At 37.9% G+C, this 70395-nt stretch overlaps 29 non-coding genes across 29 annotated transcripts; all 29 read left to right on the plus strand.

Annotated features, from left to right (window-relative positions):
- The first annotated feature begins 10809 nt into the window (after positions 1-10809).
- On the plus strand, positions 10810-10881 carry trnag-ucc (transfer RNA glycine (anticodon UCC)). Its single transcript has one exon. It is a non-coding gene; the product is annotated as a tRNA-Gly (tRNA).
- A 790-nt stretch (positions 10882-11671) lies between these two features.
- Positions 11672-11743, plus strand: trnag-ucc (transfer RNA glycine (anticodon UCC)). Its single transcript has one exon. It is a non-coding gene; the product is annotated as a tRNA-Gly (tRNA).
- A 3297-nt stretch (positions 11744-15040) lies between these two features.
- trnag-ucc (transfer RNA glycine (anticodon UCC)) lies at positions 15041-15112 on the plus strand. The gene has a single exon. It is a non-coding gene; the product is annotated as a tRNA-Gly (tRNA).
- A 987-nt stretch (positions 15113-16099) lies between these two features.
- Positions 16100-16171, plus strand: trnag-ucc (transfer RNA glycine (anticodon UCC)). Its single transcript has one exon. It is a non-coding gene; the product is annotated as a tRNA-Gly (tRNA).
- A 2647-nt stretch (positions 16172-18818) lies between these two features.
- Positions 18819-18890, plus strand: trnag-ucc (transfer RNA glycine (anticodon UCC)). The gene has a single exon. It is a non-coding gene; the product is annotated as a tRNA-Gly (tRNA).
- A 1792-nt stretch (positions 18891-20682) lies between these two features.
- trnag-ucc (transfer RNA glycine (anticodon UCC)) lies at positions 20683-20754 on the plus strand. The gene has a single exon. It is a non-coding gene; the product is annotated as a tRNA-Gly (tRNA).
- A 1123-nt stretch (positions 20755-21877) lies between these two features.
- On the plus strand, positions 21878-21949 carry trnag-ucc (transfer RNA glycine (anticodon UCC)). The gene has a single exon. It is a non-coding gene; the product is annotated as a tRNA-Gly (tRNA).
- A 597-nt stretch (positions 21950-22546) lies between these two features.
- On the plus strand, positions 22547-22618 carry trnag-ucc (transfer RNA glycine (anticodon UCC)). Its single transcript has one exon. It is a non-coding gene; the product is annotated as a tRNA-Gly (tRNA).
- Positions 22619-25071: 2453 nt separating this feature from the next.
- trnag-ucc (transfer RNA glycine (anticodon UCC)) lies at positions 25072-25143 on the plus strand. Its single transcript has one exon. It is a non-coding gene; the product is annotated as a tRNA-Gly (tRNA).
- Positions 25144-25740: 597 nt separating this feature from the next.
- trnag-ucc (transfer RNA glycine (anticodon UCC)) lies at positions 25741-25812 on the plus strand. The gene has a single exon. It is a non-coding gene; the product is annotated as a tRNA-Gly (tRNA).
- A 597-nt stretch (positions 25813-26409) lies between these two features.
- trnag-ucc (transfer RNA glycine (anticodon UCC)) lies at positions 26410-26481 on the plus strand. Its single transcript has one exon. It is a non-coding gene; the product is annotated as a tRNA-Gly (tRNA).
- Positions 26482-27078: 597 nt separating this feature from the next.
- On the plus strand, positions 27079-27150 carry trnag-ucc (transfer RNA glycine (anticodon UCC)). The gene has a single exon. It is a non-coding gene; the product is annotated as a tRNA-Gly (tRNA).
- Positions 27151-27820: 670 nt separating this feature from the next.
- trnag-ucc (transfer RNA glycine (anticodon UCC)) lies at positions 27821-27892 on the plus strand. Its single transcript has one exon. It is a non-coding gene; the product is annotated as a tRNA-Gly (tRNA).
- Positions 27893-28489: 597 nt separating this feature from the next.
- trnag-ucc (transfer RNA glycine (anticodon UCC)) lies at positions 28490-28561 on the plus strand. The gene has a single exon. It is a non-coding gene; the product is annotated as a tRNA-Gly (tRNA).
- Positions 28562-29158: 597 nt separating this feature from the next.
- Positions 29159-29230, plus strand: trnag-ucc (transfer RNA glycine (anticodon UCC)). Its single transcript has one exon. It is a non-coding gene; the product is annotated as a tRNA-Gly (tRNA).
- Positions 29231-29827: 597 nt separating this feature from the next.
- Positions 29828-29899, plus strand: trnag-ucc (transfer RNA glycine (anticodon UCC)). The gene has a single exon. It is a non-coding gene; the product is annotated as a tRNA-Gly (tRNA).
- A 597-nt stretch (positions 29900-30496) lies between these two features.
- Positions 30497-30568, plus strand: trnag-ucc (transfer RNA glycine (anticodon UCC)). Its single transcript has one exon. It is a non-coding gene; the product is annotated as a tRNA-Gly (tRNA).
- A 597-nt stretch (positions 30569-31165) lies between these two features.
- Positions 31166-31237, plus strand: trnag-ucc (transfer RNA glycine (anticodon UCC)). The gene has a single exon. It is a non-coding gene; the product is annotated as a tRNA-Gly (tRNA).
- Positions 31238-32360: 1123 nt separating this feature from the next.
- On the plus strand, positions 32361-32432 carry trnag-ucc (transfer RNA glycine (anticodon UCC)). Its single transcript has one exon. It is a non-coding gene; the product is annotated as a tRNA-Gly (tRNA).
- Positions 32433-33029: 597 nt separating this feature from the next.
- trnag-ucc (transfer RNA glycine (anticodon UCC)) lies at positions 33030-33101 on the plus strand. Its single transcript has one exon. It is a non-coding gene; the product is annotated as a tRNA-Gly (tRNA).
- Positions 33102-33698: 597 nt separating this feature from the next.
- Positions 33699-33770, plus strand: trnag-ucc (transfer RNA glycine (anticodon UCC)). Its single transcript has one exon. It is a non-coding gene; the product is annotated as a tRNA-Gly (tRNA).
- A 597-nt stretch (positions 33771-34367) lies between these two features.
- Positions 34368-34439, plus strand: trnag-ucc (transfer RNA glycine (anticodon UCC)). Its single transcript has one exon. It is a non-coding gene; the product is annotated as a tRNA-Gly (tRNA).
- A 3051-nt stretch (positions 34440-37490) lies between these two features.
- On the plus strand, positions 37491-37562 carry trnag-ucc (transfer RNA glycine (anticodon UCC)). The gene has a single exon. It is a non-coding gene; the product is annotated as a tRNA-Gly (tRNA).
- A 2628-nt stretch (positions 37563-40190) lies between these two features.
- Positions 40191-40262, plus strand: trnag-ucc (transfer RNA glycine (anticodon UCC)). Its single transcript has one exon. It is a non-coding gene; the product is annotated as a tRNA-Gly (tRNA).
- A 597-nt stretch (positions 40263-40859) lies between these two features.
- On the plus strand, positions 40860-40931 carry trnag-ucc (transfer RNA glycine (anticodon UCC)). Its single transcript has one exon. It is a non-coding gene; the product is annotated as a tRNA-Gly (tRNA).
- A 597-nt stretch (positions 40932-41528) lies between these two features.
- On the plus strand, positions 41529-41600 carry trnag-ucc (transfer RNA glycine (anticodon UCC)). Its single transcript has one exon. It is a non-coding gene; the product is annotated as a tRNA-Gly (tRNA).
- A 597-nt stretch (positions 41601-42197) lies between these two features.
- On the plus strand, positions 42198-42269 carry trnag-ucc (transfer RNA glycine (anticodon UCC)). The gene has a single exon. It is a non-coding gene; the product is annotated as a tRNA-Gly (tRNA).
- Positions 42270-42866: 597 nt separating this feature from the next.
- Positions 42867-42938, plus strand: trnag-ucc (transfer RNA glycine (anticodon UCC)). Its single transcript has one exon. It is a non-coding gene; the product is annotated as a tRNA-Gly (tRNA).
- Positions 42939-44658: 1720 nt separating this feature from the next.
- Positions 44659-44730, plus strand: trnag-ucc (transfer RNA glycine (anticodon UCC)). The gene has a single exon. It is a non-coding gene; the product is annotated as a tRNA-Gly (tRNA).
- The last annotated feature ends 25665 nt before the right edge of the window (positions 44731-70395 follow it).

Below are 70395 nucleotides of genomic sequence, written 5' to 3' on the forward strand. Positions count from 1 at the left end.
ACGTCATTGCGTCAATTCAGAATCAGAATCAGAATCAGAATCAGAATCGTTTTATTGCCATTGTTTGAGAACGGGTTCACAAACTAGGAATTTTTCTTGGTGCAAACGTGCGACATAAAACACATATAACACATATTTGGTATAAAAAGAGCTGTGACTGAGCTATCAGATAGACTTAGAAGGGATTCAAGGAATTCAAGGAGCTGCTGTTAGGAGTTATTGTTCATTTGCCTGATGGCCGAGGGGAAAAAACTGTTCAGGTGGCGGGAGGTGTGGGTCTGGATGGAGCGTAGTCTCCTGCCTGAGGGGAGAGGGGAGAATAGTGTGTGTCCAGGGTGAGAAGAGTCAGCTGTGATCCGACCCACATGCCTCCTGGTCCTGGAGGAGAACAAGTCCTGGAGGGATGGGAGCTTGCAGCCAATCACCTTCTCAGCAGCACGTACGATGCGCTGCAGTCTATTCTTATCCTGGACTGTGGCGCCGGGGAACCACACTGTGATGGAGGAGGTCAGGATGGACTCTATGATGGCTGAGTTTATTCCTACCATAAAACCCAGTAAATAACATCCAAAAAAGCGGCAACAATCCTCCATCTACATTTTATGATCTAAATAATACCAAGTAATAGTAATAGTAATTGTTATTATAAGCTCTAACATTAAGGACCTACATTTTGCGGCACATTGATCAGAGAAAGTCAACTTCCCTATGCTGCTGCATTCACATCATGAGCTGGTGAGCTGGTGAGCTGCTTCTCGCCTCGGAGCTTGTGAAAGTTTATTCTTGATTATATCACCTTGATAGTAAAATGATATGGACATAAACTGAGAAGTTGGTCAACTTTGACAGCCATTTTAGACCCGCAGAAAAACACGCAAAAGATGGATTTGCACCCACCCACCTTTTTTTTAACCCTTCACAAGGATGATGATTCATTCTTCATGTAAAAGAGAATATATCAACATCTTAACAGTCAGCATCCTAGTGATAGAAGACATTGTACAGTAAGTAATGTTTTAAATATGTTTGTTGGCTCTCATGAAGTCAGCAGTGAGTAGTAATCAGTGCTGTTGTCGAAGGAAAAAGCGAACGACATGATGCGTCTATGAAATTAATGAGCAAAATACGTAAATATTACATGTTATTATGAATGTGCTTGTTACTACATCACATAAATACTTACAGTGGGTACATAACATGAGATGGAGATATTTAGAGGGTTTTTTTTTAGAGTGCTTTACAAGAGAAAAACAGCCACTCCCATTAGGCCCCTTTCCAGAGCAGGAACTTTCCCACTTACTCGGGTAAATAAAGTTCCCACTGTGTTTCCAATAAAAACTACCCAGGTAGTTCTTCAGGAACTATTTTTGGTTCCTGCTAGCTATGTGGGACTTTTGGAAGGTTCCTTTTGAGGGGCGGGCTGTGTTGTCCAGCGCTCATTGGTTTTTCAAACACACGGGCGCCATTGCGGAGAATTTGCCATAACTTTTCGTATATTTATACATATCGTATTTGCTGATGCTCTTCTGTGGTTGTGGTTGTTATTGTTTTGTTTAAAAGTATAAATCCGGTGTGAGAACCTCTGGAATTGATCTCCTGCTGGTGCCCACATTCAGGACAAAATACGGTCAGGCTGTGTTTCAGTTTGCCATCCATCCATCCATTTTCTACCACTTGTCCCTTACGGGGTCGCGGGGGTTGCTGGAGCCTATCTCAGCTGCATTTGGGCAGAAGCCAGTGTACACCCTGGACAGGTCGCCACCTCACCACAGATAGACAGATAACATTCACACTCACACACTAGGAACCATTTAGTGTTGCCAATCAACCTATCCCCAGGTGCATGATTTTGGAGGTGGGAGGAAGCCGGAGTACCCGGAGGGAACCCACGCAATCACGGGGAGAACATGCAAACTCCACATAGAAAGACCCCGAGCCCGGGATCGAACCCAGGACCTTTTTATTGTGAGGCACAGGCACTAACCCCTGTTCCACCTTGCTGCCCTGTTTCAGTTTTATGCAGTTAAATTCCTGTCAATGAGAAAGGACGCAAAGAAAAAAAGCTCCGCTTCTGCTACCGGAGTTTTTGTTAAGTCTGAAGATTTTGACCACTGATTTGACCACTGATTTGCGATCACAGCCACAGGAGAGTCACCTGGCATCTTAGATCTGATTTTGGTCAGTTGAGAGGCACTGATACGCTGAAATAAGGCGAGTGGAAGAGCCGTTAGCCTCAAGCCAAAGGCGCCTCCTGCAGTTCAAAGCGGTTGCCTAGCAACCAAAAGTTACGGCGAGTTTACAGCTGTTTTAAAGTGATCCCGACGTCGCAGAGTGATATAAGTTGACAGGCTGACACCTCAAATTGATCTCTGAACGGCGCAAGGTACGAAATTGTTGAAAAAACAAGATAAAAGTGCCTCAAGTCGCTAAAGAAGTAACTGCCCTTAAGACATAAGAGGCACTGACGTCAGTGACTGCCGCGATGCCAAAAGTTAAAGGATTGACTGGAAAGACTGATTTGAAGCTGGGCACAGGACATGATGGGATTCAAGAAGGGATACTACAAAATATACTCCAGGAATTTAAAGAAGAAATGATAGAAAAATTGGAAGAATTGATGGATGGATGGAAAGAGGATATGAAAGAAATGAAAGAAGAAATTAAAGAAATGAAAAAAGAGAACAACTCCAGAAATAGAGAAGCCACTGAAATGAGCAAACAAATGAAGATCCTTCAAGAAGACAACAACATGCTGAGGAACATCATAGATGAAATGGATCAGGATAAACGAATGAATGATATCATTGTGACAGGGCACCGAATTAAACCTAGATCCTATGCGAAAGCTGTGAATAATGAAGGTGAACCAGATTAAATGGATATGGTCTCAGCAGAACAGCAAGTGGTCAACTTTCTGCAATCAAAAGAAATTGAAATTGACATTAATACCATCGAAACATGCATCCCACTGAACGGAAGAAACAACAACGCCACTCCAGTCGTGTTCGTGAAACTCGTAAACAGAAAATCTAAAATGGCATTGCTGAGACAGGGAAAGAAGCTGAAGGGAACAAATGTGTACATGAATGAGCATCTCACAAAACGTAATGCTGGAATCGCCAAGAAAGCACGCGACTTGAGAAGGCAGGGAAAAATCCAGGGAACTTGGAGCGCCAACTGTAAAATCTACATCAAGCTGAATGGAAGTCCAGAAGCAAGAGTAATTGTTGTCCATGACATCAAGGACCTGGACAATTTTTAAAGTTTACACAGCTACCACAACAACGATGATAATGGACTCTGACAGAAAACAAGCACCTAAATTCAGCATCGGCACTACTATGTTCCAAGGGACGACTAAACAGGAGGACCTAGATTCAGGATTGCATCCACCTACACTTATAGAGATTATTGAAACAACATCAAAGTTTGTTGAACAAGAAAATATGGAACTAAAAAATTTCTGCAACAAAGATCACAAAAACCAGGATTTGGAAAATGATATAGATCCAGATACAAATTTTTTCTCCCACATCAGTAATAGTTGTTTTTATTATACAGATGATCAATATAATAGCAACATTGAATGTGATAACAAATTGTCAATTATTTATTTTAATAGTAGAAGCTTGTATGCAAATTACAACAACATTAAGAACTTTTTGGAACACATCAACGAACCCTTCAAAGTGATAGCTGTCACAGAAACATGGATTGATGATAAAAAAGGAATATATTTTGATCTGGAGGGATATGAACTAAACTACATCAACAGAACCAACAAAAATGGAGGAGGAGTAGCTGTGTACATGATGAAGAACCTGAACTACAAAGTGGTAAAAAACATGTCATTTGCCATAGATAATATCTTAGAATGTATAACCATTGAAATATGTCAGGAAAAAAGCAAAAACATATTCATCAGTTGTATATATAGATCACCTGAGTCAAGTATAGAAACATTTGAAGAATGGATCAAGGCAATTTACATGGACAATGGTCAAAGAATAATGTTCTTATGTGGTGACTTTAATATTGACTTATTGAACCCCAACAAGCAAAAGTCTATTGATGACTTCATTGATACAATGTACAGCATCAGTCTATATCCTAAAATCACAAAGCCAAGCAGAATCACAGGACACTGTGCCACGCTTATTGATAATATTTTTACCAATGATTTTGATAATAACACTACAAGTGGTCTACTTATAAGCGACGTTAGTGATCATCTGCCAGTTTTTACAATATACGATGGAAACTACAAGAAGAACATGGAAGACAAAAGGACATTTCGAAGACTATGCACAGAGAAGAGGATGACTGCCTTCAAAATTGAGCTACAAAAGCAAGATTGGGACAATGTGTATAATGAAAAAGAGGTTGATGAAGCATATGAACATTTCTTAAACAAGTTCATAATACTTTATGACAAACATTGTCCATGGATACAACTCAGTAACAAGCAGAGAAAGAATAACCAACCATGGATGACAAAAGGATTAAAAAATGCTTGTAAGAAGAAGAATACACTATATAGAAAATGTATAGCACAAAGAACTATAGAGGCAGAAATTAAGTACAAAAAGTATAAAAACAGGTTAACAGACATACTACGATCATGTAGAAAAGAATATTACAGTGAATTATTGGACAGGAACAAAAATAATATGAGAGCAACATGGGGCATCCTCAATAGCATTATTAAAAATGGAACTAAGAGGGACTACCCTCAATACTTTTTAGATGAGAATAAAAAAAATGACAACATAAAGGAAGTAGTTGAAAGCTTCAATAATTATTTTGTAAATATTGGACCAAAATTGGAAGAAAGGATTCCAGACCCAGTTCCAATTGAGGACTATAATGATACCATAGAGCGAAATCCCAACTCCATGTTCCTCAGTAATGTGACACAGGAGGAAATAGTTACAATCGTGAAAAAATGTAAATCTAAGACTTCAACTGATTGTAACGGAATTGATATGGAAACGATAAAAAAGGTTATTGAAGAGATCCCAGGACCATTAATGTATATTAGTAACATATCATTTCAAACAGGTACATTTCCAAACAAAATGAAAATAGCTAAAGTTGCACCAATTTATAAGACTGGAGACAAACATCAATTTACAAATTATAGACCTGTTTCTCTACTTCCACAATTTTCTAAAATCATTGAAAAACTGTTCAATAACAGATTAGAAAGTTTCATGAATAAAAATAGAATACTCGAAGAGAACCAATATGGATACAGAGCTAATGTTTCAACTTCAATGGCTTTAATTGAAATTACAGAAGAAATTACCAATGCAATAGATAGTCAAAAATGTGCGGCAGCGGTTTTTATGGATCTAACTAAAGCATTTGACACAATTAATCACAATATTTTAATCAAAAAACTAGAACGATATGGCATCAGAGGGTTAGTCTTAAACTGGATAAGAAGTTATCTAACGAACAGGAAACAATACGTGAAGCTAGGCAAACACACGTCTACAACGCTAAATATATCCTGTGGTGTACCTCAGGGATCAATACTAGGACCTAAATTATTCAATCTCTATATAAATGACATTTGTAAAGTTACAAAAGATTTAAAGTTAGTATTATTTGCGGATGATACAACAGCGTTTTGTTCAGGAGAGAACACACAGGAGATAATACAAATAATAACAGAAGAAATTAACAAATTAAAAAGATGGTTTGACAAAAACAGACTATCGTTGAATCTTAGTAAAACTAAAATAATGCTATTTGGTAACAGTAGAAGAGAAAGTCAAACACAAATACAAATAGACGGAATAGAAATTGAAAGAGTAAACGAAACCAAATTTCTAGGTATAATGATTGATGATAAATTGAACTGGAAATCTCACGTAAAAAATATACAACATAAAGTTGCAAGAAACATGTCAATAATGAATAAAGCAAAACATGTTCTAGACCAAAAATCCCTTCATATTCTCTACTGCTCACTAGTGTTACCATATCTGAGCTACTGTGTAGAAATATGGGGAAATAATTACAAAAGTACACTTCATTCATTAACGGTGTTACAAAAAAGATCAGTTAGAATAATACATAATGTTGGATATAGAGAACATACAAACCCTTTATTTATTGAATCAAAAATACTGAAATTCCACGACATAGTGAATTTGCAAACAGCTAAAATTATGCACAAAGCAAACTATAACCTGCTACCCAAGAATATACAACAATTCTTCTCAAAAAAAGAGGAGAAATATAATCTTAGAGAAAAATGTAATTTAAAACATTTGTTTGCACGTACAACACTTAAGACCTTCAGTATATCAGTATGTGGAATTAAATTATGGAATGGATTAAGCAAAGCAATCAAACAATGTACTAATATGATCCACTTCAAGAAACTCTTCAAACTTAAAGTGTTTACAAAGTACAAAGAAGAAGAACCATGACAAACATTCTCAATTTATTTCATCCATCCATTCATTCATTCTTAAAGTAATCTTACTTATCTCATCATATGAAATATGACTTACTTCAAAAATTATTATTATTAAATTCTTACTATTATTTATTTATTTATTTTTATTGTGATTACTTATGGAGTTTATTGTGAAAAAATTGTGAACAGGAAGTGAACAAAAAGTTTTGCAACTGTTATGTAAAGAAAAGGGGTAGGATTAAATAAGCTCTGCTTCTTCCTACTCCTTTTCGAACATGTTGAAAAGAAACTGGAAATTGTGATGTATCATGTTGTATGCTTGCATGTTCGAAATAAACTCAAACTCAAACTCAAACTCAATTATTATTACTACTACTATTAGTGCTACTACTAGGGATAGTAATACTATTATAATACATCTTGCGTAAGATAACATTAATTATTATTATTATTGACAATATTATTGTCTTTGGAGTTTTGTAAATGCTATTCATAATTCATGCAACAACATTATGGGTATACTTAAATAAAACCCCACAATCACTCCAGTTTTGGCAACTTTCAAAGTTGAAAATGTAAAATGTCATTGAAAGGAAAAAGAAAATGCTGAAGCCAAAGTTAAATATCTGCAATGAGGTGACGACTTGTCCAGGGTGTACCCCGCCTTCCGCCCGAATGCTGCTGAGATAGGCTCCAGCACCCCCCGCGACCCCAAAAAGGGACAAGCGGTAGAAAATGGATGGATGGATGGAAGTTAAATATTTCTCCTACAGATTATTTTTCCAAAACAAATTGTTTGATATTGTTTGTGAATTATTGAAGGCATATATTTGAATTATGAATACTCTCCCAATAAGGAAACAAGCAAAACATGCAACATGCCTGGGGCTAAAACAATCCTGATTGCATCTTATTTACATGTGCTTTCTCTTTCTTCATGGTTACCCCGACCTCCCTCCACCCCACAGAGCCAACATCCCCCCACGCCCTCCACCTCAGATCCTCTATTACACCCTGGCCAGCCAACATGATCTGAATGAAGGCTGATTCAGGGTGGCAGGCGCTGTCTTACAAACAGTATTTTACAATTAAGCCTGGGAAAGCGGCATCCCCCTCGACGCATCACCAGAGAAGAGGCGAGTACCACCATCCTTGACCTCTTCTTCGAGTCCCCAGCCCTCGCATGCACACAGACACACACACGAAACAAAAGACGTTATTTTATTTTTTTGGACAACGTTGTTCAGACGGTAGAGCGGCCGTCTACCAACTTGAGGGTTCCTTATTCACGGCCCTAGTGTCACTGGACAGGACACTTTACCAACCTTGCTCCTAGTGCCCCTCACACTGGTGTATGAATTAGAATGATTGTTTAGTGGTGATCGGAGACACTACGGGTGAAAATTGCCACCTACTGGTAGTCTACCCCAAGGAAAATGTGGCCTGCAAATGTAGCTTACCACCACCAAGTGTGAATCTGAAGTGAATGAATGTTTGGGTCTCAGTTCTCTCTGTAAAGCGCTTTGCGTTTTTAGAAAAAAGTGTTATGTAACACTAATTCATTATACCGTATTTTCCGGACCATAGGGCGCACTGGATTATAAGGCGCATTAAAGGAGTCATATTTATTTGATCTTTTTCTAAATTGAAAACACTTCCTTGTGGTTTACAAAACATGTAACGGTGGTTATTTGGTCAAAATGTTGCATGGATTATGTTTTACAGATCATCTTCAAGCCGCTTTCTGACAGTCGCATCCGTTTTGGGGGCGGTCTTATTTACGTGGCTCACCTTCGGCAGCGTCTTCTTCCCGTCATCTTTGTTGTAGCGGTGTAGCGTGCAAGGACTGGGGTGGAAAAAGTTTCAAAAGATGAAGTTAACTGTTTTAATGACATTCAGACTTTACTTAAATCAATAACGGAGCAGCATCTCCTCATCCGGAAACCACAACAAAGCCGGAAATGTGTCCTGTGAAAAACTGTCCGACCGGAACCGGTATGTTTTAGCGCTGTCATTGCGAGTTTACTGATAGATATAAGTAAGAACTTTACACTGCTTCATATTAGAAATGGCAACAGCGGAGGATGAATGTCCGTCCCATAACAAGAAGATAGAGAAAAAGAAGAAGATTATCGACTATGGTGACGCCACGGACTACAAATTCGGGCCCGTGCAATTTGGATTTATGCAGGTTCCAAATACAGATCAGCAGGTACCAGAAGGTAAGAAAAGTTGCTTTTGCATAATATTGCGAAACAAAACGCCGGATAATATGCCTTACCTTAAACACACAACATAATAATACTCATATGTTAAAGCACAGTACAATCAATCAAACTTCATAGCTTACCAAAGTCGTACTAAAACATTTTGATATATTTTTGAGTGCTGTATGTAACGTTCTATATGTTCAATGGAACATATAAAATGTTGGTGTTGTATACTTGAGTCATATTGCCATCATATTGCAGCCTACACGTATCTTTTATGTTTGACTGCCATCTACTGGTCACACTTATGATTACACCATGTACCAAAAAAAAATTGCTTTGAGGTCGGTAAGCAAATCCAGAATTATTCCGAACATTATGCGCACCGGTTTATAAGGCGCACTGTCGAGTTTGGAGGAAAAAAAGGATTTTAAGTGCGCTTTATAGTCCGGAAAATACGGTAGTTATCAAGAACATGCAGATGCTGTGCACATCAGTGCATGCTACCACATGTGCCGTCTCTCCCACAAATACCCTGCCCCTTACCAAAGCCCCTCCTTCCTATCCACCCGAGTCTCTGCTGGCTTCCTTTCTCAACACGTTGTGAAAATGCTAATGGTTCTCACTAGCGTTAGGGACATGCAGGAAGATGGTTTATAGAGGTGGCCAGACTGAGGCCAACTGATGGAGAAGAAAGATTATTTAAATGTTGAACTAATTTTCTTTAAAGTCTTTGTTGGGCCGTGATACAACACATGTTGTGGAATACAATGTTTACCTTCCAAGCCAGGTGAGACCTTAGGCAGTTACAATTTGAATAAAATTGCATAAAAACATAAATGAACACGTTTGCTTTTGCTCCCTATTTTATGAGCTGAATTTAAAAAAGTAGATATTGTCCATTGATCAGACAACAACCGAAGGATTAAAGCTAATTTTCCAAGCTTTATTTAAATTCTTATAATTTCAAGGCAGACTTTATCCAAGGGCAAGGCATTGATGGTATAGTGGCTAGCATGGCTGCCTTCCAAGCAGTTGATCTGGGTTAGAATGTTAGCCAATGCATGGCTTGCGTTATGGCAACGTCCAGTCATTTGAAAGTTGTTACTCAAATATTGGTCCACAAAAAACCCACATAAACCAGCCAATTTCCTATTGCTTATTTTAGATTTTAAAATTTCAAGGCAAAAACGGTCTGAGGACCAGGCATTGGTGGTGTAATAGATAGCTTAGCTGCCTTCCTAGCATTTAGGCTTGGTTCGAGTCCCGGCCAAAGCATGTCTTGCTGTGTTTTGGCAACGTCCAGTCAGATGAGAGTTGTTATTTAACTATTGATCAGAAAACAACCCAGAGAAAACATTCAACTTCCAAAATTTCAGATATCAGTTATTAGAATTTCAAGACAAAAAATATCCAAAAACCAAGCATTTGTGTATAGTGGCTAGCAGAGCTGCCTTCCAAGAAGTTTTGGTTTTGATTCCCAGCCAGTGCATGGCTTGAGTTATTTTGGCAACGTCCAGTCTGTTAAAAGTTGTTACTCAACCATTGATAAGCAAACTACACTGAGATTCCAGCTAATGTTTAATGGTTTGTTTAAGTTTTCTGAATATCCAGATCAAAGTAGATCATAAACCAAGCATTGGTGGTATAGTGGATAGCATAACTGACTTGATAGAAGTTGAGTGGGATTTTACACCTGGTCCATAATTGGTTGGAACTGTTTTGGAAACGTCCAGTCCATTGAAAAGTTATTACTCAACCAAAGATCAGGAAACAACCAATTGCATGGCTTGAGTTAATTTGGCAACATCCAGTCTGTTTAAAGTTGTTACTCAACCATTAATAAGCAAACGACCCTGAGATTCCAGCTAATTTTAGATGATAGCAGCCACTTTCCTATGGTTTATTTTAGATTTTAGAATTTCAAGGCAACAATTGCCCATGGACTAAATATTGGTGGAATGGTGGCTAGCATAGCTGCCTTCCAAGCAATTGACCTGGGTTCCGTTTCCGGCCAATGCATGGCTTGTGTTATCTTGGCAATATCCAGTCAGTTACAAGTTTTTACTTAGCTATTGATCAGCAAAAAACCCAGAGATAACAGCCAATTTCCTTTGGTTTATTTTACATTTTAAAATTTCATGGCAAAAATCATATAAGTACCAGGCATTGGTGGTATAGTGGTTAGCATAGCTGCCTTCCAAGCAGTTGACCTGGGTTCGATTCCCGGCCAATGCATGACTTGCTTTATATTGGCAAGTCCAGTCAGTTGAAAGTTTTTACTCAACTATTGATCAGCAAAAAACCCGGACTTAACAGCCAATTTCTAATTGTTTATTTTACATTTTAGAAATTTCAAAACAAAAAATTATCCAAAAACCAAGTATTTGTGTATAGCGGCTAGCATAGCTGCCTTCCAACAATTAAACATCAGTTTTCATTCCCAGCCAGTGCATGGCTTGAGTTGTTTTGGCAATGTCCAGTCTGTTTAAAGTTGTTACTCAACCATCGATAAGCAAACAACCCTGAGATTCCAGCTAATTTTAGATGATAGCAGCCAATTTCCTATGGTGCATTTTAGATTTTAGAATTTCAAGGCAGCAATTGTCCATGGACTAAATATTGGTGGAAAAGTGGCTAGCATAGCTGCCTTCCAAGCAATTGACCTGGGTTCCGTTTCCGGCCAATGCATGGCTTGTGTTATCTTGGCAATATCCAGTCAGTTGAAAGTATTTACTTAACTATTGTTCAGCAAAAAACCCAGACTTAACAGCCAATTTCTAATTGTATATTATACATTTTAGAAATTTCAAGGCAAAATATTATCCAAGAACCAATCATTTGTGTATAGCGGCTAGCATAACTCCCTTCCAACAATTAGACTCAGTTTTCATTCCCAGCCAGTGCATGGCTTGAGTTGTTTTGGCAATTTCCAGTCTGTTTAAAGTTGTTACTTAACCATTGATGAGTCAAAGTCCCTATGATTCGAGCTACTTTTACATAGAATCTAAAATTACCTAATTACCAGGCGTTGGTGGTATAGTGGTTAGCATAGCTGCCTTCCAAGCAGTTGACCTGGGTTCGATTCCCGGCCAATGCATGACTTGCATTATATTGGCAAGTCCAGTCAGTTGAAAGTTTTTACTCATTTATTGATCAGCAAAAAACTTGGACTTAAGAGCCAATTTGTAATTGTTTATTTTACATTTTACAAATTTCAAAACAAAAAATTATCCAAAAACCAAGTATCTGTGTATAGCGGCTAGCATAGCTGCCTTACAACAATTAAACCCAGTTTTGATTCCCAGCCAGTGCATGGCTTGGGTTGTTTTGGCAAAATCCAGTCCGTTTAAAGTTGTTACTCAACCATTGATAAGCAAATGTCCCTGAGATTCCAGCTAATTTTAGATGATAGCAGCCAATTTCATATGGTGTCTTTTAGATTTTTAGAATTTCAAGGCAGCAATTGTCCATGGACCAAATATTGTTGGAAATGTGGCCAGCATAGCTGCCTTCCAAGCAATTGACCCGGGTTCCGTTAACGGCCAATGCATGGCTTGTGTTATCTTGGCAATGTCCAGTCAGTTGAAAGTTTTTACTCATTTATTGATCAGCAAAAAACCCGGACTTAAAAGCCAATTTGTAATTGTTTATTTTACATTTTACAAATTTCAAAACAAAAAATTATCCAAAAACCAAGTATCTGTGTATAGCGGCTAGCATAGCTGCCTTCCAACAATTAAACCCAGTTTTGATTCCCAGCCAGTGCATGGCTTGAGTTGTTTTGGCAAAATACAGTCCGTTTAAAGTTGTTACTCAACCATTGATAAGCAAACAACCCTGAGATTCCAGCTAATTTTAGATGATTGCAGCCAATTTCCTATGGTGTATTTTAGATTTTTAGAATTTCAAGGCAGCAATTGTCCATGGACCAAATATTGTTGGAAATGTGGCCAGCATAGCTGCCTTCCAAGCAATTGACCTGGGTTCCGTTAACGGCCAATGCATTGCTTGTGTTATCTTGGCAAGTCCAGTCAGTTGAAAGTTTTTACTCATTTATTGATCAGCAAAAAACCCGGACTTAAAAGCCAATTTCTAATTGTTTATTTTACATTTTACAAATTTCAAAACAAAAAATTATCCAAAAACCAAGTATCTGTGTATAGCGGCTAGCATAGCTGCCTTACAACAATTAAACCCAGTTTTGATTCCCAGCCAGTGCATGGCTTGAGTTGTTTTGGCAAAATCCAGTCCGTTTAAAGTTGTTACTCAACCATTGATAAGCAAACAACCCTGAGATTCCAGCTAATTTTAGATGATTGCAGCCAATTTCCTATGGTGTATTTTAGATTTTAGAATTTTAAGGCAGCAATTGTCCATGGACTAAATATTGGTGGAAAAGTGGCTAGCATAGCTGCCTTCCAAGCAATTGACCTGGGTTCCGTTTCCGGCCAATGCATGGCTTGTGTTATCTTGGCAATATCCAGTCAGTTGAAAGTATTTACTTAACTATTGATCAGCAAAAAACCCAGACTTAACAGCCAATTTCTAATTGTATATTTTGCATTTTAGAAATTTCAAGGAAAAAAATTATCCAAGAACCAAGCATTGGTGTATAGCGGCTAGCATAGCTGCTTTCCAACAATTAGACCCAGTTTTGATTCCCAGCCAGTGCATGGCTTGGGTTGTTTTGGCAAAATCCAGTCTGTTTAAAGTTGTTACTCAACCATTGATAAGCAAACAACCCTGAGATTCCAGCTAATTTTAGATGATTGCAGCCAATTTCATATGGTGTATTTTAGATTTTTAGAATTTCAAGGCAGCAATTGTCCATGGACCAAATATTGTTGGAAATGTGGCCAGCATAGCTGCCTTCCAAGCAATGGACCTCGGTTCCGTTAACGGCCAATGCATTGCTTGTGTTATCTTGGCAATATCCAGTCAGTTGAAAGTTTTTACTTAACTATTGATCAGCAAAAAACCCAGAGATAACAGCCAATTTCCCATGGTTAATTTTACATTTTAGAATTTCAAATCTAAAATTACATATTTACTAGGCACTGGTGGTATAGTGGTTAGCATAGCTGCCTTCCAAGCAATTGGCCTGGGTTCGATTCCCGGCCAATGCATGACTTGCATTGTATTGGCAACGTCCAGTCAGTTGAAAGTTTTTACTCAACTATTGATCAGCAAAAAACCCGGACTTAACAGCCAATTTCTAATTGTTTATTTTACATTTTAGAAATTTCAAAACAAAAAATTATCCAAAAACCAAGTATTTGTGTATAGCGGCTAGCATAGCTGCCTTCCAACAATTAAACCCAGTTTTGATTCCCAGCCAGTGCATGGCTTGAGTTGTTTTGGCAACGTCCAGTCTGTTTAAAGTTGTTACTCAACCATTGATAAGCAAATGTCCCTGAGATTCCAGCTAATTTTAGATGATAGCAGCCAATTTCATAAGGTGTATTTTAGATTTTTAGAATTTCAAGGCAGCAATTGTCCATGGACTAAATATTGGTGGAAAAGTGGCTAGCATAGCTGCCTTCCAAGCAATTGACCTGGGTTCCGTTTCCAGCCAATGAATGGCTTGTGTTATCTTGGCAACGTCCAGTCAATTGAAAGTTTTTACTTAACTATTGATCAGCAAAAAACCCAGAGATAGCAGCCAATTTCCTATGCTTTATTTTAGATTTGAGAAATTCAAAGCAAAAACTATCATATTACAAGGCATTGGTGGTATAGTTGTTAGCATAGCTGCCTTCCAAGCAGTAAACCCGTGTTGGATTCCCGGTCAATGCATGACTTGCATTATATTGGCAACGTCCAGTCAATTGAAAGTTTTTACTCAACTATTGATCAGCAAAAACACCTGACTTAACAGCCAATTTCTAATTGTTTATTTTACATTTTTGAAATTTCAAGGCAAAAAATTACCCAGGAACCAAGCATTTGTGTATAGTGGCTAGCATAGCTGACCTCCAAGAATTAGACCTAGTTTTGATTCCCAGCCACTGCATGGCTTGAGTTGTTTTGGCAACGTCCAGTCCGTTTAAATTTGTTACTCAACCATCGATAAGCAAACGACCCTGAGATTCCAGCTAATTTTAGATGATGGCAGCCAATTTCCTATGGTGTATTTTAGATTTTAGAATTTTTAAGGCAGCAATTGTCCATGGACTAAATATTGGTGGAAAAGTGGCTAGCATAGATGCCTTCCAAGCAATTGACCTGGGTTCCGTTAACGGCCAATGCATGGCTTGTGTTATCTTGGCAATGTCCAGTCAGTTGAAAGTTTTTACTTAACTATTTATCAGCAAAAAACCCAAACTTAACAGCCAATTTCCTATGGTTAATTTTACATTTTAGAATTTCAAGACCAAAATAATCTTATTACCAGGCATTGGTGGTATAGTGGTTAGCATAGCTGCCTTCCAAGCAGTTGACCCGGGTTAGATTCCCGGCCAATGCATGACTTGAATTATATTGGCAAGTCCAGTCAGTTGAAAGTTTTTACTTAACTATTGATCAGCAAAAAACCCGGACTTAACAGCCAATTTCTAATTGTTTATTTTACATTTTAGAAATTTCAAAGCAAAAAATTATCCAAGAACCAAGCATTTTTGTATAGCGGCTAGTTTTGATTCCCAGCCAATGCGTGGCTTGAGTTGTTTTGGCAGCGTCCAGTCTGTTTAAAGTTGTTTCTCAACCATTGATAAGCAAACGTCCCTGAGATTCCAGGTAATTTTAGATGATAGCAGCCAATTTCCTATGGTTTATTTTAGATTTTAGAATTTCAAGGCAGCAATTGTCCATGGGCTAAATATTGGTGGAATAGTGGCTAGCATAGGTGCCTTCCAAGCAATTGACCTGGGTTCCGTTTCCGGCTAATGCATGGCTTGTGTTATCTTGGCAATGTCCAGTCAGTTGAAAGTTTTTACTTAACTATTGATCAGCAAAAAACCCAAGGATAACAGCCAATTTCCTATGGTTAATTTTACATTTTAGAATTTTCAAGACAAAAATCTTGTAAGCACCAGGCATTGGTGGTGTAGTGGTCAGCATAGCTACCTTCCGAGTAGATTCCTGGCCAATTCATGGCTTGCAATATATTGGCAATGTCCAGGCAGTTGAAAGTTCTCATTAAACTAATGATCAGCAAAATAAACCTGAGATATCAGCCAATTTCCTATGGTTTATTTTAGAACTTAGAATTTCAAGGCAAAAATTGCCCAAGGACAAAATTTTGCTGGTATAGTCGCTAGCAAAGCTGCCCTTCAAGCAGTTGAGCTGGGTTCCACTTCCGGACAATCCATGGCTTGTGTTATCTTGGCAATGTCCAGTCAGTTGAAAGTTTTTACTTAACTATTGATCAGCAAAAAACCCAGAGATAACAGCCAATTTTCTACGGTGTATTTTACATTTTAAAATTTCAAGGCAAAAATGATGTAAGTACCAGGCATTGGTGGTATAGTGGTTAGCATAGCTGCCTTCCAAGCAGTTGACCTGGGTTCGATTCCCGGCCAATGCATGACTTGCATTATATTGGCAAGTCCAGTCAGTTGAAAGTTTTTACTTAACTATTGATCAGCAAAAAACCCGGACTCAACAGCCTATTTCTAATTGTTTATTTTAAATTTTAGAAATTTCAAAGAAAAAAATTATCCAAGAACCAAGCATTGGTGTATAGCGGCTAGCATAGCTGCTTTCCAACAATTAGAGCCAGTTTTGATTCCCAGCCAGTGCATGGCTTGGGTTGTTTTGGCAACGTCCAGTCTGTTTAAAGTTGTTACTCAACCATTGATAAGCAAACAACCCTGAGATTCCAGCTAATTTTAGATGATTGCAGCCAATTTCATATGGTGTATTTTAGATTTTTAGAATTTCAAGGCAGCAATTGTCCATGGACCAAATATTGTTGGAAATGTGGCCAGCATAGCTGCCTTCCAAGCAATTGACCTGGGTTCGATTCCCGGCCAATGCATGACTTGCATTGTATTGGCAACGTCCATTCAGTTGAAAGTTTTTACTCAACTATTGATCAGCAAAAACCCGGACTTAACAGCCAATTTCTAATTGTTTATTTTACATTTTAGAAATTTCAAAACAAAAAATTATCCAAAAACCAAGTATTTGTGTATAGCGGCTAGCATAGCTGCCTTCCAACCATTAAACCCAGTTTTGATTCCCAGCCAGTGCATGGCTTGAGTTGTTTTGGCAACGTCCAGTCTGTTTAAAGTTGTTACTCAACCATTGATAAGCAAACAACCCTGAGATTCCAGCTAATTTTAGATGATAGCAGCCAATTTCTTATGGTGTATTTTAGATTTTAGAATTTCAAGGCAGTAATTGTCCATGGACTAAATATTAATGGAAAAGTGGCTAGCATAGCTGCCTTCCAAGCAATTGACCTGGGTTCCGTTAACGGCCAATGCATTGCTTGTGTTATCTTGGCAATATCCAGTCAGTTGAAAGTTTTTACTTAACTATTGATCAGCAAAAAACCCAGAGATAACAGCCAATTTCCTATGGTTAATTTTACATTTTAGAATTTCAAATCTAAAATGACCTAATTACCAGGCATTGGTGGTATAGTGGTTAGCATGTGGACTTTCACAATGTTATGTCAGACCCACTCGACATCCGTTGCTTTCGGTCTCCCCTAGAGGGGGGGGGTTACCCACATATGCGGTCCTCTCCAAGGTTTCTCATAGTCATTCGCCGACGTCCCACTGGGGTGAGTTTTTCCTTGCCCGTATGTGGGCTCTGTACCGAGGATGTCGTTGTGGCTTGTACAGCCCTTTGAGACACTTGTGATTTAGGGCTATATAAATAAACATTGATTGATTGATTGATTGATAGCATAGCTGCCTTCCAAGCAGTTAACCTGGGTTCGATTCCCGGCCGATGCATGACTTGCATTATATTGGCAAGTCCAGTCAGTTGAAAGTTTTTACTCATTTATTGATCAGCAAAAAACCCGGACTTAAAAGCCAATTTCTAATTGTTTATTTTACATTTTACAAATTTCAAAACAAAAAATTATCCAAAAACCAAGTATCTGTGTATAGCGGCTAGCATAGCTGCCTTCCAACAATTAAACCCAGTTTTGATTCCCAGCCAGTGCATGGCTTGAGTTGTTTTGGCAACGTCCAGTCCGTTTGAATTTGTTACTCAACCATCGATAAGCAAACGACCCTGAGATTCCAGCTAATTTTAGATGATGGCAGCCAATTTCCTATGGTGTATTTTAGATTTTAGAATTTTTAAGGCAGCAATTGTCCATGGACTAAATATTGGTGGAAAAGTGGCTAGCATAGATGCCTTCCAAGCAATTGACCTGGGTTCCGTTAACGGCCAATGCATGGCTTGTGTTATCTTGGCAATGTCCAGTCAGTTGAAAGTTTTTACTTAACTATTTATCAGCAAAAAACCCAAACTTAACAGCCAATTTCCTATGGTTAATTTTACATTTTAGAATTTCAAGACCAAAATAATCTTATTACCAGGCATTGGTGGTATAGTGGTTAGCATAGCTGCCTTCCAAGCAGTTGACCTGGGTTCGGTTCCCGGCCAATGCATGACTTGAATTATATTGGCAAGTCCAGTCAGTTGAAAGTTTTTACTTAACTATTGATCAGCAAAAAACCCGGACTCAACAGCCTATTTCTAATTGTTTATTTTAAATTTTAGAAATTTCAAAGAAAAAAATTATCCAAGAACCAAGCATTGGTGTATAGCGGCTAGCATAGCTGCTTTCCAACAATTAGACCCAGTTTTGATTCCCAGCCAGTGCATGGCTTGGGTTGTTTTGGCAAAATCCAGTCCGTTTAAAGTTGTTACTCAACCATTGATAAGCAAATGTCCCTGAGATTCCAGCTAATTTTAGATGATAGCAGCCAATTTCATAAGGTGTATTTTAGATGTTTAGAATTTCAAGGCAGCAATTGTCCATGGACCAAATATTGTTGGAAATGTGGCCAGCATAGCTGCCTTTCAAGCAATTGACCTGGGTTCCGTTAACGGCCAATGCATTGCTTGTGTTATCTTGGCAATATCCAGTCAGTTCAAAGTTTTTACTTAACTATTGATCAGCAAAAAACCCAGAGATAACAGCCAATTTCCTATGGTTAATTTTACATTTTAGAATTTCAAATCTAAAATTACCTAATTACCAGGCATTGGTGGTATAGTGGTTAGCATAGCTGCCTTCCAAGCAGTTGACCTGGGTTCGATTCCCGGCCAATGCATGACTTGCATTATATTGGCAAGTCCAGTCAGTTGAAAGTTTTTACTCATTTATTCCGTTAACGGCCAATGCATGGCTTGTGTTATCTTGGCAATGTCCAGTCAGTTGAAAGTTTTTACTCATTTATTGATCAGCAAAAAACCCGGACTTAAAAGCCAATTTCTAATTGTTTATTTTACATTTTACAAATTTCAAAACCAAAAATTATCCAAAAACCAAGTATCTGTGTATAGCGGCTAGCATAGCTGCCTTCCAACAATTAAACCCAGTTTTGATTCCCAGCCAGTGCATGGCTTGAGTTGTTTTCGCAAAATCCAGTCCGTTTAAAGTTGTTACTCAACCATTGATAAGCAAACAACCCTGAGATTCCAGCTAATTTTAGATGATTGCAGCCAATTTCCTATGGTGTATTTTAGATTTTAGAATTTTAAGGCAGCAATTGTCCATGGACTAAATATTGGAGGAAAAGTGGCTAGCATAGCTGCCTTCCAAGCAATTGACATGGGTTCCGTTTCCGGCCAATGCATGGCTTGTGTTATCTTGGCAATATCCAGTCAGTTGAAAGTTTTTACTTAACTATTGATCAGCAAAAAACCCGGACTCAACAGCCTATTTCTAATTGTTTATTTTAAATTTTAGAAATTTCAAAGAAAAAAATTATCCAAGAACCAAGCATTGGTGTATAGCGGCTAGCATAGCTGCTTTCCAACAATTAGACCCAGTTTTGATTCCCAGCCAGTGCATGGCTTGGGTTGTTTTGGCAAAATCCAGTCCGTTTAAAGTTGTTACTCAACCATTGATAAGCAAATGTCCCTGAGATTCCAGCTAATTTTAGATGATAGCAGCCAATTTCATATGGTGTATTTTAGATTTTTAGAATTCCAAGGCAGCAATTGTCCATGGACCAAATATTGTTGGAAATGTGGCCAGCATAGCTGCCTTCCAAGCAATTGACCTGGGTTCCGTTAACGGCCAATGCATTGCTTGTGTTATCTTGGCAATATCCAGTCAGTTGAAAGTTTTTACTTAACTATTGATCAGCAAAAAACCCAGAGATAACAGCCAATTTCCTATGGTTAATTTTACATTTTAGAATTTCAAATCTAAAATTACCAAATTACCAGGCATTGGTGGTATAGTGGTTAGCATAGCTGCCTTCCAAGCAGTTGACCCGGCTTCGATTCCCGGCCAATGCATGACTTGCATTATATTGGCAAGTCCAGTCAGTTGAAAGTTTTTACTCATTTATTGATCAGCAAAATACCCGGACTTAAAAGCCAATTTCTAATTGTTTATTTTACATCTTACAAATTTCAAAACAAAAAATTATCCAAAAACCAAGTATCTGTGTATAGCGGCTAGCATAGCTGCCTTCCAACAATTAAACCCAGTTTTGATTCCCAGCCAGTGCATGGCTTGGGTTGTTTTGGCAAAATCCAGTTTGTTTAAAGTTGTTACTCAACCATTGATAAGCAAATGTCCCTGAGATTCCAGCTAATTTTAGATGATAGCAGCCAATTTCATATGGTGTATTTTAGATTTTTAGAATTTCAAGGCAGCAATTGTCCATGGACCAAATATTGTTGGAAATGTGGCCAGCATAGCTGCCTTTCAAGCAATTGACCTGGGTTCCGTTAACGGCCAATGCATTGCTTGTGTTATCTTGGCAATATCCAGTCAGTTCAAAGTTTTTACTTAACTATTGATCAGCAAAAAACCCAGAGATAACAGCCAATTTCCTATGGTTAATTTTACATTTTAGAATTTCAAATCTAAAATTACCTAATTACCAGGCATTGGTGGTATAGTGGTTAGCATAGCTGCCTTCCAAGCAGTTGACCTGGGTTCGATTCCCGGCCAATGCATGACTTGCATTATATTGGCAAGTCCAGTCAGTTGAAAGTTTTTACTCATTTATTCCGTTAACGGCCAATGCATGGCCTGTGTTATCTTGGCAATGTCCAGTCAGTTGAAAGTTTTTACTCATTTATTGATCAGCAAAAAACCCGGACTTAAAAGCCAATTTCTAATTGTTTATTTTACATTTTACAAATTTCAAAACCAAAAATTATCCAAAAACCAAGTATCTGTGTATAGCGGCTAGCATAGCTGCCTTCCAACAATTAAACCCAGTTTTGATTCCCAGCCAGTGCATGGCTTGAGTTGTTTTCGCAAAATCCAGTCCGTTTAAAGTTGTTACTCAACCATTGATAAGCAAACAACCCTGAGATTCCAGCTAATTTTAGATGATTGCAGCCAATTTCCTATGGTGTATTTTAGATTTTAGAATTTTAAGGCAGCAATTGTCCATGGACTAAATATTGGAGGAAAAGTGGCTAGCATAGCTGCCTTCCAAGCAATTGACATGGGTTCCGTTTCCGGCCAATGCATGGCTTGTGTTATCTTGGCAATATCCAGTCAGTTGAAAGTTTTTACTTAACTATTGATCAGCAAAAAACCCGGACTCAACAGCCTATTTCTAATTGTTTATTTTAAATTTTAGAAATTTCAAAGAAAAAAATTATCCAAGAACCAAGCATTGGTGTATAGCGGCTAGCATAGCTGCTTTCCAACAATTAGACCCAGTTTTGATTCCCAGCCAGTGCATGGCTTGGGTTGTTTTGGCAAAATCCAGTCCGTTTAAAGTTGTTACTCAACCATTGATAAGCAAATGTCCCTGAGATTCCAGCTAATTTTAGATGATAGCAGCCAATTTCATAAGGTGTATTTTAGATTTTTAGAATTTCAAGGCAGCAATTGTCCATGGACCAAATATTGTTGGAAATGTGGCCAGTATAGCTGCCTTCCAAGCAATTGACCTGGGTTCCGTTAACGGCCAATGCATTGCTTGTGTTATCTTGGCAATATCCAGTCAGTTGAAAGTTTTTACTTAACTATTGATCAGCAAAAAACCCAGAGATAACAGCCAATTTCCTATGGTTAATTTTACATTTTAGAATTTCAAATCTAAAATTACCAAATTACCAGGCATTGGTGGTATAGTGGTTAGCATAGCTGCCTTCCAAGCAGTTGACCCGGGTTCGATTCCCGGCCAATGCATGACTTGCATTATATTGGCAAGTCCAGTCAGTTGAAAGTTTTTACTCATTTATTGATCAGCAAAATACCCGGACTTAAAAGCCAATTTCTAATTGTTTATTTTACATTTTACAAATTTCAAAACAAAAAATTATCCAAAAACCAAGTATCTGTGTATAGCGGCTAGCATAGCTGCCTTCCAACAATTAAACCCAGTTTTGATTCCCAGCCAGTGCATGGCTTGGGTTGTTTTGGCAAAATCCAGTTTGTTTAAAGTTGTTACTCAACCATTGATAAGCAAATGTCACTGAGATTCCAGCTAATTTTAGATGATAGCAGCCAATTTCATATGGTGTATTTTAGATTTTTAGAATTTCAAGGCAGCAATTGTCCATGGACCAAATATTGTTGGAAATGTGGCCAGCATAGCTGCCTTCCAAGCAATTGACCTGGGTTCCGTTAACGGCCAATGCATTGCTTGTGTTATCTTGGCAATATCCAGTCAGTTCAAAGTTTTTACTTAACTATTGATCAGCAAAAAACCCAGAGATAACAGCCAATTTCCTATGGTTAATTTTACATTTTAGAATTTCAAATCTAAAATGACCTAATTACCAGGCATTGGTGGTATAGTGGTTAGCATAGCTGCCTTCCAAGCAGTTGACCTGGGTTCGATTCCCGGCCAATGCATGACTTGCATTATATTGGCAAGTCCAGTCAGTTGAAAGTTTTTACTCATTTATTCCGTTAACGGCCAATGCATGGCTTGTGTTATCTTGGCAATGTCCAGTCAGTTGAAAGTTTTTACTCATTTATTGATCAGCAAAAAACCCGGACTTAAAAGCCAATTTCTAATTGTTTATTTTACATTTTACAAATTTCAAAACCAAAAATTATCCAAAAACCAAGTATCTGTGTATAGCGGCTAGCATAGCTGCCTTCCAACAATTAAACCCAGTTTTGATTCCCAGCCAGTGCATGGCTTGAGTTGTTTTCGCAAAATCCAGTCCGTTTAAAGTTGTTACTCAACCATTGATAAGCAAACAACCCTGAGATTCCAGCTAATTTTAGATGATTGCAGCCAATTTCCTATGGTGTATTTTAGATTTTAGAATTTTAAGGCAGCAATTGTCCATGGACTAAATATTGGAGGAAAAGTGGCTAGCATAGCTGCCTTCCAAGCAATTGACATGGGTTCCGTTTCCGGCCAATGCATGGCTTGTGTTATCTTGGCAATATCCAGTCAGTTGAAAGTTTTTACTTAACTATTGATCAGCAAAAAACCCAGAGATAACAGCCAATTTCCTATGGTTTATTTTACATTTTAGAATTTCAAATCTAAAATGACCTAATTACCAGGCATTGGTGGTATAGTGGTTAGCATAGCTGCCTTCCAAGCAGTTGACCTGGGTCCGATTCCCGGCCAATGCATGACTTGCATTATATTGGCAAGTCCAGTCAGTTGAAAGTTTTTACTCATTTATTGATCAGCAAAAAACCCGGACTTAAAAGCCAATTTCTAATTGTTTATTTTACATTTTACAAATTTCAAAACAAAAAATTATCCAAAAACCAAGTATCTGTGTATAGCGGCTAGCATAGCTGCCTTCCAACAATTAAACCCAGTTTTGATTCCCAGCCAGTGCATGGCTTGAGTTGTTTTGGCAACGTCCAGTCCGTTTAAATTTGTTACTCAACCATCGATAAGCAAACGACCCTGAGATTCCAGCTAATTTTAGATGATGGCAGCCAATTTCCTATGGTGTATTTTAGATTTTAGAATTTTTAAGGCAGCAATTGTCCATGGACTAAATATTGGTGGAAAAGTGGCTAGCATAGATGCCTTCCAAGCAATTGACCTGGGTTCCGTTTCTGGCCAATGCATGGCTTGTGTTATCTTGGCAATATCCAGTCAGTTGAAAGTATTTACTTAACTATTGATCAGCAAAAAACCCAGAGATAACAGCCAATTTCTAATTGTATATTTTCGAAATTTCAAGGCAAAATATTCTCCAAGAACCAAGCATTTGTGTATAGCGGCTAGCATAGCTGCCTTCCAACAATTAGACCCAGTTTTCATTCCCAGCCAGTGCATGGCTTGAGTTGTTTTGGCAATTTCCAGTCTGTTTAAAGTTGTTACTCAACCATTGATAAGCAAAAGTCCATATGATTCCAGCTACTTCCAGATGATAGCAGCCAATTTCCTATGGTGTATTTTAGATTTAAAAATTTCAAGGCAGCAATTGTCCATGGACTAAATATTGGTGGAAAAGTGGCTAGCATAGCTGCCTTCAAGCAATTGACCTGGGTTCCGTTTCCAGCCAATGAATGGCTTGTGTTATCTTGGCAACGTCCAGTCAATTGAAAGTTTTTACTTAACTATTGATCAGCAAAAAACCCAGAGATAGCAGCCAATTTCCTATGCTTTATTTTAGATTTTAGAAATTCAAAGCAAAAACTATCATATTACAAGGCATTGGTGGTATAGTTGTTAGCATAGCTACCTTCCAAGCAGTAAACCCGTGTTGGATTCCCGGTCAATGCATGACTTGCATTATATTGGCAACGTCCAGTCAATTGAAAGTTTTTACTCAACTATTGATCAGCAAAAACACCTGACTTAACAGCCAATTTCTAATTGTTTATTTTACATTTTTGAAATTTCAAGGCAAAAAATTACCCAGGAACCAAGCATTTGTGTATAGTGGCTAGCATAGCTGACCTCCAAGAATTAGACCTAGTTTTGATTCCCAGCCACTGCATGGCTTGAGTTGTTTTGGCAACGTCCAGTCCGTTTAAATTTGTTACTCAACCATCGATAAGCAAACGACCCTGAGATTCCAGCTAATTTTAGATGATGGCAGCCAATTTCCTATGGTGTATTTTAGATTTTAGAATTTTTAAGGCAGCAATTGTCCATGGACTAAATATTGGTGGAAAAGTGGCTAGCATAGATGCCTTCCAAGCAATTGACCTGGGTTCCGTTAACGGCCAATGCATGGCTTGTGTTATCTTGGCAATGTCCAGTCAGTTGAAAGTTTTTACTTAACTATTTATCAGCAAAAAACCCAAACTTAACAGCCAATTTCCTATGGTTAATTTTACATTTTAGAATTTCAAGACCAAAATAATCTTATTACCAGGCATTGGTGGTATAGTGGTTAGCATAGCTGCCTTCCAAGCAGTTGACCCGGGTTCGATTCCCGGCCAATGCATGACTTGAATTATATTGGCAAGTCCAGTCAGTTGAAAGTTTTTACTTAACTATTGATCAGCAAAAAATCCGGACTCAACAGCCTATTTCTAATTATTTATTTTAAATTTTAGAAATTTCAAAGAAAAAAATTATCCAAGAACCAAGCATTGGTGTATAGCGGCTAGCATAGCTGCTTTCCAACAATTAGACCCAGTTTTGATTCCCAGCCAGTGCATGGCTTGGGTTGTTTTGGCAAAATCCAGTCCGTTTAAAGTTGTTACTCAACCATTGATAAGCAAATGTCCCTGAGATTCCAGCTAATTTTAGATGATAGCAGCCAATTTCATATGGTGTATTTTAGATTTTTAGAATTTCAAGGCAGCAATTGTCCATGGACCAAATATTGTTGGAAATGTGGCCAGCATAGCTGCCTTCCAAGCAATTGACCTGGGTTCCGTTAACGGCCAATGCATTGCTTGTGTTATCTTGGCAATATCCAGTCAGTTGAAAGTTTTTACTTAACTATTGATCAGCAAAAAACCCAGAGATAACAGCCAATTTCCTATGGTTAATTTTACATTTTAGAATTTCAAATCTAAAATGACCTAATTACCAGGCGTTGGTGGTATAGTGGTTAGCATAGCTGCCTTCCAAGCAGTTGACCTGGGTTCGATTCCCGGCCAATGCATGACTTGCATTATATTGGCAAGTCCAGTCAGTTGAAAGTTTTTACTCATTTATTGATCAGCAAAAAACCCGGACTTAAAAGCCAATTTCTAATTGTTTATTTTACATTTTACAAATTTCAAAACAAAAAATTATCCAAAAACCAAGTATCTGTGTATAGCGGCTAGCATAGCTGCCTTCCAACAATTAAACCCAGTTTTGATTCCCAGCCAGTGCATGGCTTGAGTTGTTTTGGCAACGTCCAGTCCGTTTAAATTTGTTACTCAACCATCGATAAGCAAACGACCCTGAGATTCCAGCTAATTTTAGATGATGGCAGCCAATTTCCTATGGTGTATTTTAGATTTTAGAAATTTTAAGGCAGCAATTGTCCATGGACTAAATATTGGTGGAAAAGTGGCTAGCATAGATGCCTTCCAAGCAATTGACCTCGGTTCCGTTAACGGCCAATGCATGGCTTGTGTTATCTTGGCAATGTCCAGTCAGTTGAAAGTTTTTACTTAACTATTTATCAGCAAAAAACCCAAACTTAACAGCCAATTTCCTATGGTTAATTTTACATTTTAGAATTTCAAGACCAAAATAATCTTATAACCAGGCATTGGTGGTATAGTGGTTAGCATAGCTGCCTTCCAAGCAGTTGACCTGGGTTCGATTCCCGGCCAATGCATGACTTGCATTATATTGGCAAGTCCAGTCAGTTGAAAGTTTTTACTCATTTATTGATCAGCAAAAAACCCGGACTTAAAAGCCAATTTCTAATTGTTTATTTTACATTTTACAAATTTCAAAACAAAAAATTATCCAAAAACCAAGTATCTGTGTATAGCGGCTAGCATAGCTGCCTTCCAACAATCAAACCCAGTTTTGATTCCCAGCCAGTGCATGGCTTGGGTTGTTTTGGCAAAATCCAGTCCGTTTAAAGTTGTTACTCAACCATTGATAAGCAAATGTCCCTGAGATTCCAGCTAATTTTAGATGATAGCAGCCAATTTCATATGGTGTATTTTAGATTTTTAGAATTCCAAGGCAGCAATTGTCCATGGACCAAATATTGTTGGAAATGTGGCCAGCATAGCTGCCTTCCAAGCAATTGACCTGGGTTCCGTTAACGGCCAATGCATTGCTTGTGTTATCTTGGCAATATCCAGTCAGTTCAAAGTTTTTACTTAACTATTGATCAGCAAAAAACCCAGAGATAACAGCCAATTTCCTATGGTTAATTTTACATTTTAGAATTTCAAATCTAAAATTACCTAATTACCAGGCATTGGTGGTATAGTGGTTAGCATAGCTGCCTTCCAAGCAGTTGACCTGGGTTCGATTCCCGGCCAATGCATGACTTGCATTATATTGGCAAGTCCAGTCAGTTGAAAGTTTTTACTCATTTATTCCGTTAACGGCCAATGCATGGCTTGTGTTATCTTGGCAATGTCCAGTCAGTTGAAAGTTTTTACTCATTTATTGATCAGCAAAAAACCCGGACTCAACAGCCTATTTCTAATTGTTTATTTTAAATTTTAGAAATTTCAAAGAAAAAAATTATCCAAGAACCAAGCATTGGTGTATAGCGGCTAGCATAGCTGCTTTCCAACAATTAGACCCAGTTTTGATTCCCAGCCAGTGCATGGCTTGGGTTGTTTTGGCAACGTCCAGTCCGTTTAAAGTTGTTACTCAACCATTGATAAGCAAATGTCCCTGAGATTCCAGCTAATTTTAGATGATAGCAGCCAATTTCATAAGGTGTATTTTAGATTTTTAGAATTTCAAGGCAGCAATTGTCCATGGACCAAATATTGTTGGAAATGTGGCCAGCATAGCTGCCTTCCAAGCAATTGACCTGGGTTCCGTTAACGGCCAATGCATTGCTTGTGTTATCTTGGCAATATCCAGTCAGTTGAAAGTTTTTACTTAACTATTGATCAGCAAAAAACCCAGAGATAACAGCCAATTTCCTATGGTTAATTTTACATTTTAGAATTTCAAATCTAAAATAACCAAATTACCAGGCATTGGTGGTATAGTGGTTAGCATAGCTGCCTTCCAAGCAGTTGACCCGGGTTCGATTCCCGGCCAATGCATGACTTGCATTATATTGGCAAGTCCAGTCAGTTGAAAGTTTTTACTCATTTATTGATCAGCAAAAAACCCGGACTTAAAAGCCAATTTCTAATTGTTTATTTTACATTTTTGAAATTTCAAGGCAAAAAATTACCCAGGAACCAAGCATTTGTGTATAGTGGCTAGCATAGCTGACCTCCAAGAATTAGACCTAGTTTTGATTCCCAGCCACTGCATGGCTTGAGTTGTTTTGGCAACGTCCAGTCCGTTTAAATTTGTTACTCAACCATCGATAAGCAAACGACCCTGAGATTCCAGCTAATTTTACATGATGGCAGCCAATTTCCTATGGTGTATTTTAGATTTTAGAATTTTTAAGGCAGCAATTGTCCATGGACTAAATATTGGTGGAAAAGTGGCTAGCATAGATGCCTTCCAAGCAATTGACCTGGGTTCCGTTAACGGCCAATGCATGGCTTGTGTTATCTTGGCAATGTCCAGTCAGTTGAAAGTTTTTACTTAACTATTTATCAGCAAAAAACCCAAACTTAACAGCCAATTTCCTATGGTTAATTTTACATTTTAGAATTTCAAGACCAAAATAATCTTATTACCAGGCATTGGTGGTATAGTGGTTAGCATAGCTGCCTTCCAAGCAGTTGACCCGGGTTCGATTCCCGGCCAATGCATGACTTGAATTATATTGGCAAGTCCAGTCAGTTGAAAGTTTTTACTTAACTATTGATCAGCAAAAAATCCGGACTCAACAGCCTATTTCTAATTATTTATTTTAAATTTTAGAAATTTCAAAGAAAAAAATTATCCAAGAACCAAGCATTGGTGTATAGCGGCTAGCATAGCTGCTTTCCAACAATTAGACCCAGTTTTGATTCCCAGCCAGTGCATGGCTTGGGTTGTTTTGGCAAAATCCAGTCCGTTTAAAGTTGTTACTCAACCATTGATAAGCAAATGTCCCTGAGATTCCAGCTAATTTTAGATGATAGCAGCCAATTTCATATGGTGTATTTTAGATTTTTAGAATTTCAAGGCAGCAATTGTCCATGGACCAAATATTGTTGGAAATGTGGCCAGCATAGCTGCCTTCCAAGCAATTGACCTGGGTTCCGTTAACGGCCAATGCATTGCTTGTGTTATCTTGGCAATATCCAGTCAGTTGAAAGTTTTTACTTAACTATTGATCAGCAAAAAACCCAGAGATAACAGCCAATTTCCTATGGTTAATTTTACATTTTAGAATTTCAAATCTAAAATGACCTAATTACCAGGCATTGGTGGTATAGTGGTTAGCATAGCTGCCTTCCAAGCAGTTGACCTGGGTTCGATTCCCGGCCAATGCATGACTTGCATTATATTGGCAAGTCCAGTCAGTTGAAAGTTTTTACTCATTTATTGATCAGCAAAAAACCCGGACTTAAAAGCCAATTTCTAATTGTTTATTTTACATTTTACAAATTTCAAAACAAAAAATTATCCAAAAACCAAGTATCTGTGTATAGCGGCTAGCATAGCTGCCTTCCAACAATTAAACCCAGTTTTGATTCCCAGCCAGTGCATGGCTTGAGTTGTTTTGGCAACGTCCAGTCCGTTTAAATTTGTTACTCAACCATCGATAAGCAAACGACCCTGAGATTCCAGCTAATTTTAGATGATGGCAGCCAATTTCCTATGGTGTATTTTAGATTTTAGAAATTTTAAGGCAGCAATTGTCCATGGACTAAATATTGGTGGAAAAGTGGCTAGCATAGATGCCTTCCAAGCAATTGACCTCGGTTCCGTTAACGGCCAATGCATGGCTTGTGTTATCTTGGCAATGTCCAGTCAGTTGAAAGTTTTTACTTAACTATTTATCAGCAAAAAACCCAAACTTAACAGCCAATTTCCTATGGTTAATTTTACATTTTAGAATTTCAAGACCAAAATAATCTTATTACCAGGCATTGGTGGTATAGTGGTTAGCATAGCTGCCTTCCAAGCAGTTGACCTGGGTTCGATTCCCGGCCAATGCATGACTTGCATTATATTGGCAAGTCCAGTCAGTTGAAAGTTTTTACTCATTTATTGATCAGCAAAAAACCCGGACTTAAAAGCCAATTTCTAATTGTTTATTTTACATTTTACAAATTTCAAAACAAAAAATTATCCAAAAACCAAGTATCTGTGTATAGCGGCTAGCATAGCTGCCTTCCAACAATCAAACCCAGTTTTGATTCCCAGCCAGTGCATGGCTTGAGTTGTTTTGGCAAAATCCAGTCCGTTTAAAGTTGTTACTCAACCATTGATAAGCAAATGTCCCTGAGATTCCAGCTAATTTTAGATGATAGCAGCCAATTTCATATGGTGTATTTTAGATTTTTAGAATTCCAAGGCAGCAATTGTCCATGGACCAAATATTGTTGGAAATGTTTCCAGCATAGCTGCCTTCCAAGCAATTGACCTGGGTTCCGTTAACGGCCAATGCATTGCTTGTGTTATCTTGGCAATATCCAGTCAGTTCAAAGTTTTTACTTAACTATTGATCAGCAAAAAACCCAGAGATAACAGCCAATTTCCTATGGTTAATTTTACATTTTAGAATTTCAAATCTAAAATTACCAAATTACCAGGCATTGGTGGTATAGTGGTTAGCATAGCTGCCTTCCAAGCAGTTGACCCGGGTTCGATTCCCGGCCAATGCATGACTTGCATTATATTGGCAAGTCCAGTCAGTTGAAAGTTTTTACTCATTTATTGATCAGCAAAATACCCGGACTTAAAAGCCAATTTCTAATTGTTTATTTTACATTTTACAAATTTCAAAACAAAAAATTATCCAAAAACCAAGTATCTGTGTATAGCGGCTAGCATAGCTGCCTTCCAACAATTAAACCCAGTTTTGATTCCCAGCCAGTGCATGGCTTGGGTTGTTTTGGCAAAATCCAGTTTGTTTAAAGTTGTTACTCAACCATTGATAAGCAAATGTCACTGAGATTCCAGCTAATTTTAGATGATAGCAGCCAATTTCATATGGTGTATTTTAGATTTTTAGAATTTCAAGGCAGCAATTGTCCATGGACCAAATATTGTTGGAAATGTGGCCAGCATAGCTGCCTTCCAAGTAATTGACCTGGGTTCCGTTAACGGCCAATGCATTGCTTGTGTTATCTTGGCAATATCCAGTCAGTTCAAAGTTTTTACTTAACTATTGATCAGCAAAAAACCCAGAGATAACAGCCAATTTCCTATGGTTAATTTTACATTTTAGAATTTCAAATCTAAAATTACCTAATTACCAGGCATTGGTGGTATAGTGGTTAGCATAGCTGCCTTCCAAGCAGTTGACCTGGGTTCGATTCCCGGCCAATGCATGACTTGCATTATATTGGCAAGTCCAGTCAGTTGAAAGTTTTTACTCATTTATTCCGTTAACGGCCAATGCATGGCTTGTGTTATCTTGGCAATGTCCAGTCAGTTGAAAGTTTTTACTCATTTATTGATCAGCAAAAAACCCGTACTTAAAAGCCAATTTCTAATTGTTTATTTTACATTTTACAAATTTCAAAACCAAAAATTATCCAAAAACCAAGTATCTGTGTATAGCGGCTAGCATAGCTGCCTTCCAACAATTAAACCCAGTTTTGATTCCCAGCCAGTGCATGGCTTGAGTTGTTTTCGCAAAATCCAGTCCGTTTAAAGTTGTTACTCAACCATTGATAAGCAAACAACCCTGAGATTCCAGCTAATTTTAGATGATTGCAGCCAATTTCCTATGGTGTATTTTAGATTTTAGAATTTTAAGGCAGCAATTGTCCATGGACTAAATATTGGAGGAAAAGTGGCTAGCATAGCTGCCTTCCAAGCAATTGACATGGGTTCCGTTTCCAGCCAATGAATGGCTTGTGTTATCTTGGCAATATCCAGTCAGTTGAAAGTTTTTACTTAACTATTGATCAGCAAAAAACCCGGACTCAACAGCCTATTTCTAATTGTTTATTTTAAATTTTAGAAATTTCAAAGAAAAAAATTATCCAAGAACCAAGCATTGGTGTATAGCGGCTAGCATAGCTGCTTTCCAACAATTAGACCCAGTTTTGATTCCCAGCCAGTGCATGGCTTGGGTTGTTTTGGCAAAATCCAGTCCGTTTAAAGTTGTTACTCAACCATTGATAAGCAAATGTCCCTGAGATTCCAGCTAATTTTAGATGATAGCAGCCAATTTCATATGGTGTATTTTAGATTTTTAGAATTTCAAGGCAGCAATTGTCCATGGACCAAATATTGTTGGAAATGTGGCCAGCATAGCTGCCTTCCAAGCAATTGACCTGGGTTCCGTTAACGGCCAATGCATTGCTTGTGTTATCTTGGCAATATCCAGTCAGTTGAAAGTTTTTACTTAACTATTGATCAGCAAAAAACCCAGAGATAACAGCCAATTTCCTATGGTTAATTTTACATTTTAGAATTTCAAATCTAAAATGACCTAATTACCAGGCATTGGTGGTATAGTGGTTAGCATAGCTGCCTTCCAAGCAGTTGACCTGGGTTCGATTCCCGGCCAATGCATGACTTGCATTATATTGGCAAGTCCAGTCAGTTGAAAGTTTTTACTCATTTATTGATCAGCAAAAAACCCGGACTTAAAAGCCAATTTCTAATTGTTTATTTTACATTTTACAAATTTCAAAACAAAAAATTATCCAAAAACCAAGTATCTGTGTATAGCGGCTAGCATAGCTGCCTTCCAACAATTAAACCCAGTTTTGATTCCCAGCCAGTGCATGGCTTGAGTTGTTTTGGCAACGTCCAGTCCGTTTAAATTTGTTACTCAACCATCGATAAGCAAACGACCCTGAGATTCCAGCTAATTTTAGATGATGGCAGCCAATTTCCTATGGTGTATTTTAGATTTTAGAAATTTTAAGGCAGCAATTGTCCATGGACTAAATATTGGTGGAAAAGTGGCTAGCATAGATGCCTTCCAAGCAATTGACCTCGGTTCCGTTAACGGCCAATGCATGGCTTGTGTTATCTTGGCAATGTCCAGTCAGTTGAAAGTTTTTACTTAACTATTTATCAGCAAAAAACCCAAACTTAACAGCCAATTTCCTATGGTTAATTTTACATTTTAGAATTTCAAGACCAAAATAATCTTATTACCAGGCATTGGTGGTATAGTGGTTAGCATAGCTGCCTTCCAAGCAGTTGACCTGGGTTCGATTCCCGGCCAATGCATGACTTGCATTATATTGGCAAGTCCAGTCAGTTGAAAGTTTTTACTCATTTATTGATCAGCAAAAAACCCGGACTTAAAAGCCAATTTCTAATTGTTTATTTTACATTTTACAAATTTCAAAACAAAAAATTATCCAAAAACCAAGTATCTGTGTATAGCGGCTAGCATAGCTGCCTTCCAACAATCAAACCCAGTTTTGATTCCCAGCCAGTGCATGGCTTGAGTTGTTTTGGCAAAATCCAGTCCGTTTAAAGTTGTTACTCAACCATTGATAAGCAAATGTCCCTGAGATTCCAGCTAATTTTAGATGATAGCAGCCAATTTCATATGGTGTATTTTAGATTTTTAGAATTCCAAGGCAGCAATTGTCCATGGACCAAATATTGTTGGAAATGTTTCCAGCATAGCTGCCTTCCAAGCAATTGACCTGGGTTCCGTTAACGGCCAATGCATTGCTTGTGTTATCTTGGCAATATCCAGTCAGTTCAAAGTTTTTACTTAACTATTGATCAGCAAAAAACCCAGAGATAACAGCCAATTTCCTATGGTTAATTTTACATTTTAGAATTTCAAATCTAAAATTACCAAATTACCAGGCATTGGTGGTATAGTGGTTAGCATAGCTGCCTTCCAAGCAGTTGACCCGGGTTCGATTCCCGGCCAATGCATGACTTGCATTATATTGGCAAGTCCAGTCAGTTGAAAGTTTTTACTCATTTATTGATCAGCAAAATACCCGGACTTAAAAGCCAATTTCTAATTGTTTATTTTACATTTTACAAATTTCAAAACAAAAAATTATCCAAAAACCAAGTATCTGTGTATAGCGGCTAGCATAGCTGCCTTCCAACAATTAAACCCAGTTTTGATTCCCAGCCAGTGCATGGCTTGGGTTGTTTTGGCAAAATCCAGTTTGTTTAAAGTTGTTACTCAACCATTGATAAGCAAATGTCACTGAGATTCCAGCTAATTTTAGATGATAGCAGCCAATTTCATATGGTGTATTTTAGATTTTTAGAATTTCAAGGCAGCAATTGTCCATGGACCAAATATTGTTGGAAATGTGGCCAGCATAGCTGCCTTCCAAGCAATGGACCTCGGTTCCGTTAACGGCCAATGCATTGCTTGTGTTATCTTGGCAATATCCAGTCAGTTGAAAGTTTTTACTTAACTATTGATCAGCAAAAAACCCAGAGATAACAGCCAATTTCCTATGGTTAATTTTACATTTTAGAATTTCAAATCTAAAATGACCTGATTACCAGGCATTGGTGGTATAGTGGTTAGCATAGCTGCCTTCCAAGCAGTTGACCTGGGTTCGATTCCCGGCCAATGCATGACTTGCATTATATTGGCAAGTCCAGTCAGTTGAAAGTTTTTACTCATTTATTGATCAGCAAAAAACCCGGACTTAAAAGCCAATTTCTAATTGTTTATTTTACATTTTACAAATTTCAAAACAAAAAATTATCCAAAAAACCAAGTATCTGTGTATAGCGGCTAGCATAGCTGCCTTCCAACAATTAAACCCAGTTTTGATTCCCAGCCAGTGCATGGCTTGAGTTGTTTTGGCAACGTCCAGTCCGTTTAAATTTGTTACTCAACCATCGATAAGCAAACGACCCTGAGATTCCAGCTAATTTTAGATGATGGCAGCCAATTTCCTATGGTGTATTTTAGATTTTAGAATTTTTAAGGCAGCAATTGTCCATGGACTAAATATTGGTGGAAAAGTGGCTAGCATAGATGCCTTCCAAGCAATTGACCTGGGTTCCGTTTCTGGCCAATGCATGGCTTGTGTTATCTTGGCAATATCCAGTCAGTTGAAAGTATTTACTTAACTATTGATCAGCAAAAAACCCAGAGATAACAGCCAATTTCTAATTGTATATTTTCGAAATTTCAAGGCAAAATATTCTCCAAGAACCAAGCATTTGTGTATAGCGGCTAGCATAGCTGCCTTCCAACAATTAGACCCAGTTTTCATTCCCAGCCAGTGCATGGCTTGAGTTGTTTTGGCAATTTCCAGTCTGTTTAAAGTTGTTACTCAACCATTGATAAGCAAAAGTCCATATGATTCCAGCTACTTCCAGATGATAGCAGCCAATTTCCTATGGTGTATTTTAGATTTAAAAATTTCAAGGCAGCAATTGTCCATGGACTAAATATTGGTGGAAAAGTGGCTAGCATAGCTGCCTTCAAGCAATTGACCTGGGTTCCGTTTCCAGCCAATGAATGGCTTGTGTTATCTTGGCAACGTCCAGTCAATTGAAAGTTTTTACTTAACTATTGATCAGCAAAAAACCCAGAGATAGCAGCCAATTTCCTATGCTTTATTTTAGATTTTAGAAATTCAAAGCAAAAACTATCATATTACAAGGCATTGGTGGTATAGTTGTTAGCATAGCTACCTTCCAAGCAGTAAACCCGTGTTGGATTCCCGGTCAATGCATGACTTGCATTATATTGGCAACGTCCAGTCAATTGAAAGTTTTTACTCAACTATTGATCAGCAAAAACACCTGACTTAACAGCCAATTTCTAATTGTTTATTTTACATTTTTGAAATTTCAAGGCAAAAAATTACCCAGGAACCAAGCATTTGTGTATAGTGGCTAGCATAGCTGACCTCCAAGAATTAGACCTAGTTTTGATTCCCAGCCACTGCATGGCTTGAGTTGTTTTGGCAACGTCCAGTCCGTTTAAATTTGTTACTCAACCATCGATAAGCAAACGACCCTGAGATTCCAGCTAATTTTAGATGATGGCAGCCAATTTCCTATGGTGTATTTTAGATTTTAGAATTTTTAAGGCAGCAATTGTCCATGGACTAAATATTGGTGGAAAAGTGGCTAGCATAGATGCCTTCCAAGCAATTGACCTGGGTTCCGTTAACGGCCAATGCATGGCTTGTGTTATCTTGGCAATGTCCAGTCAGTTGAAAGTTTTTACTTAACTATTTATCAGCAAAAAACCCAAACTTAACAGCCAATTTCCTATGGTTAATTTTACATTTTAGAATTTCAAGACCAAAATAATCTTATTACCAGGCATTGGTGGTATAGTGGTTAGCATAGCTACCTTCCAAGCAGTTGACCCGGGTTCGATTCCCGGCCAATGCATGACTTGAATTATATTGGCAAGTCCAGTCAGTTGAAAGTTTTTACTTAACTATTGATCAGCAAAAAATCCGGACTCAACAGCCTATTTCTAATTATTTATTTTAAATTTTAGAAATTTCAAAGAAAAAAATTATCCAAGAACCAAGCATTGGTGTATAGCGGCTAGCATAGCTGCTTTCCAACAATTAGACCCAGTTTTGATTCCCAGCCAGTGCATGGCTTGGGTTGTTTTGGCAACGTCCAGTCCGTTTAAAGTTGTTACTCAACCATTGATAAGCAAATGTCCCTGAGATTCCAGCTAATTTTAGATGATAGCAGCCAATTTCATATGGTGTATTTTAGATTTTAGAATTTTTAAGGCAGCAATTGTCCATGGACTAAATATTGGTGGAAATGTGGCCAGCATAGATGCCTTCCAAGCAATTGACCTCGGTTCCGTTAACGGCCAATGCATGGCTTGTGTTATCTTGGCAATGTCCAGTCAGTTGAAAGTTTTTACTTAACTATTTATCAGCAAAAAACCCAAACTTAACAGCCAATTTCCTATGGTTAATTTTACATTTTAGAATTTCAAGACCAAAATAATCTTATTACCAGGCATTGGTGGTATAGTGGTTAGCATAGCTGCCTTCCAAGCAGTTGACCTGGGTTCTATTCCCGGCCAATGCATGACTTGCATTATATTGGCAAGTCCAGTCAGTTGAAAGTTTTTACTCATTTATTGATCAGCAAAAAACCCGGACTTAAAAGCCAATTTCTAATTGTTTATTTTACATTTTACAAATTTCAAAACAAAAAATTATCCAAAAACCAAGTATCTGTGTATAGCGGCTAGCATAGCTGCCTTCCAACAATCAAACCCAGTTTTGATTCCCAGCCAGTGCATGGCTTGGGTTGTTTTGGCAAAATCCAGTCCGTTTAAAGTTGTTACTCAACCATTGATAAGCAAATGTCCCTGAGATTCCAGCTGATTTTAGATGATAGCAGCCAATTTCATATGGTGTATTTTAGATTTTTAGAATTCCAAGGCAGCAAATGTCCATGGACCAAATATTGTTGGAAATGTGGCCAGCATAGCTGCCTTCCAAGCAATTGACCTGGGTTCCGTTAACGGCCAATGCATTGCTTGTGTTATCTTGGCAATATCCAGTCAGTTGAAAGTTTTTACTTAACTATTGATCAGCAAAAAACCCAGAGATAACAGCCAATTTCCTATGGTTAATTTTACATTTTAGAATTTCAAATCTACAATTACCAAATTACCAGGCATTGGTGGTATAGTGGTTAGCATAGCTGCCTTCCAAGCAGTTGACCCGGGTTCGATTCCCGGCCAATGCATGACTTGCATTATATTGGCAAGTCCAGTCAGTTGAAAGTTTTTACTCATTTATTGATCAGCAAAATACCCGGACTTAAAAGCCAATTTCTAATTGTTTATTTTACATTTTACAAATTTCAAAACAAAAAATTATCCAAAAACCAAGTATCTGTGTATAGCGGCTAGCATAGCTGCCTTCCAACAATTAAACCCAGTTTTGATTCCCAGCCAGTGCATGGCTTGGGTTGTTTTGGCAAAATCCAGTTTGTTTAAAGTTGTTACTCAACCATTGATAAGCAAATGTCCCTGAGATTCCAGCTAATTTTAGATGATAGCAGCCAATTTCATAAGGTGTATTTTAGATTTTAGAATTTTTAAGGCAGTAATTGTCCATGGACTAAATATTAATGGAAAAGTGGCTAGCATAGCTGCCTTCAAAGCAATTGACCTGGGTTCCGTTAACGGCCAATGCATTGCTTGTGTTATCTTGGCAATGTCCAGTCAGTTGAAAGTTTTTACTTAACTATTGATCAGCAAAAAACCCGGACTCAACAGCCTATTTCTAATTGTTTATCTTAAATTTTAGAAATTTCAAAGAAAAAAATTATCCAAGAACCAAGCATTGGTGTATAGCGGCTAGCATAGCTGCTTTCCAACAATTAGACCCAGTTTTGATTCCCAGCCAGTGCATGGCTTGGGTTGTTTTGGCAAAATCCAGTCCGTTTAAAGTTGTTACTCAACCATTGATAAGCAAATGTCCCTGAGATTCCAGCTAATTTTAGATGATAGCAGCCAATTTCATATGGTGTATTTTAGATTTTTAGAATTTCAAGGCAGCAATTGTCCATGGACCAAATATTGTTGGAAATGTGGCCAGCATAGCTGCCTTCCAAGCAATGGACCTCGGTTCCGTTAACGGCCAATGCACTGCTTGTGTTATCTTGGCAATATCCAGTCAGTTGAAAGTTTTTACTTAACTATTGATCAGCAAAAAACCCAGAGATAACAGCCAATTTCCTATGGTTAATTTTACATTTTAGAATTTCAAATCTAAAATTACCTAATTACTAGGCACTGGTGGTATAGTGGTTAGCATAGCTGCCTTCCAAGCAATTGGCCTGGGTTCGATTCCCGGCCAATGCATGACTTGCATTGTATTGGCAACGTCCAGTCAGTTGAAAGTTTTTACTCAACTATTGATCAGCAAAAAACCCGGACTTAACAGCCAATTTCTTATTGTTTATTTTACATTTTAGAAATTTCAAAACAAAAAATTATCCAAAAACCAAGTATTTGTGTATAGCGGCTAGCATAGCTGCCTTCCAACAATTAAACCCAGTTTTGACTCCCAGCCAGTGCATGGCTTGAGTTGTTTTGGCAACGTCCAGTCTGTTGAAAGTCTTTATTTAACCATTGATAAGCAAACGACTCTGAGATTCCAGCTAATTTTAGATGATAGCAGCCAATTTCTTATGGTGTATTTTAGATTTTAGAATTTCAAGGCAGTAATTGTCCATGGACTAAATATTAATGGAAAAGTGGCTAGCATAGCTGCCTTCAAAGCAATTGACCTGGGTTCCGTTAACGGCCAATGCATTGCTTGTGTTATCTTGGCAAGTCCAGTCAGTTGAAAGTTTTTACTCATTTATTGATCAGCAAAATACCCGGACTTAAAAGCCAATTTCTAATTGTTTATTTTACATTTTACAAATTTCAAAACAAAAAATTATCCAAAAACCAAGTATCTGTGTATAGCGGCTAGCATAGCTGCCTTCCAACAATTAAACCCAGTTTTGATTCCCAGCCAGTGCATGGCTTGGGTTGTTTTGGCAAAATCCAGTTTGTTTAAAGTTGTTACTCAACCATTGATAAGCAAATGTCACTGAGATTCCAGCTAATTTTAGATGATAGCAGCCAATTTCATATGGTGTATTTTAGATTTTTAGAATTTCAAGGCAGCAATTGTCCATGGACCAAATATTGTTGGAAATGTGGCCAGCATAGCTGCCTTCCAAGCAATTGACCTGGGTTCCGTTAACGGCCAATGCATTGCTTGTGTTATCTTGGCAATATCCAGTCAGTTCAAAGTTTTTTTCTTAACTATTGATCAGCAAAAAATCCGGACTCAACAGCCTATTTCTAATTATTTATTTTAAATTTTAGAAATTTCAAAGAAAAAAATTATCCAAGAACCAAGCATTGGTGTATAGCGGCTAGCATAGCTGCTTTCCAACAATTAGACCCAGTTTTGATTCCCAGCCAGTGCATGGCTTGGGTTGTTTTGGCAAAATCCAGTCCGTTTAAAGTTGTTACTCAACCATTGATAAGCAAATGTCCCTGAGATTCCAGCTAATTTTAGATGATAGCAGCCAATTTCATATGGTGTATTTTAGATTTTTAGAATTTCAAGGCAGCAATTGTCCATGGACCAAATATTGTTGGAAATGTGGCCAGCATAGCTGCCTTCCAAGCAATTGACCTGGGTTCCGTTAACGGCCAATGCATTGCTTGTGTTATCTTGGCAATATCCAGTCAGTTGAAAGTTTTTACTTAACTATTGATCAGCAAAAAACCCAGAGATAACAGCCAATTTCCTATGGTTAATTTTACATTTTAGAATTTCAAATCTAAAATGACCTAATTACCAGGCATTGGTGGTATAGTGGTTAGCATAGCTGCCTTCCAAGCAGTTGACCTGGGTTCGATTCCCGGCCAATGCATGACTTGCATTATATTGGCAAGTCCAGTCAGTTGAAAGTTTTTACTCATTTATTGATCAGCAAAAAACCCGGACTTAAAAGCCAATTTCTAATTGTTTATTTTACATTTTACAAATTTCAAAACAAAAAATTATCCAAAAACCAAGTATCTGTGTATAGCGGCTAGCATAGCTGCCTTCCAACAATTAAACCCAGTTTTGATTCCCAGCCAGTGCATGGCTTGAGTTGTTTTGGCAACGTCCAGTCCGTTTAAATTTGTTACTCAACCATCGATAAGCAAACGACCCTGAGATTCCAGCTAATTTTAGATGATGGCAGCCAATTTCCTATGGTGTATTTTAGATTTTAGAAATTTTAAGGCAGCAATTGTCCATGGACTAAATATTGGTGGAAAAGTGGCTAGCATAGATGCCTTCCAAGCAATTGACCTCGGTTCCGTTAACGGCCAATGCATGGCTTGTGTTATCTTGGCAATGTCCAGTCAGTTGAAAGTTTTTACTTAACTATTTATCAGCAAAAAACCCAAACTTAACAGCCAATTTCCTATGGTTAATTTTACATTTTAGAATTTCAAGACCAAAATAATCTTATTACCAGGCATTGGTGGTATAGTGGTTAGCATAGCTGCCTTCCAAGCAGTTGACCTGGGTTCGATTCCCGGCCAATGCATGACTTGCATTATATTGGCAAGTCCAGTCAGTTGAAAGTTTTTACTCATTTATTGATCAGCAAAAAACCCGGACTTAAAAGCCAATTTCTAATTGTTTATTTTACATTTTACAAATTTCAAAACAAAAAATTATCCAAAAACCAAGTATCTGTGTATAGCGGCTAGCATAGCTGCCTTCCAACAATCAAACCCAGTTTTGATTCCCAGCCAGTGCATGGCTTGGGTTGTTTTGGCAAAATCCAGTCCGTTTAAAGTTGTTACTCAACCATTGATAAGCAAATGTCCCTGAGATTCCAGCTAATTTTAGATGATAGCAGCCAATTTCATATGGTGTATTTTAGATTTTTAGAATTCCAAGGCAGCAATTGTCCATGGACCAAATATTGTTGGAAATGTGGCCAGCATAGCTGCCTTCCAAGCAATTGACCTGGGTTCCGTTAACGGCCAATGCATTGCTTGTGTTATCTTGGCAATATCCAGTCAGTTCAAAGTTTTTACTTAACTATTGATCAGCAAAAAACCCAGAGATAACAGCCAATTTCCTATGGTTAATTTTACATTTTAGAATTTCAAATCTAAAATTACCAAATTACCAGGCATTGGTGGTATAGTGGTTAGCATAGCTGCCTTCCAAGCAGTTGACCCGGGTTCGATTCCCGGCCAATGCATGACTTGCATTATATTGGCAAGTCCAGTCAGTTGAAAGTTTTTACTCATTTATTGATCAGCAAAAAACCCGGACTTAAAAGCCAATTTCTAATTGTTTATTTTACATTTTTGAAATTTCAAGGCAAAAAATTACCCAGGAACCAAGCATTTGTGTATAGTGGCTAGCATAGCTGACCTCCAAGAATTAGACCTAGTTTTGATTCCCAGCCACTGCATGGCTTGAGTTGTTTTGGCAACGTCCAGTCCGTTTAAATTTGTTACTCAACCATCGATAAGCAAACGACCCTGAGATTCCAGCTAATTTTAGATGATGGCAGCCAATTTCCTATGGTGTATTTTAGATTTTAGAATTTTTAAGGCAGCAATTGTCCATGGACTAAATATTGGTGGAAAAGTGGCTAGCATAGATGCCTTCCAAGCAATTGACCTGGGTTCCGTTAACGGCCAATGCATGGCTTGTGTTATCTTGGCAATGTCCAGTCAGTTGAAAGTTTTTACTTAACTATTTATCAGCAAAAAACCCAAACTTAACAGCCAATTTCCTATGGTTAATTTTACATTTTAGAATTTCAAGACCAAAATAATCTTATTACCAGGCATTGGTGGTATAGTGGTTAGCATAGCTGCCTTCCAAGCAGTTGACCCGGGTTCGATTCCCGGCCAATGCATGACTTGAATTATATTGGCAAGTCCAGTCAGTTGAAAGTTTTTACTTAACTATTGATCAGCAAAAAATCCGGACTCAACAGCCTATTTCTAATTATTTATTTTAAATTTTAGAAATTTCAAAGAAAAAAATTATCCAAGAACCAAGCATTGGTGTATAGCGGCTAGCATAGCTGCTTTCCAACAATTAGACCCAGTTTTGATTCCCAGCCAGTGCATGGCTTGGGTTGTTTTGGCAAAATCCAGTCCGTTTAAAGTTGTTACTCAACCATTGATAAGCAAATGTCCCTGAGATTCCAGCTAATTTTAGATGATAGCAGCCAATTTCATATGGTGTATTTTAGATTTTTAGAATTTCAAGGCAGCAATTGTCCATGGACCAAATATTGTTGGAAATGTGGCCAGCATAGCTGCCTTCCAAGCAATTGACCTGGGTTCCGTTAACGGCCAATGCATTGCTTGTGTTATCTTGGCAATATCCAGTCAGTTGAAAGTTTTTACTTAACTATTGATCAGCAAAAAACCCAGAGATAACAGCCAATTTCCTATGGTTAATTTTACATTTTAGAATTTCAAATCTAAAATGACCTAATTACCAGGCATTGGTGGTATAGTGGTTAGCATAGCTGCCTTCCAAGCAGTTGACCTGGGTTCGATTCCCGGCCAATGCATGACTTGCATTATATTGGCAAGTCCAGTCAGTTGAAAGTTTTTACTCATTTATTGATCAGCAAAAAACCCGGACTTAAAAGCCAATTTCTAATTGTTTATTTTACATTTTACAAATTTCAAAACAAAAAATTATCCAAAAACCAAGTATCTGTGTATAGCGGCTAGCATAGCTGCCTTCCAACAATTAAACCCAGTTTTGATTCCCAGCCAGTGCATGGCTTGAGTTGTTTTCGCAAAATCCAGTCCGTTTAAAGTTGTTACTCAACCATTGATAAGCAAACAACCCTGAGATTCCAGCTAATTTTAGATGATTGCAGCCAATTTCCTATGGTGTATTTTAGATTTTAGAATTTTAAGGCAGCAATTGTCCATGGACTAAATATTGGAGGAAAAGTGGCTAGCATAGCTGCCTTCCAAGCAATTGACATGGGTTCCGTTTCCGGCCAATGCATGGCTTGTGTTATCTTGGCAATATCCAGTCAGTTGAAAGTTTTTACTTAACTATTGATCAGCAAAAAACCCGGACTCAACAGCCTATTTCTAATTGTTTATTTTAAATTTTAGAAATTTCAAAGAAAAAAATTATCCAAGAACCAAGCATTGGTGTATAGCGGCTAGCATAGCTGCTTTCCAACAATTAGACCCAGTTTTGATTCCCAGCCAGTGCATGGCTTGGGTTGTTTTGGCAAAATCCAGTCCGTTTAAAGTTGTTACTCAACCATTGATAAGCAAATGTCCCTGAGATTCCAGCTAATTTTAGATGATAGCAGCCAATTTCATAAGGTGTGTTTTAGATTTTAGAATTTTTAAGGCAGTAATTGTCCATGGACTAAATATTAATGGAAAAGTGGCTAGCATAGCTGCCTTCAAAGCAATTGACCTGGGTTCCGTTAACGGCCAATGCATTGCTTGTGTTATCTTGGCAATGTCCAGTCAGTTGAAAGTTTTTACTTAACTATTGATCAGCAAAAAACTCAGAGATAACAGCCAATTTCCTATGGTTAATTTTACATTTTAGAATTTCAAGACAAAAATATGTAAGTACAAGGCTCTGGTGGTATAGTGGTTAGTATAGCTGCCTTCCAATTAGTTGACCCTCGTTCGATTCCCGGCCAATGCATAACTTGCATTACATTGGCAAAGTCCAGTCAGTTGAAGATGTTTACTCAACTATTGATTAGCAAAAAAACCCAGACTTAACAGCCAATTTCTAATTGTATATTTTACATTTTAGAAAATTCTAAGCAAAAAATTATCCAAGAACCAAGCATTGGTGTATAGCGGCTAGCATAGCTGCTTTCCAACAATTAGACCCAGTTTTGATTCCCAACCATTGCATTGCTTGAGTTGTTTTGGTAAAGTCCAGTCCGTTTAAAGTTGTTACTCAACCATTGATAAGCAAACGTCCCTGAGATCCCAGCTAATTTTAGATGATAGCAGCCAATTTCCTATAATTTATTCTAGATTTTAGAATTTCAAGGCAGCAATTGTCCATGGACTAAATATTGGTGGAATAGTGGCTAGCATAGTTGCCTTCCAAGCAATTGACCTGGGTTCCGTTTCCGGCCAATGCATGGCTTGTGTTATCTTGGCAATGTCCAGTCAGTTAAAAGTTTTTACTTAACTATTGATCAGTAAAAAAAACCAGAGATAACAGCCAATTTCCTATGGTATATTTTACAGTTTAGAATTTCAAAGCAAAATGTATCAAGATACCAGGCATTGGTGGTATAGTGGTTAGCATAGCTGCCTTCCAAGCAGTTGACCCGGGTTCGATTCCCGGCCAATGCATGACTTGCATTATATTGGCAACGTCCAGTCAGTTGAAAGTTTTTACTCAACTATTGATCAGCAAAAAACCTGGACTTAACAGCCTATTTCTAATTGTTTATTTTACATTTTAGAAATTTCAAAGCAAAAAATTATCCTAGAACCAAGCATTTTTGTATAGCGGCTAGCATAGCCGCCTTCCAACAATTAGACCCAGTTTTGATTCCCAGCCATTGCATGGCTTGAGTTGTTTTGGCAGCGTCCAGTCTGTTTAAAGTTGTTACTCAACCATTGATAAGCAAACAACCCTGAGATTCCAGCTAATTTTAGATGATAGCAGCCAATTTTCTATGGTGTATTTTAGATTTTAGAATTTCAAGGCAGCAATTGTCCATGGACTAAATATTGGTGGAATAGTGGTTAGCATAGCTGCCTTCCAAGCAATTGACCTGGGTTCCGTTTCAGGCCAATAAATGGCTTGTGTTTCTTGGCAATGTCCACTCAGTTGAAACTTTTTACTTAACTATTGATCAGCAAAAAACCCAGAGATAACAGCCAATTTCCTATGGTTTATTTTACATTTTAAAATTTCAAGGCAAAAATTATATAAGTACCAGGCATTGGTGGTAATGCATGGCTTAAATTATATTGGCAACGTCCAGTCGGTTGAAAGTTCTTATTTAACTATTGATCAGAAAGCAGCCAATTTCCTATGATTTCTTTTAGAACTTAGAATTTCAAGGCAAAAATTTTCCATTGGACTAAATATTGGTGGTCTAGTGTCTAGCAAAACTACCTTCCAAGCAGTCGACCTATGTTCCATTTCCGGCCAATTCATGGCTTGTGTTATCTTGGCAACGTCCAGTCAGTTGAAAGTTTTTACTCAACTATTGATCAGCAAAAAACCCAGAGATAACAGTCAATGTCTAATTGTTTATTTTACATTTTAGAATTTCAAAAGCAAAAATTATCCAAGAACCAAGTATTTGTGTATAGTGGCTAGCATGGCTGCCTTCCAAGAGGTAAACCCGGTTTTCATTCCCAGCCAGTGTATGGTTTAAAGTTGTTTTGACAACGTCCAGTCTGTTGAAAGCTGTTATTCAACCATTGATAAGCAAACGACACTGAGATTCCAGCTAATTTTTAATGGTTTGTTTATGTTTTCTGAATTTTTTGGTCAAAGTAAACCATAAACCAAGCATAGCTGACTTGATAAAAGTTGAGTGGGGTTTGACACCTGGCCCATGGTTGGTTGGAAATGTTTTGGAATTGTCCAGTCCATTGAAAAGTTGTTACCTAACCTTTGATCAGAAAACAACCAATAGGTTACAGCTAATTTTCAAGGTTTTATTTAGGTTTTTCCAATTTCAAGATACAATTTGCTCAAGGACAAGGCATTGGTGGTATAGTGGCTAGCAAAGCTGCCTTCCAAGCAGATGACCTGCCAATGCATGGCTTGTGTTATCTTGGCAACGTCCAGTCAGTTAAAAGTTGTTACTCAACTATTGATCAGCAAAAAACCCAGAGATAACAGCCAATATCTAATTGTTTATTTTAGATTCTAGAATTTCACGGCAAAAATGATCCAAGAACCAAGTATTTGTGTATAGTGGCTAGCATAGCTGCCTTCCAAGAAGTAGACCCGGTTTTGATTCACAGCCAGTGCATGATGCCTTGAGTTGTTTTGATAAGGTCCAGTCTGTCAACCACTGATATGCAAACAACACTGAGATGTCAGCTAATTTTTAATGGTTTGTTTATGTTTTCTGAATTTCCTGGTCAAAATAAACCATAAACCAAGCATTGGTGGTATAGTGCAGTGGTTCTCAACCTTTTTTCAGTGATGTACCCCCTGTGAAAATTTGTTTAATTCAAGTAGCCCCTAATCAGAGCAAAGCATTTTTGGTTGAAAAAAATAGATAAAGAAGTAAAATACAGCACTATGTCATCAGTTTCTGATTTATTAAATTGTATAAAAGCGCAAAATATTGCTCTTTTGTAGTGGTCTTTCTTGAACTATTTGAAAAAAAAGATATAAAAATAACTAAAAACTTGTTGAAAAATAAACAAGTGATTAAATTATAAATAAAGATTCCTACACATAGAAGTAATCAACTTAAAGTGCCCTCTTTGGGGATTGTAATAGAGATCCATCTGGATTCATGAACTTCATTCTCAACATTTCTTCACAAAAAAAGAAATCTTTAACATCAATATTTATGGAACATGTCCACATGTCTCAGCTGCATTACTGCTACGCTTTAACCAAGCCTCCATTGTTTTCTACATGGATAGTTGACAGTTGGTGCCGTGTGGCACCGCCAGGTAGGGTCAAACCATCATGGAATGGGGGAAACTTTGGCTTTATGGTAATGAATGGAATAGCCTACTTGATTAGATGTTAAGTTTATGAACTTACATTCATATTTTGTCGAAGTATTATTCAATAAATATATTTATAAAGGATTTTTGAATTGTTGCTATTTTTAGAATATTTAAAAAAAATCTCACGTACCCCTCAGCATACCTTCAAGTATCCCCAGGGGTACGCGTACCCCCATTTGAGAACCACTGGTATAGTGGATAGCATAGCTGACATGATAAAAGTTGAGTGGGGTTTAACACCTGGCCCATGCTTGGTTGGAACTGTTTTGGAATGATCCAGTTCATTGAAAAGTTGTTACTCAACCCTTTACCAGAAACCAACCAATAGATTACAGCTAATTTTCAAAGTTTTATTTAAATTTTTAAGATTTTAAGGCACAATATACTCAAGGAACAGGCATTTCCAAGCAGTTGACCTGGGTTTCATTTCCGGCCAATGCATGGCTTGAGTTATTTTGGCAACGTCCAGGCAGTTGAAAGATTTTACATAACTATTGATCAGCAAAAAACCCAGACTTAACAGCCAATTTATATTTGTTTATTTTACATTTTAGAAATTTCAAGGCAAAAAATCATCCTAGAACCAAGCATTTGTGTATAGTGGCTGGCATAGCTGCCTTCCAAGAAGTAGACCCGGTTTTGATTCCCAGCTAGTGCATGGCTTGAGTTGTTTTGGCAATGTCCAGTCCGTTGAAAGTTGTTATTTAATCATTGATAAGCAAACGACACTGAGATTCCAGCAAATTTTTAATGGTTTGTTTATATTTTCTAAATTTCCAGGTCAAAGTTAACCATGACCCAAGCATTGGTGGTATAGAGGATAGAATAGCTGACTTGATAAAAGTTGAGTGGGGTTTGACACCTGGCCCATGGTCCCATGGTTGGTTGGAACTGATTTGGAAAGTTGTTACTCAACCCTTGATCAGAAAAAAACCTGGTATACCGGTATTTTAGATTTTAGAATTTCACGGCAAAAGTTGTCCATGGACTAAATATTGGTGGTATAGTGGCTTGCATAGCTGCTTTCCAAGCAGTTGACCTGGGTTCCATTTCCGGCTAATGCATGACTTGTGTTATCTTGGCAACATCCAGTCAGGTGAAAGTTTTTACTCAACTATTGATCAGCAAAAACCCAGATTTAACAGCTAATTTCTAATTGTCAAGTATACATGGGTTATGCATCCTTTGAGCGCTGGACTGATATCAAATCGATCGCCAATAACAATATCAATCGGATTGGGACACAACTAGCAGTTACCATACCAACACAGATACGACAGAGAGTTGAAGTTTTTAAATGTTTAAAGGGGAACTGCACATTTTGGGGAATTTTGCCTAACATTCACTATCAGTAAGAAAGATATGACCATGGATGTTATTTTTTTCAATGCATTCTAAGTATTTAATAAATGTGATCAAAAGTCTGCTTACAGTAGAGCATATGGAAGCCGCTCAATTCCGCCTATAAAGACCTTAAAAAACATCCAAACACCTCTATTAGGGTTTTATGTACATGATGTATGGTAAGTATATATGTAATGTAGTAAAAGGCACATTTATAATACGGACAGAAGAGTGACACGGCAGTGCGGCTGGATCAAAAGAGACGTCGTAATAATGATAAATAATATTATCATGCATTAATATCTCTTAGCCTCTAATGCGTGGTCAAGAGATATTAATGCGTGGCACTCATTAAATGTCTCTGCTGCATTGGATCAGTCTCCTTTCTTTAACAGGCAAAAGCTTTCTAACCTCACTAATGCCTTGCATCGTCTATATTAGATATATAACAACGGGTGGGTGGCGGGTGGCGGGTGGCGGGCGGTTGTGGTTTTGATAAAATGTTAGTTCGGGTGGATGGCGGGTGGATGACGACTTTTGTGATGCGGTTGTGGATGAAATAATTGCCTGTCCGCGCATCTGTAGTCTCTACTAACTTGGAGGAGCCAAACCACAGTTTAATATTCCTTCTTTCTCTGTCTGGGTGTGTGTTAATTCAGGAGAGTACAACCTGACCATGCAAGGAGATGTTCATGTGTAAGTGACCAGAAAACAACCTCTGTATGTTGTAACTTAAATGTTGGCGTGAAGATAGACATGGAGTCTCTCCTCCAGGATAGAGCTATCATTTTTGCATTACGAAGTCTGAATTTATTGCCTCCTCTCGTGAGAGAGTTAACCCAGTCCACATACGAATGTCCAACTTAGGCTCCTTAATTTATTATGGGCTCGACCATTATTTACTTAAACCTGGTGGTTCACTTACTGTACAATGTCGGCTGTCATTAGGATGCGGATTGCTGGGATGTTCATATATTCCCGTTAAGATGAAGAAACAAGGTGGGGAAAATGGCTGTCAAAGTGTACCAACTTGTCCGATTACATTCTGATCCATCCACTTTCCAAGTGACATGCATGATTTTATTATCTACAATAAACATCCAGGTAGCAAGGAAGCGAGGAAACAGCAGACGATGATGTAAACATCGGCACGCACAGGAAGTGATCAGAACGCCACTATAAATAGTTTGTCTGCGTCAGCGCTTATCATAACAATATCACTTGGTTAATATTTAAGTCATTAAGCGTAAATGGAGTATTGTTGGCTCTTTTTTAATGGCTATTGGATTCTTTTGGGGCGGAATAGAGGACCTCCTCTTGGCTCCACTGTAAGTAGACTTTTATTAATGTTTATTTCATATATAGAATGCATTAAAAAATATATATCCGTCGTCATTTATTTCATAATGATTGTGAATAATAGCAACATTCTAAAAGAAGTGGGGGTTTTTTCAATTGTTTAATTGCATGTCTTTACATTTATCAGATGTTCATACAAAAAAACAATATAACATACAAATATATATGAGAAAATATCAGTAAATCAACTTAAATTAGTGGAGCAACAAAAATATAAAACAATTTGAAGGCATCCAATGAACATAAAAAAAATGAATTCAGACAGGAGATGGATATTAAGCAAAATATCATCCAGATATTAGCACACTGTGAGTAATAAAAGAGACGTTTAAAATCCACGTTTATACGGGTTGTCACAAAAGGGTTGGCGTCAAAGATTGTGGCAAGATTTTTATTTACAGCTCCACTCATAGCCTGTCATCACTTTGTCTTATACCTATGGGTCAGTGCTCCGTGTGGGAGATTACACACACAATGAGCCTGCATATTTGTGTGCAAGTCTGTGTGTGTGTGAATGTGTATGTGTATGCGTGTGTGTGTGTGTGTGTGTGTGTGTGTGTGTGTGTGTGTGTGTGTGTGTGTGTGTGTGTGTGCAAGCGTGTGTGTGTGTGTGTGTGTGTGTGTGTGTCTTCTCCTCTAATGATGAGTCTGTCATTGTTGAGTGGTGCGCCAAGGTGGCAGACTAGACCAAAGCCCCAAGTCCTCATTCTCTGTGCATCTATTTGTGTGTGTATTCATGCGGGTGTGTGACTTCATGCCCCAGACTGGTGTGTGTGTGTGCGTGTGTGTGTGTGTGTGTGTGTGTGTGTGTGTGTGTGTGTGTGTGCGTGCGTGTCTGGGTGTCAGTATTAATGAACCCAGATTTCATTTCCGATGAGCGATTATTTGACTGTTCATTTGGCTAAGATTTATGACGAGGCCCTATATCTGTAGCCTGCAGCGCTCCTCTAGTCTTTAATAATGGGAAATGAAGTCATTAATCACCCGTAGCAGAAAGCACAGGAGACATATCTGCAACACTGGAATATCATTTTCTATGCAAAAGCTTATCCAGTACATGGAGGCAGGAGCATATACCGGTGTCAATGATTAGCATTTCGCTTGAAAAAAAAAAAAAAAAGATTACTGTCTCAAATGCAGTTAGGAACATAATTTTTTTTAAAGTAATTGACAATTGTTACTTATCAAAAAAGTAATTACATTACTAACAGAATTACTCTTTAATAAATGTAATTATTAATTAATTATTAACGAGGGGAAGTAATTTTTTCATTAAAAAAATAATAAAATCAAATATCTGGCATATAGAGATGAGATGTTTCATGAGACCAGAGTGTCTATGTGCCTATGTGATGTCAGTGCCCAGACGGAGCAGCATTATCTGAGTTCTGTTGAATCTTTTCAGTGGATTGTTTCAGCGCTAGACAATGAAGAGATCGAATGTGCTTCAATGGCTGTACTCCATTTGTGCAAAAACAGGGTAAATGAAGTGTATTAATTAACTCATATTATGTTCAACATATGGTGAATGTTTATATTCAACTTGGAGAAAGCGAACCACCAGGTTTAAGTAAATCGTTGTTGAGCCCATAATAAATTAAGGAGCCTTAATTGGTTAACTCTCTCATGAGAAGAGGCAATACATTCAGACTTCGGAATGCAAAAGTGATAGCTCTGTCCTGGAGGAGAGACTCCATGTTTATCTTAAACGTCAACCTACAAGCTGTTGTCTTCCCAGTCACTTACATCTCCTTACATGGTCATGTTGTACTCTCCTGAATTAACACACACCCAGACAGAGAAAGAAGGAATATAAGACTGCGGTGCGGCTCCTCCGAATTAGGAGTGCCTCATTTTTGACTTAACCTCCTCCAGATACTGCAGACCTGTATAATGACGCTCGCTTGTAATAAAGCAACTTTTTGTTTAGCAAAGCGTCTCGGACGTCTCTTTTGATCCAGCCGCACTGCCGTGTCGCCCTTCTGTCCGGACGAGGATGACAAGACCAGAAATACACATCACAAACTTTTTCCCTTCAATCATTGATTTGTGAATCATTCCCTCGAAATAGTAGTGTGTGTTTGTGTGTGTACTTATATTTGGGTTGTTTGCTGTGTGATGTTGATTCTTTCTATTTGATATCAATTATTTTTTATTGTTGTGCTGGTTGTTGTTGCTTTCATCTGTAAGAATATATATTTACTGTATTGAACTCGCTATGCGGGCAGCACGGTGGGACAGGGGTTAGTGCATGTGCCTCACAATACGAAGGTCCTGAGTTCAATCCCGGGCTCTGGATATTTCTGTGTGGAGTTTGCATGTTCTCCCCGTGACTGCGTGGGTTCCTTCCGGGTACTCCGGCTTCCTCCCACCTCCAAAAACATGCACCTGGGGATAGGTTGATTGGCAACACTAAATTGGCCCTAGTGTGTGAATGTGAGTGTTGTCTATCTGTGTTGGCCCTGTGATGAGGTTGCGACTTGTCCAGCGTGTACTCCGCCTTCCGCCCGAATGCAGCTGACTAAGGCTCCAGCACCCCCCGCAACCCCAAAAGGGACAAGCGGTAGAAAATGGATGGATGGATGGAACTTGCTATGCTTCTTTTACCATGAATTGATTAACGTGGATCCCGACTTAAGCAAGTTGAAAAACGTATTCGGGTGTTACCATTTAGTGGTCAATTGTACGGAATATGTACTGTATTGTGCATTATGCTAATAAAAGTTTCAATCAATCAATCAATCAAATTCTGACGCTGTCTTGTTGACTTACAACCACATCAATTGTAGCAGGTGGAGGTGGAGAACTGTGCTGAAGATGGCAGCAGAGTTTCCCTCCAGGAGAGACCAGCTCATCTTATATTGATGTTACATCAAACGTCTCGCTAACTGTGTTGTAATCAGTGTTGGGACTAAGTAACGTGTTACTGTAACTAGTAATCTAACGCGTCATTTTTTATATTCAGTAACTCAGTTACCGTTACTACATGATGCGTTACTGCGTTATGTTACGTTATTTTTTACGTGGTATCGGTTAGAAACAGAAAATCTGTGTGTGTTTTATCATCTTAAAACTCATTTGTATACTTTAGCCTTTAAATAGACCCCTCTTTAGACTAGTTGATCTGCCGTTTCTTTTCTTTTCTCCTCTGCCCCCCTCTCTCTTGTGGAGGAGGGGGGGACACACAGGTTCGGTGGCCATGGATGAAGTGCGGCTGTCCAGAGTTGGGACCCAGGGTGGACCGCTCGCCTGTGCATCGGTTGGGGACATCTCTGCGCTGCCGACCCGTCTCCGCTCGGGATGGTTTCCTGCTGGCCCCACTATGGACTGGACTCTCACTATTATGTTAGATCCACTATGGACTGGACTTTCACAATACTATGTCAGACCTACTCGACATCCATTGCTTTCGGTCTCCCCTAGAGGAGGGGGGGGGGGGTTACCCACATATGCGGTCCTCTCCAAGGTTTCTCATAGTCATTCACATCGAAGTCCCACTGGGGTGAGTTTTCCTTGCCCTTATGTGGGCTTTGTACCGAGGATGTTGTTGTGGCTTGTGCAGCCCTTTGAGACACTTGTGATTTAGGGCTATATAAATAAACATTGATTGATTGATTGATTGATTGATTGATTGATTGACAAGCCGGAGAAGAGAGACGCGCGCTCTGTGTGTGTCTGGGTGTGGGGAGGGAGGGTAGGTGGGGCGTGTCTGATCATGGCGTAGCTGCACTCGAGTTTGTTAACATGGAGATATTCCCCCTACTTTTCTTTTGTCGAGCACAAAGAAAAGAACATTTTAGTTAAATGTAAGTTGTGTCTTGGATCAAAGATCCCATCTACTGCCCAAAACAGCAATTAAAATCTGCTGAAACAGCTACAAAAGCAACATGCTTTGACGAAGCTAGTAAAGAGAGACACAGACTCCGATGCCACTTAATCTCCACCACCACCACTTAAGGATTAACTCTGTCTCTGCTCATCATTCAGCACTGAAGGTACACACACTCTGTCAATTCTCTTATATACTCTTTCGTTCTAGACTTCTAGAGTGTTTGATTATCACATCACTCTAGACGTATAGACTATAAAGTTCACAAACATAAAGAGGGATCCTAGTGGGCCAGGCCAATCTTTCCTTTTCTCTGAACTAAAACTGGGGAAATGTGTGGAGTGTTCTGGGCTTCAAACATTATTTTGTTTCAGAATTCCTTGAGAAAAAAACGCCTGGTTAGGCTTTGTGTATGTAGTGTGTGCCTTCCTTGCTTTACAGCTATGTTGTTTTTATGCTGTTTGTTACTTATGTATGTTATGTTGCAGCTATTTAAAATAGTTTTGTCAATTTGTTGTGGCCTGAAATAAATTGGCCCTTTGAAACATATCTTTGTCTTTGTGAGTTGTATGTCGACCACATTGCTTACCAGAGTTCAGTGATGCAAATGCATGTCAAGTTGATCAACAGTTTGTATAATTCTCCACTGCAATAACAGTGCTGAAATGAAGGCTAAATGGGCATTAATGGGAGCTTTAAAAAAAATAAAAATAAGTAACTAAATGGTTACTTTTCACTGTAACGCATTACTTTTTGGTGTAAGTAACTGAGTTTGTAACTGAGTTACTTTTGAAATAAAGTATCTAGTAACTGTAACTAGTTACTGGTTTTCAGTAACTAACTCAACACTGGTTGTAATATACCATACCTTTCCAACTATAATCTGCTATGTTTTGGACCGCGCAACTAATAAAACGGTGCAGCTATTTTATGGATTTTTCTCCGCTGACTGCCATGAAGCAAATAGTTTTCATTATACAGGCCAACACACTTAAATGGCGTGGTTATTCTTTGTGCTCTGACGCCATCTTTTGGACGCATTTGCTCACTGCAGTTGCTGTTACCCCAAATAATTATACTTCAAAACCAGGAGGGTGTGCCTGGGCAAGGATGGTTTTGCCCTATCGTAGTGAGAAAAACAATTGTTTTGATCCAAACGAGCAATCCTACTGTCAAAGTCAACGACAGTCGTTGAAGTGAAAACCCCCCTCATTAGCGTTGAGGTACTGTGTGGCAGAACGATCGCTGTGGATCGACTATTACCACCTCAAAATAGTCGGGATCCCCCGTGTAAGCGTTCCAAATAAGTTGTAAACAAATGGCACCTTTTGTGACCAGAATGTTTCTAACCCCTGTTATTTGTTGGAGGCTAAATTGCAGAGTCTTTTAGGAATGGTTGAAAGGACAGTGTTTTATATGGGAGACAGGTGGTGTCGCAGACCACCTCCTTTGTTGTTCAGGGATGGTCTTTCAACCTTTTATTATTTGCGGATGATACAACAGCGTTTTGTTCAGGAGAGAACACACAGGAGATAATACAAATTATAACAGAAGAAATTAACAAATTAAAAAGATGGTTTGACAAAAACAGACTATCGTTGAATCTTAGTAAAACTAAAATAATGCTATTTGGTAACAGTAGAAGAGAAAGTCAAACACAAATACAAATAGACGGAATAGAAATTGAAAGAGTAAACAAAACCAAATTTCTAGGTTTAATGATTGATGATAAATTGAACTGGAAATCTCACGTAAAAAATATACAACATAAAGTTGCAAGAAACACGTCAATAATGAATAAAGCAAAACATGTTCTAGACCAAAAATCCCTTCATATTCTCTACTGCTCACTAGTGTTACCATATCTGAGCTACTGTGTAGAAATATGGGGAAATAATTACAAAAGTACACTTCATTCATTAACGGTGTTACAAAAAAGATCAGTTAGAATAATACATAATGTTGGATATAGAGAACATACAAACCCTTTATTTATTGAATCAAAAATACTGAAATTCCACGACATAGTGAATTTGCAAACAGCTAAAATTATGCACAAAGCAAACTATAACCTGCTACCCAAGAATATACAACAATTCTTCTCAAAAAAAGAGGAGAAATATAATCTTAGAGAAAAACGTAATTTAAAACATTTGTTTGCACGTACAACACTTAAGACCTTCAGTATATCAGTATGTGGAATTAAATTATGGAATGGATTAAGCAAAGCAATCAAACAATGTACTAATATGATACACTTCAAGAAACTCTTCAAACTTAAAGTGTTTACAAAGTACAAAGAAGAAGAACCATGACAAACATTCTCAATTTATTTCATCCATCCATTCATTCATTCTTAAAGTAATGTTACTTATCTCATCATATGAAATATGACTTACTTCACCAATTATTATTATTAAATTCTTACTATTATTTATTTATTTATTTTTATTGTGATTACTTATGGAGTTTATTGTGAAAATATTGTGAACAGGAAGTGAACAAAAAGTTTTGCAACTGTTATGTAAAGAAAAGGGGTAGGATTAAATAAGCTCTGCTTCTTTCTACTCCTTTTCGAACATGTTGAAAAGAAACTGGAAATTGTGATGTATCATGTTGTATGCTTGCATGTTCGAAATAAACTCAAACTCAAAACTCAAACTCAAACTCAAACCTTGACATAGATGGCTTCCCTCACTTCACGACCATGAATTGATTAACGTGGACCCCGACTTAAACAAAATTAAAAACTTATTCGGGTGTTACCATTTAGTGGTCAATTGTACGGAATATGTACTGTACTGTACAATCTACTAATAAAAGTTTAAATCAATAAATCAAACTTTTCTTTCGTACCATCCGCCCTACCTGTCCAGAATATGTAAATTTTTGGTCTCAAAAGAGTGCTGTTTCTACCTGAGGTAGACGCTAAGTCTTGGCCTGAAGAGTTTGCTCGTCTTTGCTGTGTCATGTGTCGGCTTAGTGGTTCTTTTGTTTCCCCAATATATGAATCAGTGCATTCATCATTACACTGGATAGCATACACTAGATTGTTTTAGTGGGTGTGGGGATGTCCGGTCTTTAGGATGCACCAGTCTCTGTCTCAGAGTTGTTGCCTGGTTTGCAGTGTACTGGGACGTTGTGTTGGTTAAATTTTCTTCTGAGTTTCTCAGATATCAGTGACGTGCGGTGAGGTTCATGACTGGTGAGGCACTGACTTCATCACAGTCAGATTTACAAACATATGAACCCTAAAGAGTATCTTATTTACCATTTGATTGGCAGCAGTTAACGGGTTATGTTTAAAAGCTCATACCAGCATTCTTTACACAACTGTAGCACACAAAAAAGCACATTTAATAAAAAAAACATTATTATGGTCTTACCTTTCTTGCTGGACATCCACACAGCCAGCCTTTGCGTGTGTACCACGCCGTTTGAAAAGAACGGGTCTTCTGTCCCGAAGTCAAAAGCAAACCTTTTAGCTCCGGCGTTGGTCTACCTTTAATTATTACCTCTTGCTTCGATTGAAAGTCCAGTTTAGAAAACTGTTTTATTTTACATATGTAATCCTCCATGTTTTTAATAAAAGTTCAGGCGAGAGGAAATAAACAATCGCTGCACTTGACTTGCTAACTTTTTTTTTTTCTTCTTCTTTTTTTTCTATTGCGGCCGAGGAATGATCTCTGGGATCACTACCGCCCTCTACCACCAGGAGGCCGGATTACTGTGAGCCTCAGCCAGTACGTCTTTTGCAGCAGTTTTATGAATGCTCAGCACCAAAAATACATTACACACATACAGTTGTTGACAAAATACACTGTACATTATATACCTCAGCTAAATAAACTATGCCATAGTTTAGTTAGCTGATATAATTCATATAGCAATACGGTCTCACTGCACAGCAGGCCAGGAGTTAGCCTAGTCATTGCGCACAATCCATGTTGAGGCACAACTGAGTGACGTGCCTCAACTGGCTGCTGATCACCGCACCGTCTCTTCTCAGTATTTGAACGGCAAATGTGAAAATAAAAATAAAAATAATCTAAAACTGGTGAAGTTAAATGGAAAATAACTTTAGTATAATCACTGGATACATATAACAATTACATTTTTTTTTTTTCTTTTTACATTTTTTTTCTTTCCATGATGGCAGGTGAGGCCCAGCCTCCCCTGCCTCTACTGCACGTCACTGGACCTGATGCATATAGAATGACAATATGTTTGCGTCTGTCACCTTTATTCTCCTCATCCACTCTGTTCTTGTTATTTCTGGAACTGGATGCACTTTTCACAAACGACCAGCTGGGGTAACCACAGGTTTTGAGGGCTTCGCTCAAATGCTTATGCTCTTTCTCTTAGGCCTGTGGGCTGGTAGGAACTGGAGATGCACGGTTTGCGGACACAACCGCGGAGTCCGCGGATAATCCGTGGGTCGGGCGGATGCATGACGAAAAAAATAGATTTTAAATAGATTCGGGCGGGTGGCGGTTGAACCAATTCGGAAATATATATACATAGTTAAATGTTGTTACCCACATACGAAAAAGGAGCAGCACTCTTTGAAACAGGCAATTATTCATCAGGCACTGCTGCAGCTGTCACGTCAAATTTCTTCCCCCCCTACAAAAATCTTCCCATTTACTTCCGGGGCTGCGTCCAATAAAGTCACAAAATGCCGGGGATCCTTACCCGGCACGCGACTGTCCTGTTTCGCGCCTGTACAAAAAAAACAATAATCGATTTCTTCAGATTCCAGCAGCTGTCAAAGACGAAGTATCCTTCCAGCGACGGGCAGTCAAAGCCAAAGTGCTATCGATCACTGTCAATGACGTAAGAGGAAACATGACCACGGAAGTAAATGGGGGGGAGGGGAGATTTTTGTAGGGGGAAGAAATTTGGCGTGACACAGCACACCACAACACAACACAACAGTAGAAGAAGAAAAAAATAAAAAGATGGCAACCCCGGCAGCAAACGTGGTACGCGACAAACTAAAAAAGGGAATACTAAAGACCAGGGGGAAAAAATAACAATAATAGTCAACACTTTCTTAATGGAAATGACAATAATATTATAATAATGAGAAATAATATTATCACGCATTAATATCTCTTAGCCTCTAATGTGTGGCCAAGAGATATTAATGCGTGGCACGCATTGAATGTCTCTGCTGCATTGGATCAGTCTCCTTTCTTTAACAGGCAAAAGCTTTCTAACCTCACTAATGCCCTGCATCGTTTATATTAGATATATAACAACGGGCGGGTGGCGGGTGGCGGGCGGTTGTGGTTTTGATAAAATGTTAGTTTGGGTGGATGGTAGGTGGATGACGACTTTTGTGATGCGGTTGCGGATTAAATAATTGCCTGTCCGCGCATCTCTAGTAGGAACATTATTAGCTCTGTGTTGTAGGGTTCTGATAACGCCCAGTTTGTGTTCCAGTGGGTATTGATCGGTATGTCTTGAGTTTTCGGTAAACCTCAACATGGAGGCCCCTGTTTTTTTCCATTGTGGACATCCATCCATTTCCATCCATTTCTACCGCTTGTCCCATTCGTGGTCGCAGAGAGTGCTGGAGCTTATCTCAGCTGCATTCGGGCGGTAGGCGGGGTACACCCTGGACAAGTCGCCACCTCATTGCAGCAATGTTGGACATCACGGTCCAATAACGAGGGGCATGTGCACTTCAACGACTGTAGTTGGCTTTGCTCGTTAGGATTGCTCATTTGCATTTAAACAGTGTTTTTCTCACTACGATAGGGCAAAACCATCCTTGCCCAGGCACACCCTGCTGGCTTTTGCAGTATAAATATTTTGGGTTTTGGCACCAGCTGCTGGACAAGATCTGACGTCCAGTCATTTGAAAGTTTTTACTTAACTATTGATCAGCAAAAAATCCAGAGATAACAGCCAATTTCCAATTGTTTATTTTAGATTTTAGAATTTCAAGGCAAAAAATTTCCAAAAACCAAGCATTTGATTATAGTGGCTAGCACAGCTGCCTTCCAAGAATTAGACCCAGTTTTGATTCCCAGCCAGTGCATGACTTGAGTTATTTTGTCAACGTCCAGTCTGTTGAAAGTCTTTATTTAACCATTGATAAGCAAACGACTCTGAGATTCCAGCTAATTTTTAATGGTTTGTTTATGATTTCTGAATTTCCTGGTCAAAGTAAACCATAAACCAAGCATTGGTGGTATAGTGGATTGCATAGCTGGCATGATAAAAGTTGAGTGGGGGTTGACACCTGGCCCATGGTTGGTTGGATTGGAAATGTTTTGGAATTGTCCTGTCCATTGAAAAGTTGTTACCCAACCCTTGATCAGAAAACAACCAATAGGTTACAGCTAATTTTCAAAGTTTTATTTAAGTTTTTCAAATTTCAAGGCACAATTTGCTCAAGGACCAGGCATTGGTGGTATAGTGGCGAGCAAAGCTGCCTTCCAAGCAGTTGACCTGGGTTCCATTTCCGGCCAATGCACGGCTTGTGTTATCTTGGCAACGTCCAGTCAGTTAAAAGTTGTTACTCAACTATTGATCAACAAAAAACACAGAGATAGCAGCCAATTTCCTATAGGTTTTTGTTAGATTTTAGAATTTCAAGGCAAAAATTGTCCGTGGACTAAATATTGTCCATGGACAAAATATTGGTGGTAGTGGCTAGCAAAGCTGCCTTCCCAGCAGTTGACCTGGGTTCCATTTCCGGCCAATGCATGGCTTTGAGTTATTTTGGCAATGTCCAGTCAGTGGAAAGTTTTTACTTAACCATTGATCAGCAAAAAACCCAGAGATAACAGCCCAATTTCTATTTTCGATTTTAATTTCAGTATAAATATTTTGGGTTTTGGCACCAGCTGCAGGACTAGATCTGACCAATCTAAGTCTATGAGCACGAACTGATGAAACCTACACAAACCTAACATGAGCAGTGAAACATCTTCCAAGACAAACCAACCAGTCCAGTTGCAATTGATTAAATGCCCTGAGATAACAATGACCTTAATGAATGAGAACCTTCATAGACATGTACAGCACGGCCAAACGTTTGGACACACCTTTTCATTCAATGCGTGTTCTTTATTTTCATGACTATTGTAGATTGTCACTGAAGGCATCAAAATTATGAATGAGCACATGTGGAGTTAAGTCCTTAACAAAAAAAAGTGAAATAACTGAAAACATGTTTTATATTCTAGTTTCTTCAAAATACCCACCCTTTGCTCTGATCACTGCTTTGCACACTCTTGACATTTTCTCGATGAGCTTCAAGAGGTAGTCACCTGAAATGGTTTTCACACAGGTGTGCCTTATCACTGTTGATTAGTGGAATGTCTTATTTTATCAATGGGGTTGGGACCATCAGTTGTGCTGTGAATGAGAAGGTGTGTCTAAACTTTTGGCCTGTACTGTATATGGTATTTTTATTTTTGATCAGTTAATATAAGTATATTTGACAATAAAGATGTAAAGATGTTATCAAATGTAATAGTGTATAAAATAATGAAATGAAAAGTAACGTCTCAGTTACTTTGCTGAGTAAGTAGTTACTCTCACAATGAGGTAACTGAGATACTAACCCAATTACTTTTTGGGAGAAGTAATTTGTAACTTTAATTCATTACTTTTTAGGGTAAGATGACCAACACATTAAACACATCCCTAATACATTAAAATAATCATAAAACATAATTTTTACATATTAAAAATAATATTTTATAAATACCACTATTGTTCATTTTTTAAATGCTTTTATTATTTGTAAAAATGGCTGTTATGATAATGTCAATTAGGGATTTCTAATCACTGCTATGTTGGAATTCTTATTAATATTGATACTGTTGTTCGATATTATTCATTTTTGTTTATGACTACTTTTGGATGGTTTTGTGTCATGTTTGTGTGTCCTCTCAATTGCTCTGTCGATTGCCTATCTGAATGTTGCTGGGCCGGGTTTGGTTTTGGAATTGGAATTGTATTATTATGGCATTGTTGTGCATTGTTTTGTTGGATTGATTAATAAAAATAAATATATAAATAAATAAATAATTACATTAACATATTATTCTTATCAACTAAAAACAGGAAAACCACAATATTAATTGTAAATAAAAATATATGTATTTTGATCATTTATTTTAAATTGAAAGGTTTCACATATAATAGTATAATATATACATTTCTGTGTGTGTCTAAACTCCACAAACACCTTGCACAATGTAAAAGAGTTCAGCCTGAGTGTTTTGTAGAAGAGGTAAAATACATCAATTATTAAGGTGCTGTTATAGTCACAAAGTAAATATTTTAAGTAATGTATACTATAGGTTTTTTGTTACATACACAGCAAGAGTCAAATAAAGGGAAATGGAGATTATTGTTTCATGCCTGCAGTCCACAACATGATTCATCATCTCCTGCGTCCTTTTATCATTCCTTGATGCTACTCTAATCCCGCCTCCAGCCCCCGCTTCTATAAAAATGAAAATAAATAAGAAAGTCTTCCTTTCATGACTTTTGGTTGTGCTTTGTGCTGTCACTAAAGATCTGGTTGGTCATTAACCATTCAAAGCACTAGTTTGTGTGTGCCTGTGTGCCTTTTTCTCTCCCTTGGGCATTGTGGACACAAGCCAGCCAGCTCATTATGTCGCCTTTGGAGAATTGTAATTGTTAATTCAAACAAAAGCGCACTGACCATTTCTTGCACACACACATGTGGTGTATGGGAACAATACGGCTTTTCACTTGGCATCATCGTAAAGCTGTCGTCTTTTATGCTTGTTTTGCTCCAATTTCAAGACCAAGCATTAATGAAGGAATATGAGGACGCGTATAACTGGGTATCCAAACCTTTTGAAGAGGGACTGCACACGGAAAAACATTGGCTCTCAGGCCACTTTAATATTATTCATATTTCTCTAGGTTTAGTTTTTTTTTTTTAAAGAGTTGTAGGACAATAAAGAAGCTGCAGGCTTCACTGGGATGGACAGTAACAAATCTGTAAATTAAGTCTGTTTGCAGACTCGCCATCGCCTGCTCCTAGGTAACGTTGTCATTTTCCATGCCAACAAACCAAGCATGCCTGATAGAAAGCACTCAAAAGTAAGACTCCACTTTTGATTAGCAATAGCAATTTTAAAGTAGCGATTTGAAGTTGGAGTGTAGCACAGCGAGTCTGCAACATACCAAAGCCGAATGGGTCAGTAATACACGCCATTGAAGTTAAAATGATGTCTAAATGTCGGACATTTATCCATGAAAATATGGAGAAGCTTCTGATGGAGTGTTTGACGTAGAAGCAGCTCGGAGGAGATACCGTATAAGTCTCAAAAGTAAATGCTGTCCATTATTCTTACATTACTTCAGGGGTCCCCAGCCCAGATACGGCCCACCAGCGTCCAAAATCCGGCCCTTGGGTAGTCCCGGTTAAAAAAATAAAAATAAAATAAATAATTATTATTATTTATTTTTTTTAAATCTGTCCTTTCTAGCCCGTCCATCAATCCATTTTCTCTCATTTACTCTCGGAGTCCCCTAGCCGCTCAGGCAAATCATGTTGTCTAAAACATACTTGCCAACCCTCCCGTTTTTAGCGGGAGACTCCCGGTATTCAGCGCCTCTCCCGATAACCTCCCGGCAGAAATTTTCTCCCTACAAACTCCCGGTATTCAGCCGGAGCTAGAGGCCACGCCCCCTCCAGCTCATTGCGGACCTGAGTGGGGACAGCCTGTTCTTAAGTCCGCTTTCCCACAATATAAACAGCTTGCCTGCCCAATGATGTCATAACATCTACGGCTTTTAGAGAGTAGAGTGCACAACTGCGCACACAACAAGGAGACGAAGCAGAAGAACGAAGAAGTTACAGACATGGCGACACCGTCGACAAGCAAGGTGAAGAAATACGCTTGCATGTTCCAAAACGAATGGAAACAAGAATGTCAGTTCATCCAGGACAGTTCGAAGGGGAAGGGGTATGTATGTTGCCTATACAATTTGTAGAACAGACTTCTCCATTGAACACGGTGGCCGAAATGATATACTCAGACATGAACGGAGAAGTTAAACAGGACAATGCTGCCATCTACTGGATAGCCTCCGGAACACTGAAATTCAAGTATTTATTTTATTTATATGTATAATAAAATATATATATATATATATATATATATATATAGCTAGAATTCACTGAAAGTCAAGTATTTCATACATATATGTATATATGTATGATATCGATACATCCCGATATCGGAGGTCTCAAGGTTGGCAAGTATGGTCTAAAAATGCATTCTCCCTTCGATAACGTGAGTGCGCGCTCTTTCAGTCATATAGTGCATGAGGAAAAAAATGGCGAGATCATTGGGGAAACGTAAAATAAACTCATAGAGTGTACAGTTTTTAAACATCAGTGGACATATTACTTTTTTTATCAGTGTAAGTAAAAGGCAGTTTATCTAATCAGCATTGAGACGGAGATATATATATATATATATATATATATATATATATATATATATATATATATATATATATACACACTACCGTTCAAAAGTTTGGGGTCACATTGAAATGTCCTTATTTTTTAAGGAAAAGCACTGTACTTTTCAATGAAGATAACTTTAAACTAGTCTTAACTTTAAAGAAATACACTCTATACATTGCTAATGTGGTAAATGACTATTCTAGCTGCAAATGTCTGGTTTTTGGTGCAATATCTACATAGGTGTATAGAGGCCCATTTCCAGCAACTATCACTCCAGTGTTCTAATGGTACAATGTGTTTGCTCATTGGCTCAGAAGGTTAATTGATTAGAAAACCCTTGTGCAATCATGTTCACACATCTGAAAACAGCTTAGCTCGTTACAGAAGCTACAAAACTGACCTTCCTTTGAGCAGATTGAGTTTCTGGAGCATCACATGTGTGGTCAATTAAAAGCTCAAAATGGCCAGAAAAAGAGAACTTTCATCTGAAACTCGACAGTCTATTCTTGTTCTTAGAAATGAAGGCTATTCCACAAAATTGTTTGGGTGACCCCAAACTTTTGAACGGTAGTGTATATATATATATATATATATATATATGTTTATAACCCGGTCCCTGGCCACATTTATTTCATAAAACAACTACAGTTGTAAAAAGATGTCCGATAATATCGGACTGCCGATATTATCGGCCGATAAATGCTTTAAAATGTAATATCTGTAATATCGGAAATTATCTGTATCGGTTTAAAATTTATTTTTTTTGTCCTGTCCAGCTTCTCAGGCAAATCATAGTTGATGTAGATGCCCATATCGGCTGTTCAGATTGAGCCCAGTTATAATTTCCTGTTGTACAGTATGCCAGGCAGTCTTGCACTAAAGGAGGACTATGTTATTGTTTACTTTATTACTCTAGTATACTCTGGACTGAAGCTGTGTGCCTTCATTGTTTTTGTAGCTGTTTTGAGGCATGTTTAAAAAAGATAAAAAATAATGCACTTTGTGAAAGTCAAAGTATAGTATTTCCTATACTTGTAGTGGGTATCAGGATTATCTCAGTGTCGCATGTCCCAAATTCCAAGCTGCTGTTTAGAGGCATGTTAAAAAAAATAATGCACTTTGTGACTTCAATAATGGCAGTGCCATATTGGCATTTTTTTCCATAACTTGAGTTTATTTATTTAGGAAAACCTTGTTGCATTGTTTAATGCATCCAGCGGGGCATCACAACAAAATTAGGCATAATAATGTGTTAATTCCACGGTTATCGGAATCGGTAATTAAGAGTTGGACAATATCGGAAATCGGCAAAAAAGCCATTATCGGACATCTCTAGTTGTGAGTAGTACATTCTTTTGTATTGTTTTTGATACAATAACTCTTATCCAAAAGGTTTTTTTTTCTTTTTAAAAGGCATGTTACATGTTAAAAGTATGTTTTGGAGGGGCTAACCAGGGGTCCCCAAACTTTTTGAGTCGCATTGGGTTAAAAAAATTTGGCCGGGGGCCGGGCGGTGTATATATATATGTATGTATATATATATACAGTATATATTCCTCCCGCACTAATTGACTGAAAGAGCGCGCACTTGCACGACACTGCGGCGCAAGCACAATGTCACGTTATCGATGGAAAAATGCATTTTTAGACAATATGATTTTCCTGAGTATCTAGGAGACCCCGAGAGGAACAAGTGGTAGAAAATGGATTAGAAAGGACAGATTTTAAAAAATTAATGAAAAAAAAACAAATATATATATATATATATATATATATATATATATATATATATATATATATATATATATATATATATATATATATTGTGATGTGCGGTCACAAACCAACCTCCCAGAGACAGTTCTGTTTAAAGTTCAAACGCCGCAGCGTTGTTTTATTCAGTCAGTTTTTCTGAATAAAGGATAACTTAAAGTTCTTCCCGATTGGGGCTTCCATTGAAACAAACAAATTGTCACTTTTTCCAAGTCTGGATCATGTCTCCTAAATTGCCTGGAACATATAGCAAAGAAACTGATCAGTGCAAAGTTAAATAAATCCCAGCATTCAATGAATCAAATATCTTACACATTTAGCAGACTAATTTACAAACTATATTTCAGTGGAGCAACACACTTACCGCCCGATGGAAGCAGACCTTTCCCAGCAGGGAGCCAGCCACACAATGAGTCAAACACCGAGGTGCTATTTAACTCCAACACAGTGATTGCCAACCTGCCACAGCTGCCTTGGGGCAGGTGGTCACACCTCAGCCTGATTGAGGATAAAATTAGGGATGTACTTGCCTTCAATGACCACACCTAAAGAGTGGCGTAGTTTGACCTCCTGGTGCATGCTTTCACTGTGATGGCTGGCCCTCTGCCCAGTCTCACCTGTTCGGAGGTATTGTGATGCTCCACAATATATATATATTAGGGCTGTGAATCTTTGTGTGTCCCACGATTCGATTCAATATCGATTCTTGGGGTCACGATTCGATTCAAAATCGTTTTTTTTTTTTTCAATTCACAACGATTCTCGATTCAAAAACGATATTTTCCCGATTCAAAACGATTCTCTATTCATTCAATACATAGGATTTCAGCAGGATCTACCCCAGTCTGCTGACATGCAAGCAGAGTAGTAGATTTTTGTAAAAAGCTTTTATAATTGTAAAGGACAATGTTTTATCAACTGATTGCAATAATGTAAATCTGTTTTAACTATTAAATGAACCAAAAATATGACTTATTTTATCTTTGTGAAAATATTGGACACAATGTGTTGTCAAGCTTATGAGATGCGATGCAAGTGTAAGCCACTGTGACACTATTGTTCATTTATTTTTATTTTTATAAATGTCTAATGATAATGTCAATGAGGGATTTTTAATCACTGCTATGTTGAAATTGTAACTAATATTGATACTGTTGTTGATAATATTCATTTTTCTTTCACTACTTTTGGTTTGTTCTGTGTCGTGTTTGTGTCTCCTCAATTGCTCTGTTTATTGCAGTTCTGAGTGTTGCTGGGTCGGGTTTGGTTTTGGAATTGGATTGCATTGTTAAGGTATTGCTGTGTATTGTTTTGTTGGATTGATTAATTGAAAAAAATATAACTAAAAAGAATAATTAAATAAATTTTTAAAAAATTAAAAAATCGATTTTTTAAAAATGAGAATCGATTCTGAATTGCACAACGTGAGAATCGCGATTCGAATTTGAATAGATTTTTTTCCACACTCCTAATATATATACATATATATATATATATATATATGTGTATATATATATTTTTTTTACTTGGGACTTTCCTCGGGCCGTAGTTTGGGGACCCCTGGGCTAAGCAATGAATACATTTATTTTAATACATTTTAATGGGGAGCAATGCTTCGTGATGCGTTTTTCGAAGTAGGACCTCGGTCACAGAGCCAAGCAAACTCTTGTCCAAAGTTGCCACTGCAAATGATGAGCATGTTTACCTTGAATTAGCCTTTTTGCCAAAGATAAATATCAAAAGGGTCGCCACATCCTTTGACATCCTTGGACATCCTTGGACATCCTTGGACAAAGTTTGTACACGGGTGGTGTAATTAGGGCCCGCACGGCCCATGTCAAAGGAATCCCAACGGGAGTCCTTTTGCATTGGGACGAAAGGACCTATTGTTATTGTTGGATGTTGTTGCCGTGTGGGTGGTGTACTTAAAATGACGGACAGGATGACAGAACAATAGATTGAAGGTAGAACATTCAAGATGGAGTATACATGTTAGAAAAAGTCATATCATAATCAAATACCAGTGCAATAAATGTCATTGTCTGAAATAAATACACTTGAAGGCACAAACTGTAATGGGTTAGTGGACATCAATTCTACTTTGGAACAGTGAGGTTGAAAAAGACGCCCCCTGTTGGCTGTTTATTATAGCAAACATCACTTTGCTGTTAAATGGCGTCATCTACAGGATAGGACGGTTGGTACAAGTAACTCTCTTTATTATTCATCAAATCATTCATTCCTGGCTTGAACTATTTATTGAGTTAACTCTGATAAAATGATAAGTGAATAAGAACATCAATAGACATGCTACCTAATAATAATGTAAGAATATGATTACTAGTAATGTGGTTTTAGTGCAGTAGAACTGCATTGCACAACTAGATTGCATGTGAACGCTCCAATGCTGAAGTTGAACTGGAATGTTGACAGAATGTAGTATGAAAGTAAGAATAGTCTGAATGTTGGAATGGTTTGAATGTTGAAGAGTTTGAATTTCCAGGAAAACACGAATTTGGTTTGGAACTTGGGAAAGTGTTGGTTTGAATGTCCAGGATGAGTGGAATGTGTTGATGTTGGAATGGTTTGAATAGGTTGAAAAATGTGGTAATTGTGCTGCTTGGAAAAATATCCCATTAATTTCAATGGGAACTTCCTAGAAATTTTGGAAAAAGCGGGATTTAAAAAAAAAAAATTATTAGGAGCATGAACGTCCTGAATGAGATGAATTGGTTGGTGTTGAAATTGTTTAAATCGGTCAAGAAATGTTGAAGTAGTAACCGTGTTTTAAATGAGTAATGGTATTACGGAATTTCGGGAAAACCGGGAATTTATCAAGTCCTTAAACCAACTTGTTTTTTTGTCCTGACTAGGAGGAATGTTTTGATGATGGAACGGTTGAATTGGGTTTCAAAAATGTGAAAGGAGTCATCGCACTAAAAAAGGTTGGAAATAAGGTTAGAAAAAACAGGGATTTCCTGGTAATTTGTTGAATGTTGAAAAAGGGTAGTTTGAATGTCTAGGATGAATTGAATGTGTTGAAGGTGGGATGTTTGAATTGGCTGAAAAATGTGGGACTTGTGGAAGTTTGAAAAATGGATAATTCATTTTGAATGGGGAAAATGTCCCTTAAAACTGGGAATTCTAGGAAATTTGGGAATTTTTTTAATAATTATTGAAAGGGAGCACACAATTCCTGAACACGCTGAGTATTTTGAAATTGGAATGGTTTAAATTGGATGAAAAATGTAAAAATTGTGGAACTTTGAAAAATGTCTCATTCATTTCAATGGGAATATCATGAAAACGTGGGAATTCCGGGAAAAGAGGGATTTTTTTTGAAAATCGTTAAAAAAATTGAATGTTCTGAATGGTTGGTTTTGGAATTATTCAAAACGGTCAAAAAATGTTGAAGTAGTAAAATTATTTGATTCAGAAATGGTATTACAGAATTCCTGGAATCTCGGGAAAACCGGGGATTTTTCCAGTTCAAAAAACAACTTTGTTTTTTTGTCCTTATTACTGTAAGAGGAGTGCTTTGACGGTGGAACTGTTGAATTGGGTTTCAAAAATGTGAAAGGAGTCATCGCACTAAAAAAGGTTGGAAATAAGGTTAGAAAAAAACAGGAATTCCTGGAAATTTGTTGAATGTGAAAAAATGGTAGTGTGTGAATGTCTAGGATGAGTTGAATATGTTGCAGGTGGAATAGTTTGAATCGGTTGAAAAAATGTGGGAATTGTGGACATTTGAAAAACGGATAATTAATTTTGAATGGGGAAAATGTCCCTAAAAACTGGGAATTCTAGGAAATTCTGGATTTTTTAAAATAATTGTTGAAAGGGAGCACACAATTCCTGAGCAGGCTGAATATTTTGAAATTGGAACTGTTTGAATTGGAGGAAAAATTTAGAAATTGTGGAACTTCGAAAAATGTCTCATTCATTTTGTGAATTCCGGGAAAAGAGAGAAAATTTTTGAAAATGGTAAAAAAAAAAAAAATGTTCTGAATGAGATAAAATGGTTGGTGTTGTCTTAAATGGTCGAACATTTTTGAAGTAGTAACCTTTTTTTATTCTGAAATTCTATTACAGAATTCATGGAATTTTGGAAAAACCAGGAATGTTTCCAGTTCAAAAAACAACTTAGTTTTTTGTCCTAATTAAGAGGAATGTTTTGACGGTGGAACGGTTGAAGTGGGGTGAAAAATGTGGGACGAGTAGTCAACAAAAAAAAGGGTGAAAATAGGGTTTGGAAAACCGGGAATTATGGGAATTCCTGGAGAAAAAAATGGAAAAATTATATTTTGAATGTGCTGGATGAGTGGAATATGTTGAAGGTGGAATGGTTTAAATCGGTTGAAAAATGGCCAACGCATTTTGAATGGGAAACATGTCCCGGAAAACCTGTGAATAGTGTGAATGCTTTGGAGCATTCACATAATTCTCATTATTATTCATCAAAACAATTCTGGCTTGGAGTATTTTATAAAGTTTTTTTCTATAAGGAGAGTTAGAA

The sequence above is a fragment of the Entelurus aequoreus genome, linkage group LG04 (genome assembly GCF_033978785.1).
Source record: "Entelurus aequoreus isolate RoL-2023_Sb linkage group LG04, RoL_Eaeq_v1.1, whole genome shotgun sequence".
Classification (NCBI taxonomy): domain Eukaryota; kingdom Metazoa; phylum Chordata; class Actinopteri; order Syngnathiformes; family Syngnathidae; genus Entelurus; species Entelurus aequoreus.